At 31.5% G+C, this 72,089-nt stretch overlaps 4 protein-coding genes across 12 annotated transcripts in view; 1 reads left to right on the top strand and 3 right to left on the bottom strand.

The window, feature by feature from the left end:
• Positions 1-4,158, top strand: part of LOC133670052 (protein TOPLESS-like) — a 9,953-nt gene extending 5,795 nt beyond the window's left edge. For 6 of the 7 annotated variants that reach the window (XM_062090494.1, XM_062090473.1, XM_062090502.1 and 3 more), the window contains 8 exons: positions 830-940; positions 1,048-1,227; positions 1,303-1,431; positions 1,517-1,612; positions 2,005-2,193; positions 2,280-2,446; positions 3,257-3,530; positions 3,916-4,158. In XM_062090494.1, the coding sequence (XP_061946478.1) occupies positions 830-940; positions 1,048-1,227; positions 1,303-1,431; positions 1,517-1,612; positions 2,005-2,193; positions 2,280-2,446; positions 3,257-3,467 (1,083 nt within the window). In that variant the 3' untranslated portion in view covers positions 3,468-3,530; positions 3,916-4,158. Of the gene's footprint in view, positions 1-829; positions 941-1,047; positions 1,228-1,302; positions 1,432-1,516; positions 1,613-2,004; positions 2,194-2,279; positions 2,447-3,256; positions 3,531-3,915 lie in introns of those variants that run through there. The other variant, XM_062090519.1, reaches the window with a different exon arrangement.
• A 12,293-nt stretch (positions 4,159-16,451) lies between these two features.
• Positions 16,452-23,684, bottom strand: LOC133670088 (beta-galactosidase 1-like). 2 transcript variants are annotated; one of them, XM_062090532.1, is made up of 19 exons: positions 23,169-23,684; positions 22,929-23,024; positions 22,718-22,830; positions 22,514-22,580; positions 22,328-22,420; positions 22,022-22,165; positions 21,417-21,505; positions 21,188-21,293; positions 21,023-21,110; positions 20,236-20,354; positions 19,985-20,149; positions 19,700-19,878; positions 19,419-19,528; positions 18,878-18,987; positions 18,654-18,764; positions 18,466-18,576; positions 17,877-18,082; positions 17,460-17,796; positions 16,452-17,016 (listed from the first exon to the last, which is right to left on the bottom strand). In XM_062090532.1, exons 1-19 carry the CDS (start codon positions 23,349-23,351, stop codon positions 16,906-16,908), a joined length of 2,538 nt encoding a protein of 845 aa, XP_061946516.1. In that variant the 5' UTR covers positions 23,352-23,684; the 3' UTR covers positions 16,452-16,905. The 2 variants fall into 2 exon arrangements, 1 of the variants encoding a protein (XP_061946516.1); XR_009834009.1 differs by lacking the exons at positions 16,452-17,016; positions 17,460-17,796; positions 17,877-18,082; positions 18,878-18,987.
• A 6,954-nt stretch (positions 23,685-30,638) lies between these two features.
• On the bottom strand, positions 30,639-47,677 carry LOC133681161 (uncharacterized). Its single transcript, XM_062104318.1, has 5 exons — positions 47,603-47,677; positions 47,444-47,528; positions 31,745-31,852; positions 31,440-31,630; positions 30,639-31,157 (listed from the first exon to the last, which is right to left on the bottom strand). Exons 1-5 carry the CDS (start codon positions 47,675-47,677, stop codon positions 30,639-30,641), a joined length of 978 nt encoding a protein of 325 aa, XP_061960302.1.
• A 23,420-nt stretch (positions 47,678-71,097) lies between these two features.
• LOC133690885 (uncharacterized) overlaps positions 71,098-72,089 on the bottom strand; it is a 12,045-nt gene continuing 11,053 nt past the window's right edge. For both annotated transcript variants that reach the window (XM_062111167.1, XM_062111159.1), the window contains one exon: positions 71,098-71,346. In XM_062111167.1, the coding sequence (XP_061967151.1) occupies positions 71,328-71,346 (19 nt within the window). In that variant the 3' untranslated portion in view covers positions 71,098-71,327. The remainder of the gene's footprint in view (positions 71,347-72,089) is intronic.

Here is a 72,089-nt window from a genome sequence, read left to right on the forward strand (position 1 = left end):
TAGATATAGATGAAGTTTGACCACAGCCACATACAGTAAGAGGGCGTAAGAGTTAAAATGTTATGAAATACTACTGGAGGAAAGCAACATATTGGGACTACTTTTGAAGATGCTTGTGCCAACTTTAGTTACCATAACTCTAGAGTGGCAACTACTCTCATCATGCTAACTTCATGCGAGTAATGCATTTTGAATATGCTGAACTACATGTAAATTTTTTCCTGTCCCATAAAATTTTACTATGTTATTAGTGGATAGAAATTCCAGACATGTTCAATATATTGCCAACAGTGATGGGATGTCCAAACATAAGAGTGTAAGTTGGCTGTGGCATACATTAACGAGCATCTGTCAGTATTTCTGTGATTTGAAATGGTCATCTTGATTTAAGTATATTGTCCTTTGGAGGGAATAAAAAAAAAGAAAAAAAGACTGGGGCATTTATAACTTGTTTTGTTAAACAGTTCATGGAAAGAGGGCTATTTTTTTACCCTTCAAATTAGTCATTTTATTAGGGTAAAATGCAAAACAATTACAAATAGCTACCACTGAGCATATGACAAGAAGAATTACTGAATTAAGGAGTTACAGAGTGCTTTATCATTATATTTCTAAATGAATCCTGCTTAATGGCAACGACAGTGTATGATGGCTATCCATACGTGTTCTTGATTGATTTTATTTATTTATTTGTGGACTGGAATATGATGCTTTATCAAGTTACTCATGAACTCCATCATGACTCCAACCTTTCTTTGTTTTATTCTGTTTCCAACAAGGACATGATCATCAGCTTTTATTATTATTATTGTTATTATTATTATTGCAGATATCAAGGTTAATCTATACAAACTCTGGCAATGCCATTTTGGCATTAGCTTCAAATGCAATACACCTATTATGGAAATGGCAACGCAATGATCGGAATGCTAGTGGCAAGGTAAAAGCACTTGCAAAGCGGTTTTAATCAACCATCTGCACTTCTATTTTACTCAAATTTCTAAAATGAGTTCTGTTGTGTATTCAAATTGGTCCTTCATCCTGTAGGCAACTGCAGGTGTGTCACCTCAATTATGGCAACCATCAAGTGGGATTCTGATGACCAATGACAGCACTGACACTAACCCTGAAGAGGCTGTGCCCTGTTTTGCTTTGTCCAAAAATGATTCTTATGTCATGTCAGCATCCGGAGGAAAGATTTCCCTTTTCAATATGATGACATTTAAGGTAATTCAAGGATTGTTGGTTATGATGTGAAGTCATTTTCATTCGACTAATCTCATTTTCTTTTGGTGAGTGCAGACGATGACAACTTTCATGCCACCACCTCCTGCAGCAACCTTTCTTGCTTTTCATCCTCAAGATAACAACATAATTGCTATTGGCATGGATGATTCCACAATTCAAATATATAATGTCCGTGTAGACGAGGTATGATGCTATAGACAGTTATTCATCCTGTTATTGGTTAGAGCAGTATCAATTGTTATTTACTACTGTTCATTTATTGGTGAAGGTCAAGAGCAAGCTCAAAGGCCACTCGAAAAGAATAACTGGCCTTGCCTTTTCCCATGTGTTGAACATGCTAGTCTCATCGGGAGCAGATGCTCAGGTAATAATTTTCCAATTCGATGTCATGTGTGTTGTCACTGTGCTTTCATGTTTTAGTTTTCTCAATGGGATTTCACCTGTTAGATGCTCAGTCCTTGAGAAATATGCATCAATACTTGATTTTTGAAAATTTCAACATGTTTTAGCATAATTCTGCTTTGCTACTGTTGCAAGTGGGCATGCCAAAGAATTCTTGGTTTTTTCTTCTCTTTTTTATGCAAATGGCAGGCGTATTTACTCCCTGCAGCATCTATTACTTTTTTCTACACAAGATTTTGCATTTCTCTGAACTTCTTTGGTTCAAGTCCATAAAGTATTCCCCAATCTCCTTCCCCCCCCCCCCCCCCAAAAAAAATCTTAACTCATTTCCCACGTAACTTGCTCTTTCTTCAGCTTTGTGTATGGAACTCTGATGGATGGGAAAAGCAGAAAGCAAGATTCTTGCAGGTCCCAGCTGGAAGGACACCAACAGCACAATCAGACACTCGTGTACAATTTCATCAGGACCAGATACATTTCCTGGTTGTGCATGAGACTCAGCTTGCCATATATGAAACCACAAAGCTAGAATGTGTAAAGCAGGTACTTTTGTCTCTTAAGTCGACTTTATTGTGGAACTAGCATGTTGTTGTCAGGTACTGAGTTGCTCTTCCTTTTTCCTGATTTAGTGGGTTCTACGTGAATCTTCTGCGCCAATCTCACATGCAGTGTTCTCCTGTGATAGTCATCTGGTATATGCCAGTTTCTTAGATGCAACTGTCTGTGTATTTAGTGCTATGAATCTCAGATTACGTTGTCGTATCAATCCTTGTACGTATCTTTCCCCTAATGTCAGGTAATTATCTTGCAGCATTCATCGGTGCAAGTCTTTTTAGATTTATCTCCAGCATTACTCAGTTGCCATATGGTGCTATTGTGTTTATGTGGAACAATTCCCTATGTGCAGCTTCCAGCAAGCATTCTAATATACTCTTGCAAATATGTGATAACTTAAATGAATGGTGGCTCGCCTGTTACGTGTTTTTTGATTATCACTTTCTAAGGCATCCAATGGTTCATTTTGTGTTAAGCTTTTGGTTAACTTTCTCCTCCACCTATCTCTGAATTCCTTTTCATGGTTCTCCAAGATAATTTATTCCTGCCTTTTTTCGTATGACTTTCTTGGTAGAATGATAGGATCACATTGTTGTATTGTTCTGAGAAGAAGTTAAATGGTCAAAAGAGTCGACCATCTTGGAAAAGTCATGAGCAAATCTTCATATCTGGTGACATCTGCTACTGCACTTTAAAGTGCATTTAAAACTTAAAAAGAAAAACAGATGGTCCTTGAACATAAATTGTGATCTCTTGCTCTAATAATAGTAATACCATATAACCAGGAATGAGTTTCCAAATATGCTTAAATGTTTTCGTTCTTGTTGATCTATAATCATTCACAGGATTCTGCTTTTACAAGTCAATTCCATTTTAGTACTTATTTATGCATCATAAATTCCTAGCCCATAACTTGTCTGCTTTGGACTCTACCTCCTGTTTATGCAATGCACATCCTGATTTTGACAGTTTGCTAGCTGAAGTATAATTCTCTACCTTCTTTATATGTAATAGCCACGTTATTTTGACCCCCATTATTTCATATATGCAGTTCAAATGTCCACCCACTAGTGATCGCTGCACACCCACAAGAACCAAATCAGTTTGCATTGGGACTATCAGATGGTGGGGTTCATGTCTTTGAGCCTCTTGAATCTGAAGGAAAATGGGGTGTGCCTCCACCTGCTGAGAATGGGTCAGCAAGTAGTGTGCCAGCTACTCCTTCAGTTGGACCATCAGGTTCGGATCAAGCTCAGAGATGATCAATGACTGCCAGAGCACAAGTTCTTTTACATGCTTGGCTTGCTGGCCCATTCCTAAATTAGGTTCGTACTCGTTCCGAGTCTTACTTTTATTCCATATCCAACCCAACAACCTGATCCTGCTTCTGGCCATCTGAAAAACATGGCGCATTGAAGCATCTGGGCATGACCACTATTTGATTATATTTCAGCTGATTGGTTGAACTCTAAATACAATCTTGCATAGTGTTAGTCGTGGACTTCTATTGATTGATTTGCATTTTCAGTAGTTTACTTTTTACCCCACACTATTCCTTCCTGGCTATAGTTATCTAACATTCTTCGCATTTAATTTGTTATGTGATTATCCATTGTTATTGACATTAACAACAACAGTGTCTAGATCCGAGGGTTTCTGACTTTGTTCTCCTTCTTCATTCTTATTTTCTTGATTTCTTCCTTTGAGCAGTATGAGGTTCAATGATACGTAACCTACTCAAGGAACGAGTTGCAAAAGATGTAGATATAGCATGTTCTGTCTGATACTTCGTGAGGTAAATGCTGTAGTGGTAGTAGTATTTATAGTGATGCCTTTGGACCTTAAGCTAGAAATTTATTCAAGTTAAGGGTTTTTTTCTTCTTTTCTTGTTATTACTCTTGAATAGTCTCTAATATTTTTATTATTTTTTCTTCAAACATTGAAATTTCTTCATTGTTTTGTTTGTCATGGAGAATCTTTTCCTCAACCCAGTCTTTCGACTGTTGATAAGAATCCATGGAGTGGATTCCCAACCATCACTACGATTCATAATATCAGACCATAAAGCCTCACATTTAAATGAATTATTATCTTCATAAATCATAGAAGTGTTGAAGCAAGTATTGATACCCAACATGATAACACAAACAAGAATACAGCATCCTAATAAATTCAAATTCAACCGTGACACGGGAAATCAAAATTATACAAGAAGTCTAGAAAACACTATTTTATATTTCAACCAAACCATCATTTAAACATCTAACATATGATAAACATAGAAAAATATATAGAGGAAGACAGGCTAATGTGGATCAATCAACTCACGAACACTAGGAACTTAATACATGTTTTAAATGGATCAATTACAAGGTTCAAAGCCTTAAAAAGCATTAAATGAGTTTGTTGTACAAGTTTTGATCAAGGCTGAACTTGGAGATCCATTGAAGCATCAAGAAGAGATTTTAATACCTTTAATACATATATAAGAGGGGCTCACTCTACCTTTATTTTGGTCATGAAGTTTCGACAACAATGCTATTAGTTTTGTATCAGTTTTGATCAGTTTTGTTTTATAATATTTCCATGTGTTTTGTGGATTTCTAATTAGTTTTAGATTTTTTATTATGCGTGGGATCATTAATTATTTCCTTTAAAATATTGCAGTAAAGTTTCCTTGGGATGCAAGGAGAATAATTCAACAACTTAATTGTGTTTTATAGTATTGAAAGGATACCAAGAGGCGACAATGAGAAGCATTAAAGACAACATCATTTTCCGTCTTAATAAAAGATAAATACAAAACTGAGATCAGAATCCTATTCTAACTTGAAAACCAAAGGGCTTCTCTTTTAGTTCCTAAGATTATTGGCCGACATTATTGGCTATAAATAAGTCTTGTATCAGACTTGCAATATTTTCTTTCCTTCTTATCTTCTATGACAAAACAAAACTTAGAATTATAGGCTTTATTTTTATTCTGTTAGCTATAGCCCAAGGTTTGTTTGAGCTTAATTAATACTTTGTTTTCAGCTAGAATCCAAGACTTGTTTGGATTAGGGTTCATGCTCACTAGTAAAGATTTTGAGTTAGTTTTTGTAAGTGGGTCAATTTAGTCCACAAAGGTAGATCCATGAGGGTTAATTTTTCATAACTATTTAAACACATGTAAGCCTAATTTTTGGCACTTTTTGAGCAATAATACTTTTAAATTTTTTAATTTAATGTGCAAGAGAGATTCTTGTATTTTTTGGTCCTTGAACAAACTAAATCTGACTTATCAAAGATTAACTGGCTTCTTAGTGTTGTCGCACCCGACATCACGGCGGCCTTAAAAATAATATTTCATGGAAAGAATGGATTTCTGGCATCCTATTCTTTGATGGTGAATGGTCTTGTTTAAGGAGTCGCCACCTAGTATTATGGTCACTAGGAACCCTAGCTGGTCAACAGAGATTCTATGGTACGAGACTGGTTACGCAAAAGGAAAGATATTATTACCCCTTAAGCGCCCGACCTAAGACAGGCTGCATTGCTGACTTTCTAATAAATTGCTAATGTTTTGTTGGTTTATGTTACGGTGGTTTTGCGTGTAATATTCCTGACTCTGGCGTCAGTGAATATTTAACTACGGATATTTCCAACTCTGGCATTGGTAAATATCACGTAGTTGTAAAAACAAAATAAATTTAAATCAGTTTTTTTTATTCCTGACTCTGGCGTCAGTTAATAAACAAATCAAATAAATTTATTTTTATACATCACACAAAAAACAAAATAAATTTAAATCAGTATTCTTTTTTTATTCTCGACTCTGGGGTCAGTGAATAAACAAATCAAATAAATTTATTTTTACGCATCACACAAAAAACAAAATAAATTTAAATCAGTATTCTTTTTTTATTCCCGACTCTGGCGTCAGTGAATAAACAAATCAAATAAATTTATTTTTTACGCATACACATTTTGTTATGTAACTAAATAAAAGTAAAATACAATAAAATAAAATAAATTTACATCAGTATCTTTATTCCTGACTCTGGCGTCCGTGAATAAACCAATAAATTTACTTTATTTTATTTTATTTTTTTTGCATGCATATTTTTTATTTTTATGTAATTAAATAAAATATAAAAAAATCAATTTTTTATTCTTGACTCTAGCGTTAGTGAATAAACCAATAAATCAATATTTTTTTTATTTATGCATCCATATATTTTTTTATTTTTTATTTTTTATATTTTTATATTTTGGGCTGCCAGACGCTGGTTTACTGTGGATGTCAATTGTTGAGTTTTCTTTTGTTTTTCTTGTTGCAGGGATAAAACAATGGCAGGGACAATCCTTGTTTGTGTGTATGCTGCACTTTTTCTTCCTAGCTCTCTACGTGTTGCTCTGTGTTTTTTTTTTCTTTTCTGGTTTTTTCTTTGGTTTTCTGGGTTGGTTCTTCTTCTCTCCTTTTCTCATTGTGTATTATTTCTTTCTCTGGGTTTTTGCTTTGTTTTTTTTGCTATGGTTCTGCTTTTGTTTTTCCTTTGATTTTTTTTTGTCCTCGTTCTGGGTTTTTCTTCCCCTTTTATAAAGATCCAGCAGCTTGCCTCCAACCAGTCCTGCCTTTACAGGACTGTTATTTTCCACTAACGAGATCGTGGGCAAGAGACGTGGTCTACGATTGGATCGGATTTGTTGCAGATTTTCAGCTCCCCTGTTGAATCGGGATGGAGAAGACGCACGATTGTTCCCCAGCAACGGTGCCGTTTCGGCAGAAACAAGAATTTTCACTTTGATCCCTGCCTCTGGAAATTTAACAATTGGATCCCAAATAATATATAAATCTTTTAATTTTGCCATTGAATTAATTTCACCTAAATCCCTAAAGTATAGCACTGTTTACAAAATAGTCCTTAATTCCTGGATTGTTCAATTTGGTCCTTAATTAACTCTTCAACTTTTAATTCTTCAATTATTGATCAATTGACTCTCAAATTTCATAATTACATCCCCAAACTTTAAATTTTATGTTGTCTTAACCACAATGTCAATTATATTTAATTTTATTATTTGTTCAAAAATTAGGTTATAATAAGTGTCATTCGATTTCATTCCAATAGTGTTGGTTTCTTACAAGTTTTCATTGTGTCACACTCCTATTAGACCTCTTTTGACTTTCCAGGATCAGATCTCAATATCGATTGTGGGTTGCGTGACCACATGATCATGAGGTTCGCATCACAAAAACAACACAAAGATTACCTCGACTTGCCCCCTCACGAGGAGCCTGATTTCATTTTCTTCTTGTAAGAACCTGTTGAATCCTTTTTTTTTCTCAAAAGAGTCTTTAGCCTTACTTGCTAGCTGATTAACATTTTCCTTGCCGATGGATTTCAAAGGAGATTGAGGAGAAGGACTCGTCGAAACCAAAAACATAGACTCTTAATCAATATACTCCTCATCTATATCACCTTTCCTAACATCAATATCAATCTCCTTCTTATGCCCATTGAACTTAGTTATAGCCGAATGAGCCTATATAGATTTTCCATTAATGGTCTCACAAGCAGCTATATTGGAATTGAAAATCCTTTGATCTAAAACAGTACATGCACCCCCTTCTCCTGCACTATATCTCCTTGTAAACTATTCATAACAAAAGTAGAGATTGGATTCTCATCTTCATTACAGTTAGTATTATGCACACCAGATGTATAATGACCATTCTCATCATTCTTAGAACCCTTATTCCTTTAATGAATGTATCCATATTGTTGTGGCATTTCCAAAGACATTGCAATTACTACACTTGGAAGGTATCCATTCATAATCAACTAAAATTTTTATAGATGTCCTATTTGAATGATGTAAGTCATAGTCCTTAACTAGTGTTTTTGAGGTATTTATCTCAACACAAACTCTCACATAGCTCAACCTTTTACGCAATAGTGTATTAAGATCAACATAAAGGGGAACCCTAATAGCTAGTTACACAACTCAATCCCTTAATAGTCCAATACTCAAGAGGAACATTATAAGTCTTAACCTAAACCAGAACTCTAGCCAAATCATTTTTAGAAAATTGCATGTTTGGTTGCCAACATCTAAGCACCAAAGGTCTGTTTGTCATGTGCCACAAAGCTTTATCAAAAACATTAGTATCATGATCCACTTAGTAAAAAATGAAGAGGAAGAAACCATTCTTTGATGATAAAACTTTTGATAGTCTATAGGAGCCCCAAATTTTGTTGATGATAAATTTAACAATTGGATACAATAATTTATGTCCTATAAAATGATCGACTAGAGTGGATTGCCAATGTTTGCAACCTTCTTCAAACACATCGAGTGATGGTGCAACTTTCACACAACCATCATCCATAGAAAGGGGGGAAATGCAAGTTGGGGTTTGTATATATACCAAGAGTCATGATGCACCTTAGGTTCCTAACACGAACAAACTAGCAATCTAATATGAAGATGAAGGAAGGTAAGTTTAGTTAAATGATTTTTCTTATTGTGTTTAGTTGAAAATTACATGATTTATAATAAAAATAAGGGATAAAGTCTAAATGAAACTCTTTGGTAAGTCAGAGACACCACAAAGAAATTCTAATCAGCATAAAAACACCATACTCTTTGTGATTAAGAGTGATAAGTATGATTTGTTCTTCAACTAATTATGGAAATGAAAGAACAAGGAAGAAAGCTATCAAAATGAGAAGTTGAGAAGTTTTATATTATTTCCAAAAGTTTTTAATACTTGGTCTAAAACATCATTATATACTTGGAACAACCCTTCAAGTCTAGGAAACACCAAAATAACATAATTGAGACCTAAATAAATGACTTTGTTTAGAAAACTAGACAAATAATAAATAACACACATTTCTTACTTGTAAAACACACATACAGATACAAAAAAAAAAAACCATAACTCCTAACACAAAACTCCAATACATGCACGAATGACATTATAAATTTGGAAACTATATAGAATATGCTTATTTTTCAATGCAATAAGGTGGTGAAAATTCGAACTCAAATTGCCCATGGGCTGACAACAAACCCAAACTCTCCAAAACTCTCAAATCATGGCCCAGGCCTTATTTGAAAACAAGAAAACATATTTGAACCATTTCTATTCAATTTACAAGCCTTCAAACTCATCAAATCTTTAGTCATGCTAATCTCACTTGTTAAGGCACTTTGTAGTTGTTTTGCTTGAGCTTTCATCATTAGACCATCTGAATGTCCATACACATTAGAATAAGACCCTTTCATGTTAGAATCATGATGTGATATAGACCTTTTGATCACATGGTCAAAAAACCCCCAACAAGAATGATATTTTCCTAAGAAAGCTGAAAATTAGGTTTAAGAACCTTGACCTAAAGTTAACCTGTAACTAAGAATCAGAGGTACTGGAATTCATAAATTGACATCATAAGATCAATTATACCTTGACAAGTCAGGTTTTCTTTTTTGTCACAACAAAAAACACGTTTGCTTTAAGCAAAACACAATAATATTATTAATCTGAAGGCTGTTGAAATTCACAGAAAGGAAAATATTATTTAGTTCTAAGATAATTAACCCTAATGGACTTATATTGGGTTGTAAAACATTGAGCTTTCAGCTAACAAACCCAACTAAACTTAAAAATATAAACTGAAATATTATGGTTCAAATAATACTCAAAACAACATAAAAACTAAGTAAAATATTTAGAAAAATATAGGGAAACAATCATCCCCTAAAACCATCCTTAGTATGCTTAATTTCCTTGTGTAGTCAGGCCTGACTTGCATAGGAATAATATGTGTTTGCCACCCCTTTTATAAAAATAGATAATAAATAAAAATGATTATTGAGAATTAAATTAATAAATAAAATAGGATAATAAAAACAAAGTCTAAATGCCAAAATTCCTCTATGTAGTTCAAATATCTATTTTTTACATATTTTTGGTAGATTTTCAATCTTGACTTCAAACACGTCGTTCTTTCTCGTCTGGATGAATTATTAGGCCTACCATTTATGGTTGGAAATATTGAGATGTCTAGTTTCCAGACCAATGTCAATAAAAGAAAAGGTCTACCTATAGCTCCAAATATATCCCGAACAGTACACAAGAGTCTAATTTAGCAGATTTGACAAAATTTATCTAGTAACTTCGACCATCTGAAATAATATGTTCTAGAACTTCATTTGACCTGAACATTAACAAAAATATATTTCCATGTGTCTAGCATCTCCTTGTAAAATTTTAGCTTGTTCCGATGTACAGTTTGAGAGATATGTCCGATCTTGCAAAATTAGTTAGCAAATATTTGAAGGCTAAATTCAGACTTGACTTGGATCATATCATCCTCCCCTTCTTTAAAAAGATTCGACCTCGACTCTATATCATGGAAAACATATTTTAAGTTAAAAAATTAGTACCCAGTTAAAGAATAGGATCATCATCAAAACCAAGAAGAACCTTATTAGAAAAGAAGGTCCCTCTAATATACAAGCTGTCCTTTTTAATTATTTTCTCCTTCATCAATTTCAGTTGCTCCTCATGGATTTGCTTAGGTGTCAAAGATACAAGAGTTATAGGTTTTTCATTCATCTCAAATGAATACCTATTTGTCACTCCATCATGCATAACTCTTCTATCATACTGTCATGGTCTACCAAGCAACAGGTAACTAGCTTGCATTGACACAATATCACATAACACCTCATCACAATATTTATCAATAGAAAAGGCAACCAAAATCTGCTTATTCACTTCACCACCATCATTTAACCACTATAATTTATAAGGTATGGAATGTTTGGTAGTGTGCAAGTCTAATTTTCTCACCAATTTAATACTCGCTACTTAGTGCAACTAGTACTATCTATAATTAAGCTACATATCTTATTATGAACATGGCATCTTATGTGGAATATGTTATTCCTCTGACCTCCTAAATCATCCATCTTGACATGCATATTCAATACTCTCCTCACCATAAGTGCCTCTCCTACAACCGGATACTCAACACAAATATCATCAACAACTTTCAATGGTGGCGTCTTCTCATCTTCATCCTCCCCATCTACCTTAACCCTATTATTAACTTTCATAACTATGACTCTTTTGTTTGGACACTGTGAAGCAACATGACCAAAACCTAGACAACGAAAGCATTTAATGTCACGATTACAATAAATAAGAGTTTTTCTCTCTAAGGTATTCGGCCTTACCGAATGGTACCCTTTTATTTAAGTTGTTTCTCAACCTTAACGGCCATATGCATCGTCTCCTCCAACTCCACATAATGATGCAACTACATAATTTGAGTTATATCATGATTAAGGTCATTCATGAATCTAGCTATAATAGCCTCCCAATCCTCTTTAACATAAGCTTGAATCATAACAAGTTTTATCTCCTTAAAGTACTTATCAACACTCTTTGTACCTTGACTCAAACTTTGCAACCTTTAATTCAATTCTCTATAACAGTGGCTAGGCACAAATTTTCTCATCATAAAGGATTTCATCTTATCCCAAGGATCAAATTGCCTTTCATAACTCTTTCTGTATTTTTTCACTAACTGATCTTACCACACAATGTCATAGTTAGTAACGATAATCACAGCAAGCTTGACTTTCTTAGGTTCTAGATAATTGTGACACTAAAAAATCCAAGCCACCTTCTTCTCTCATTCTAAATAAACTTCTGGATCATTTTTCTCCTGAAAAGCTAGTATTTTCAGCTTAATTGTACCAAAATCTTCACCTAACTTAGCATTATAGTCCTAGTATCTATAATCACCTCTTTGGCTAAATTATGCATCCTCAAAGGTGGGAAAAACAAACAATATGAACATGAACTTCTCTTCGTACCCGATGTTGTATTTGGATAGGAAAAGGATGACTTCTCATTATGATTCAAACATAAATCAAATATAATAAATATATGTTGTCATAAAGATTATTTTTGTGTTATATTCTTTATGTGATTACTTATGTCTTTCAGTAATTGCATTCAAAACAATAATTCCACAAAGGATTGCCACTGTTGGTTTTTTTTTCTTGGAATGTATTATAACTTGCAACTAGTTTTGTTGCATTGTCATTAACGACGTAGTTCATGCAAGTAGAACGTTTTGTATGAAAAAATGGTTTGCGCTTTTTAAAAGCTACTTCTTTGTTTGTTTCGACTATAATTTGCTCAAAAAAGGCTTTGTTGTTGTTGCTACGTTCTTCATTTGCACTTTTTGTTTTTTTTTTCATATTTAGCTTTTTTCTTTGTTTCCTTGCATTGTTTAATGCTTATCTTTCCCTTTATCTCAACATTCATGTTGTCTGCAACTACATTATCTATGCATTACATGACCTGTCATTTTTAGTAAAAAACAATGGTTTGTTCTGCTAGATTACTTACCATATGAATCTTTCTATTACTATTTATTTTTGGATTAATTTTACAAGATATTAGAAAATAATATAAATCATATCTTGGGACCTCACCTAATAGCTTAAGCTATTGGGTTGAGATGATTCTTTGACATGGTATCAGAGCCTTGATGACTTAGTGATCACGAGTTCGAATCTCACTATCCTCATTTATTTAATAAAAATTAAGCACAAAATAATATGAGCTTGTGTAAATTTCAAACCCAAAGGGCCTTCACTTGAGGGAGGTGTTAGAGAATAATATAAATCATATATCCTAAAACCTCACCTAACAACTTAAACTATTAAATTAAGATGGTTCTTTAACGCAAGCTATCAAAAACAGCAGCCTCAATTGCATTCTAATTTATCCACATCAATGTGTTATGAACGAGATATATTATATTGGGAAGGTGAGTCCATGGATGCTTTGCTTATTGTCTACTTTATGGTATGGTTTTAAGGTAATAACATTCGGATAAAGGGATTATTTCTCAATTGAGATGGATTGCCTTAGGCTGAGGATTGGATTTCGACTTTGAATTTTTTGTAGTTTGTGAAGTCTATGCTTTGTGATTACAGATGCAATGTTTGTGAAAATTCAAAATTTGTTAATTCAATCTAGGTGTCTTCCTTCTTATATATTAGCAAATGTAGTGCATTTTTTTTCTCCTTTATGTTGTTTCTTGGTTATTCTTGACGTCGATTTACATGTTTGTTCTTGTTTCTTTGAAGTATACATCAATCTATATTTTAATTTTCACTATCTTGCTTTCTTATACTTTTGGTTTGTTCGCATCCATTTTTTCTTAGCGTTCCTGTCATTATTTATTAACAACTTTTTCACTGTTACTCGATTTTGCTTTCCTCTGAACCATTCCTTTAATCTACACTTTTAGCCCCATTCAATTCCTTACTTCCCTTCCTGAACTTTGTACTCTGTATCCTGCCTTTTCTCACCTCTCTTTCATTATATTCCTACTTGCAGTGACCTTCCTAGCTGCAACAGCCATCACTTTTCACAGCTAACAAGCTAATAAACCAAGAAGTATTGATAAACCAAGAAGATCAGTCAGAGTTGCAGTGAAGAACCCAAAGTATTTGGACTAAGATGCTGTCACTTAAAAGCCAACTTCATGTGCAGGAGACATGCAGGGAGAAGTTGTCACGTAAACTTTCATGTGCAGGAAACATGCAGGGAGAAGTTATGTTTGCCAAAGACTTTGTCTAAGTTGTTAGTCATGTCCACAAAGCATGCTTGCTTAAGAATAGGTCTAGCAGTTAGTATTTGATTTTTAATAATGTGATCGTGTCCTAATTCTTAGAGATATGATCTCAGAATTAGGAGTGGTTGTTATTTCCTTCATTGTATTTAAACCCTTTCAACAGCAGTAAAGGAAAGCTTAATTTTACAATAAACACTTTTGCGGTTAATTCTCACCCTAAGTAGAATATTATCTGCACTATAATTCATAGCCTGATTGGGACCTATCATTGGTATCAGAGCAAACCAGGTCGTGATAACAATGCAATTGATGCCTTGTCACGGGTACGGGGTAGTCCTAGTTTGGATCCTTTGTTTGTTTCTCACACTTCATTATAGGATACCATCAAGACAGAAGCCCACACCAATCCATATATGATGACAATCAGCTCCAAAGCGACAGCAAATCCTGGTGTTCCTTACAGCTGGCGTAACGGGTTGGTCTGCTACAAAAACCGGGTGGTCGTGCCTCCTCATTCCACCATCATTGCACAACTTCTACATGAATTCCATGATTCTCCCAGTGGTGGACATTCAGGTGTCTTACGTACATACAAAAGACTAACACAACAATTCTACTGGTCATCCATGTTCCACACGGTGAAGACTTATGTGGCCTCATGTGAAGTCTGCCAACGTACTAAAAATGATACTTTGTCGCCAGCAGGACTTTTGCAGCCTCTTCCCATTCCATGTCAAGTTTGGGATGACATCACCATGGATTTCATTGATGGTCTTCCCCCTTCAGCTAGTAAAACTTCAATTCTTGTTGTTGTAGACAAGTTGAGTAAATCGGCACATTTCTTGGCTCTTTCACACCCTTATACGGCCAAATTGGTAGCTGAAACATTCATTGCTAGCATAGTCAAACTTTATGGCATGCCTCAATCTATTGTAAGTGATCGGGTTCCAATATTTATCAGTCATTTTTGGCGAGAATTCTTCAAAATGTCTAGCACACAATTGAAGATGAGCTCCGCTTACCATCCCCAAACCGATGGGCAAACAAAAGTCATCAATCGTTGCATTGAGCAATATCTTCGTTGCTTTGCTTACCAGCAGCCCCGTAAGTGGCATTCCTTTCTTCCATGGGCTGAGTTTTGGTATAATACCACCTATTATGCCTCTACAGGAATGACTCCCTTCCAAGCTCTTTATGGAAGGCCGCCTCCCACAATACCTCAGTACCATGAAGGTCTTTGTCCAGTTCATGAAGTTGACAAAAACTTGGCTTCTAGAGATGCTCTGTTACAATAGCTTAAGAGCAATTTATTTGCAGCCAATAATCGCATGAAGCAACTGGCCGATTCCAAATGCCAAGACATTGAATTCCAGGTTGGTGATTTAGTATTTCTGAAGCTACATCCCTACCGCCAGCAATCTGTATTCAAAAGAGCCTATCGAAAGCTGGCAAATAGATTCTATGAGTCGTATCCTGTTGTAAAGAAAATCGGCAACGTTGCTTACGAACTCGAGCTACCCCACTACTCTCGCATTCATCCAGTCTTCCATGTGTCTCTTTTAAAAAAGAAGATAGGTGAACAAATTCCTGATCATACTGATTTACCTCCAGTGGCCGATGATGGAGAATTGCTTCTGGAGCCAGAGTCTATTTTGGATAACCGTTGGGTAAAACGAGGATCCAAATTTTTTGAGGAAAGCTTAGTTCAATGGAAACGACTTCCATTAGATGATGCCACATGGGAAAACACACAAGATTTACAGGACAGGTTCATCAATTTAAACCTTGCGGACAAGGTTTGTGTCACAAAGGGGAGTATTGATAAACCAAGAAGTATTGATAAACCAAGAAGATCAGTCAGAGTTGCAGTGAAGAACCCAAAGTATTTGGACTAAGATGTTGTCACTTAAAAGCTAACTTCATGTGCAGGAGACATGCAAGGAGAAGTTGTCACGTAAACTTTCATGTGCAGGAAACATGCAGGGAGAAGTTATGTTTGCCAAAGACTTTGTCTAAGTTGTTAGTCATGTCCACAAAGCATGCTTCCTTAAAAATAGGTCTAGTAGTTAGTATTTAATTTTTAATAATGTGATCGTGTCCTAATTCTTAGAGATATGATCTCAGAATTAGGAGTGGTTGTTATTTCCTTTTTTGTATTTAAACTTTTTCAACAGCAGTAAATGAGAGCTTAATTTTACAATAGAGATATGATCTCAAAATTAGAAGTGGTTATTATTTCCTTCTTTGTATTTAAACCCTTTCAATAGCAGTAAAGAAAAGCTTAATTTTACAATAAACACTTTTGCGGTTAATTCTCACCCTAAATAGAATACTATCTACAATATAATTCATATCCTGATTGGGACCTATCACAAGCAGCCCAGCCAGCTCCACCACCCACAAACACACATATTGTCGTCCTATTTTCCATACTTTTCGCTTCCGTTTCTCAAAAACCAAAAGGGGCAGCCGTTGGATTTCTTAAACATGGAAATAAAGTCTACATAATCTCATAATAGGCAACTGATGCATGTAAATTACATGAGACATAAAATGAACTAAGGGCTCACAGTTTACGGCATGGGATGAGAGTAATTTGGAAAGCTTGTTATCATTTCTTCAACCTCAAGAAACTCTTACAAGAACAAACCAATAATGGAATTGCTTCCCAGGAAGTTTACATGAAATAAAAGGTCACGGGAAACCAGAGGCTTTCCATACTCTAAAACTACCAGATTTGCACATGGACACATTTGATTTTTCATCTCAATGTGCTTCTACCGAACCCATTCCTTTGCCAAAATTAAACACTGGCTAGCCCATGTATATAAAGCTTATCTGCAATCATTTCCACAATCTATATGGGCCTTCGACCAGATGGTGTGCTGTATATTTGTACAACTTCACCCTGGAAGCGCCAAAACAAATGGTTGCCGTGCTCATGGTTGTGAGGCTTGATTTGCCAATATAATAGTATACCGAAGATGCTGTACTCGGTGAGAAAATCAAATCCATAATCTTCTTTATTTCCAACTGTAGCAGGTCATCAGCTGCAAATAGCCTCTGCTGCTAGTTTCTTCATGACACTCGGGCAAGGATCTCCCCCAAACATTTCTGGTGCTACGGTCACAGAGCATGAGTTCTGCCCAACACAAAGCTGCAAGAACAAAGTCTTGCATCAGTAATTTGCAAAACAGGAAAAATATGTCATGGGAGAAAAACAAAAGGTAAAGATGGGAATCAAGCATTGGAAAATAAATAATAAGCTTGGGAAGGCACATGAAATGCTGTTAACCAGCAGATGTCTCTTTAAATGTTCTTGAGAAGATGATTAAAGATGCCATTCAACCAAGATAGGAGAATTTCAAATACTGAAAGGGGGCGGTTCGGGTTAATTAATTCTGTATGAGAGATTATCAGTGAATCTAAAAGAGGCTAAACAGCCTTTCCAGAAAAAGTTTCTGGATGGAGCTGAGAATTAGGTCTCTTGAACACAAATTACCACCCTAACGAAAAACATATTTTCATAGCTGTTGCTGGTAGCATGATTATATTTCCTAGAATAGAAAAGGATAGAAGAACAAATGCAAGACCACATACATTGTTAAAAGCATCGTAAGAGTGGAAGGCATGACAGCTTCCTTGGTTGTAGCTTCCACAAACCCCTTCTGGTGTCCCAAAGCTGGCAAACTTGATTGATCTGATTTTCTGTCCAGGGCCACATGACAAATGGGCTTTAGGCCTCAGCGGCTTATTGACTTTACCAGATGCTTGCATCTGATAATTCATCAAAGTTGGCTGCCACTCATAAATATCAGCGCACACACTGTCTACTTCTCTCCTAACCAAAGAAACCCCATTTGGATCTCCACCCCATTCTTCAAACACAACCAACAAGTTCCCTGTTGGTTTTAGCCATGATTGAGGGACGTGATACCTGGAAAATTACAATTGAATTGTCAGTTTCATGAATGCATCCAAGAGTCCAAAAAGAAAAGTGAATTATGCTTTTTTTACCATCTCTGGGAAGCCTCGCCACAATTAGTTGAGCATTTATTTTCATTATAAGTTCCAATGTAAGTACATTCCCCGCATGTTCCAGATGCTTTATATGCAGGCCAGTGACGTCCAACATGCTGTCCATTTATCCATATTTGGCCTTTGCCCATGCTGCCCATATCTAAACCCAAAGGGGAATTCCCAGCAGGAGCATTGAAAGTAGTCTGGAAACATGACAGAAAGAAGTCAATTCTAGACCTAGCAGATCTGGTTGAGTTCTGCTTTGAGCAGCCCTAGGAATAACATTCTGTCAAGTTATAATTACATTGCACAATGTTATAATGTAAGTTGCTGTATAAACATGTCCTACATCACTGAATTTTTTTAGTTCAAGACAGATAAGCATATTCTGGGAGCTACAACTCAGCCCAGGCCTTGGTGGTGGAAGAGACCACATGCTTTTGGGTTACAACTTCCAACAAAAATATACTTTTCTTTTCAAGGACAAGGAACACGATTAATAGTTTACTGCAACACCAGGTGATACATTTCTTTAGAAAATTGAATTCTTCATCAATTTACTTTTGATTAGGGTTTAAATACTCACTTTATACCATGAGAGTGGCTGTTTTTGGGCCACCAGAGACCCCTCTGCCCACTCAACTGAAGAACTCCCACTGATTGAATGGAGACTCAATGCTTCTCCATGAAGACCAATCTGGTAGCAAAATGCAAACAAATGAATCTTTTGCATGCTAGGAAGATGAGCAACAGGAAAAATGTTTGAGGACAAACCTTGTAAGACCACTTCTGCCAGGACAAGTCCCTCCTCCCCTCATTGAGACCATTCAATGTCACAGGTCCAAGAATACCAGCATTCCATGTCTCAAAGTGTGGGCCAACATTCTGTCCCCAAAAGTGACATGATCATGAGTAATGTTAAATGCAAAATACTATGAACACTTTTTATGGAGCATCAAATTTCCATGTGTTCAGCAAGTGTGTGAGTGAGAACGAACCGGGAGACCAACAGCAATGCTCAGAAGAGAAATTTTGTTGACACCAGCTCTCAAACTCACACCTTGACTAAATGTCAACTTTGGGAAGTCTAAACTTCCATAGGCAGTCCCTGCTCAAGATTAAGAACATGCAAGCTAAGAGAGAGGAAGCATGGAGCAATAAGCTATGAATAATCATGATGGACTGAAGTAGTTATTTTAGCTTGTGCTCGAAGCAAGACCAAGATTGACATATCAACTTTAGGTTTGTTATCATTATCATATTGATCATCAAAACAAAAAACTTAAATGATGACCCGTTCTGTGTAAAGTGGAATGGCCAGATATTATAAATCTATCCATTGACCCATTCAATTAAAGTAGCTTGACCAAACAAGATAATCAATTATGCTTTTCATATCTCTATATAATAATATCTTCCAAGAAACAGTATGAAAATCAGTTCCCCGACCATCAGGAGTCTTTTGGGGTTTTTTTTTTTAAAAAAAAAAACAGAGAGATGGTCAAGAAACACCCTAAAATCAACAGAACAGAAACCCACCAGATAGCTGGCCATTGATGAAAACATGCAAAGCATGCCCAGCTGATAGAACAGTAAGAACAGGATATTTGCCACTCTTCAGAAAGCCTTCGCTGGGGTCAATATGAACACTGGCAATATCAAGAGAACATGGAAAGAAGAGTAAGAATCTTCAAGTACTCGAATAAAGACTGCCAGAAAATTATCACAGGAGTAAAATGTGTGTGCGTGTGTGTGTGTGTGTATAAAGCGAATCACAAAGGAAAGATAAAAAAAAAAAGTTGGCAGTTATAAATGCTTACTCTGTCATGTACCACAAATAGTCTGAAACATCTCTAGTTGTATTTATCTGCTCCAGCAACCCAACCATAGTGAATGTGTTATCACCACTTGAGGATGGCTCTTCATTATAAGTTTGCCAAGCCAAGCCTCCATGCATAGGAACAGGAGTCATCTTGATCGTTGCACTTTGAGCACCAACCTGTATGGGAATTTTGTTACAAATGTTGCAATCTTGTCTATGAAATAAACATCCAAATGATGTAAAAGACTGAAAAAAAAATTAATTTTTTTATAGAAATTCTAACCCTTGCAGTGTTGTAAACGGTGTTCTTGCAATCTGGAAGAATGCTGATGGACCATGGTGGTAGGTTATAATGCATATTCCTAAAAGACACCTTTGCAAATGATCTCTGATGGTAATTTGCAAGGAATGCTGCGCAACCTCCAGCCTTATAATTGAACACGTGAGCCTGTATATTAAAGACAAAATTAAAGAAACTCCAATACAACTTTGGAACAAAGCAATGTTTCATAGAAAACAGAAGGCAAATTTGACCTCTTGGTAATTTCCAAGTGGTATAACAGTTGCATCTCCAGATACTAAAGCAGGTTCACACAGCTTAATTGCTCTATGCAAATCTTTCAAATGGCCCCATTTAGGCTGCCGCAACAGTCCTGCATAAGAAAACGAGTGGCAACACTTCAGATTGATGGAAACCATATTAATAATGCATGTTAGATCTTGACCAACAAAACAGTTTTGAGTAATGTTAATGATAAGAGATTGTTGAAATAATTATAATTGTCCTTGAAAGTTTATTTAATAGCAGCATTTTCCTGAGCAAAGAAACAATAATAAAAACAATAATAAAGCATGTCTCCATAATTTTTACGCACCACAAACAATAATATGACATTTACAAATCCAAAACTCTATCCGTTGGGAAGTTGTAACTGTTTTGAGACATTAAGGATAATGACATCTAGGACCATTCTCAGAGAATAACCAAAATAGAACCGATAGAAAATCATTGTCCGGGTGACGTTTTGCATTCAATGTACCAATCATCATGACACCACGTCAAAAGACAGGAATCAGCAGCCAACCACTTGACCAGAAAGAAAAATATGACCTTACTTCATGGTATAGGAGAATATGGTTTTTACTGTTTAGGTTAAATTCATTACTGTAGCGACCTTCTCTCGGTACTTCCATAAGGCATAGAACTCCATAAGGCATAGAACACACGAACAAGTTCATACAAATTTAAACCAGATGATAGGCAAACAATGTCAAGGATAAGGAAACACCACTTTTGAAACAAATAGTGCTTTGTGCACACCATATTCATCAAGAGGAGCATCATAATCATAGCTTGTTGCAATGAAAGGACCACCAGCAGTTCGGCCAAAATTTGTTCCACCATGATACTGAAATCACAAAAGCATATAAAACTCAGTTGAATTCACTTGGGGAGCAGCTCACTTAAGTTCCACAAACAACTCACCATATAATAATTTATGAATGATCCTCCCTTCTGTATGAACCTTGCAACGGAGAAAGCCATGTCTTCAGCTGGTCGGTGAGGAACTGGGCCACCAAATTGGGTAAACCTGTTATGCAAAATAAGAGACAATGGAAAAGGGTGATCAGCAGGCAAACGCCATGTATATTCTTATGAACCTGTAGTTCATGAGGGTGATGAAAATTGATGGTTGAGGCAACAAGTAATTTACCAGCCAGTCCAAGCTTCAGTCCACATCTGTGGCTTGTAAGCTTTGTTTGGAGAAAAGTAGTCGCAGTAGAAACCATTGCAGGTGTTAATCTTTCGAGACAACAGGCAAATAAAAAGCTTTAGAGAAACTCGAACACACAAGTAGAAAAAATAAATTGCCTGGCACGATAATTCAATGGTGAGGCCATACAATTCAGATAGATGAAAGGTTCAATTGAATACATTTCATTCCAAATAACTGGATTAAGAACACATCTTTTATCAATAACCGCTCACTACGGAAGTTATATGGGTGGTGTATATGATTGACAAGAAACATGGTCATCAATATATCATTTCAAATCAACGACCAAGGGAATCCAAAAAAAAAACAAAACAGAAAAAAGGAACAGAAAAACAGATAGGACTGGGAAAGTTCAAAGCTGAGCCATGTGCAATGAGGAATAATCATTCATCTCATTCATGACCACGAAAAAGGGAAAACACAATTAAATGGCAACCCCACTAACGAGGTGAGGAACCATCGAGAATTGGACGAGGAAAATGACAAGAGAGAGGTAAAAAGATGTCGCTAAAAGGTAAAATAAAGATAAGCAGATCACTTACAATAGGATCCGGGGCATCATCTTGCTTGCACATGATCCATGGGACACCAGTACGGAGACCTACAGCCATTTGTGCAGCCCACTTGGTGTAAGCTTGACCAGGTGAACCAAGTTCATATTCCATGGGTCCATATTCATTCTCAATCTGTCACGGAGATTGACAGGGAAAGAAATGAAGATACTAAACTACCGTATTCTATCAAATGAAAGACAAAATCAAGATTTTATATGACGTGTATACTGTGATGAAGATACTCAACAGGATATTGTATGAAGAGAACCGATAAGATTGGAGGGATATGACTACCTGGGATAAAATTATTGGACCGCCTTGAGACTCAAATAACCTTTCTGCTTTCATCATGTTAACAATCTTTGTGGTGAATTTTCGCATTTGAGCCTTCATTGTTGCAGAAATCAAAATCCAAAATTAGTTATATACAGAAAAAAGAATCAAATAGAAAAAACAAAGGGAGCATGAAAACTGCCTCGCCTTGAAAGGGCCATTGTCTGTTCTGAAATTGATGCCTGGAATGTACTTAAGCCAAACTGGGAAACCCCTGGAAATAAAATTAAAAAAAAAAGGAACATTTTGCTCAAATTTGCAAAACTTCAAAACTATCAGGTTTTTTTATTTTGTTTTCCTTCTGTTTATGGAAATTGTTATCCTTTCAACCTTAGATATTGAAGTTATTACCCAAAGTTCCACTCAGCACAGACATAAGGTCCAATCCTGAGATTAACATAAAGGCCTGCTTCCTTCACCAGCTTAACAAACTTGACCAGATCATAGTTCCCCTCAAAATAATACTGAAAAACAGCCAAAAAGTAGATTAGGAAGTAATCACACTTACTTCATTAACTTAAATATAAAGCCAAAAAAAAAAGTTCCCATTTTTTATAATTACTTTTCCAGGTGAAGGCTCATGTCCATTCCAAAAAACATATGTCTGAATAACATCCAGTCCTCCTTCTTTTGCCTTCTGAATAAGATCTGGCCACATCTGCCATAGCCCCCCACACACAAAAAAAAGAGAGTCCAATCAACTAAAACTCAAAAACACAAACTAGGAGCACAGTTTAGCGGTGCCCATTTGAAGAAAAATCCTCAAAAAGAGTAGGAAAATGAAGCACATTAGGGAAAATACCTCAGGGGAACTTCTTGGGTAGTGAATGGATCCGGAAATAAGAATCCTTCTTTGGCCATTAATGGTGATAGCCTTAGAGTCATAAGACACAGAGGCAGTGACAGAACAAACCAATGAAGCCAAAAAAACCAAAAAAACTACCGACGCATTATCATTGGACATTGGTATCTTCTTCAAGGCCATGAGTAATGAGCATATGAATAACAAAAAATGATAACTTTCAAAACAATGAGCTTTTCCTTGGCTCTCTCTCTCTCTCTCTCTGAGCACACTGCACTTTATTGTATGCAGCTTTTATGTATAGAGAGAAAAATGGAAAGGAACAGCTGGGTTGGCCTCTGTGTTGGTTTGGCTTATTATTAGAGGCAATCTTGATAGATATATAGAGAGAGGGAGAGGGAGAGTAGCAGCACCAGTAGTCGTATTCATGTTCACATGCGGGCTGTTTTGTTGTTAGTCAAGAGTAGAAGAATAGTGAGCGAATGAGCGAGTGAGTGAGTGAGTGAGAGAGAGCGAGTAATGAGTGGGAGGTGCTTCGCAGCTGCTTTTAAACACTCTCATAAATTGAGTTGGTTTGAAAGGGATGGTGGGTCCCTTGTTTTTGCCCTCTGTTTTGGACTTACCTTTTTACCCTCTGTTTCTAAGACTGTATTTTTATTTTTTGAGTTCTTTTGGACTCTAAACCCAAAAAATAAAAGAAAAATAACAAATAAAAAAAACATTTAATGTAGTGGATGACATCTATGAATCCCTGGTCACAAATATCTCTAGTGACTCTTTGAAATTATAAAATAGCTAACATAATTTACAACAAAAAAAAATGCGGGAGAAAGAAAAAACAAATAAAAAAATTATAGAAAAATACCAAAAATCCATAATAATATTTTTTGTATCATCAAAAAAATCTTGTCGAGATAAATTTAATAATATTAAATAAGATCACCAATAGTGACCAGAATAAGCTATATAAACCACTTAAAATAAGTAAGTTCAGTTATCTTTGAACAGTTCGTATGATCTATTTATTTTGTCATCAGTAATTTTTTTTAGTGATATTTAATTTGTTTTATTAAAATTTTTCTAACAATAATGATAATGTTATATAATCATACTTTTGATGTGCTTTCATAATTCTTTTTTCTTTCGTTTTTTTTCCTCTTATATCTTCTCTTTTTATTGTAAATTGCAATGAACATTTTACAATTAAAAAAAAGCCAGTAATACTTGGGGCTCGTAAGTCCCAAATGTTATTCGCAATTTTTAAAATTGTGTTACTTTTTTAGATATTTATTTACACTGTGTTATTTCTATGTTAGAGGGAAAAAAAGCCTCTAATTTTTTAGCCTATATTTTCTCTCTATACTTTCCAAACATCAGGCTAGGGAGTAATTTTTATTATTTGCGTCTTATTGAAATTGTTGTCTTAAATGAATTTTGAACTGAAATCTTCCCTTTCTTTTCCTTTCCTTCCTAAAGAGTTCATTTACCACCATGACTAACTGTTGATTTATAGAGAGAATTGAGTTTTATATACAAAAACTAAATTAAGGATATATATATATATATATATATATATATATATAAGTCAGAGATGAATGGTAGGCTCTGTTTGGCTGGGTTCTTTTTTTATTAAAAAAAATGGATTGTTTTTTTTTTATTGGGCTTTAAATAACACAAAGATTCTTAACATGATCCCACACGGTCAGTTCCTACCTTGGTGTCCTTTTATATATGCTTTTATGTTTATTCTCCTGTGTACCATACTCACGCGCCTTTGCAGCACACGTGTCGAGCAAAAGTAATTTGAATTTATTAAAATAGAAGAAGGAAAAACGCCTCGTCTGAAAATAATTCGAATTCACTATCCATCATCTTTTTCATATCAAAACCTTTTTTTATCTCAACTAAAGTATGAGGGATGATTTTATGCTAATATTATTAAAAAATAATATAAATTATATTTTAAATTTTATCTAATAGATTAAATTATTGGGTTAAAATGATTTTTTGATATGGTATCGAAGTTTTAATAATAAAATAATCACGAATTCGAATCTTATCATCCTTATTTATTTGATAAAAATAAAATATATAGACTATACAAGTTTTAAGTTCAAAAAACTTTTACTTAAGGAACGGTTAAATTTAAATTTAAATTTAATTATTGAATTACTCTTTAGTTTTTTTTTTCCATGGACGTATTAAAAGGAATGAAAGAAAACTAAATCTAAAAAAAATTTCTTTTTTTCCTCTACAGTGGATCTAAGTAGTAATGAATTTTCAATTTTAAAAAGATTTACAAATTAGTTAAAAAAAAAAGTAATATGACGTTTACAGTGTGATTTTACTCTTGTTTATGGATTGAAAAAAAAGAGTATCTAGCGGGTGTGGTGGCACCTTTATGGTAAATAAATTAAATTAAGATTTTGAATTTAAATTTTTTATTGTTAAAAGTTTGTTTATTTTTATATTTTTAAAGTATTTTTAAAAAATTAAAATTTTATTATTTTTTGTTTAAAATTATTTTTCATGTTATCAAATTATTTTAATCTATTGATTGATGTTAAAGATAAATTTAAAAAAAATAAGAAAATATATTATTTTAATATATTTTTAAATAAAAAAATCTTAGAAAACACTTTAATTAATATATTAAACTAATATAAAAAATAAAATAATCCAAATTAGCTATAAAAAATGGAATCTTTTCTAGGGCATTAAAATCGAACTGAATGGTAGGTAGCTCATAAATAGAGATAAAAAATAAGATTTCATGTGAAAAATACTGAATCATAACCTTTTTTATGATATATTTCAACCAATAAAATACCTTTTTTTTCTCGCTAGGATTAGTATTACTTTTATTTTTTGTTTATTTCATTTTTAAAAAAAATTATATTTTTCTTTATATTACAGATTTTAACTCCTTTGCTAGATATATATATATATAGTCTGAAGTTCGCTTCTTTTGAAAACGCGGGTTGGCCTGCGTCTCCAAAAACTCTCCGAAAAGATAAATGTTTATCTAATTTCATGTAGAATTTGAGGTTTAGAAAGTTTTATAGTTCTTACTCATGCGTGTAACAAAATTGCAAATTAGTAGTGTATAAACAAAAATAGTATAATATAATTAAATTATAGAAGTTGAATTAGATTGTGGGTACTCAATCAAAGGGTAAAATACAAACACTTACCCCATTTCTTCATTTAATTAGGTAAACACTCAAAGCTCTTATTTTGGGCTTTGGTAATATATTTATTGTGTAAAATTAGATTTTCATTTAATTAGGCAAAAAAGGTTTCTGCATTAAACCCGTGTCCCCGTGTTTTGAATTCAATGTTCTGAGGATTCGTCCTTGTTCACTTGAAAAAACCATGTAATTTATAGAGTGGTACGTAGGAGGTGTTCTTGAAATTATATTTTTTTATGGATTTAATTTCTTTAGATGAGTATTTTCATGTACAAAATCATTATAGCACTTTCAATCGAATCACAAAACGCACAAACTTACGATCGTTTTAAAACCTTTCTATAAAGATTAGTCACCCCACTTATATTATTATTATTATTATTATTAAAAAAAACAAGAAAGAAAAGAAAAGAAATCCCTATTTCTCTCTAAAGTAGCAACATGCATGTACGTTGTTGCCGTCTCCTGAGAAATAAGAGAGAAAGGAAGAAGCTTTCACTTTCAGGAATCACAAGGGAATAGTAGATGAGAAAGGGAAAGGAAAAAAAAAAAGCAAAAGCAAAAGAACTTAAAGAAGTGGACATTCATTCATTATTAGTTAGAATTTGCATAGCTAGGCATCTAAATATTATTTTAATATTAATTTAAAAAAATATATTATGTTTTTAGATATTTTAATATTAAAAATAATTTTTAAAATATAAAAATACTATTTTAATATATATTTAATTTAAAAATACTTAAAAAAAACAAGGGACACGAAATCCAAACAAAGCAAGCAAATTAAGCATGCGCGCGCGCACAGCCACACCCGCTCCAACCTGCATGATTACAGGCCACCAACCTCCTTTAATTTCCGGCAAGATTTCTCACGCCAAATCATAGTCTCGAATTAGAAGGGAACTTGTTTTTAACGAGGTAGATCTACATTTGAGAATTAGGTTCCGCGTAGTGATTTAATTATTGAAGGATCGTACGTATCTTGCTTCTATCAAGTAGTTGGGAGGATCTAGGTGTGTTTGGTATGGAGATATGATTATTTTTTATTAAAAATATAATACTTTTTAAATATAAATTATATCTTTAAAAGGTATAAAAACATATTTTTTTATTTAAAAAACACAAATCACCTCCCATTCAAACACTCTCTTCGCTTCACACAGGAATATTAAGAAAATGGGTGTATGGAGTCCAACACACGGGAACAGCGACATCATGTGCAGTTCTCTGCAAAAGGGAAGCCGTAACAGTAGAATCAAGGATGGAATAAAAAGAGTTGCTTAAGACAAAGACAAATCGGTGGTCTGAGATTAATTCAAAGCAGCATCTAAACTTGCTTGTCATCATTACTGCCTTTTCATGATCCTAACCAACACTTTTTACGCTTTCAATTAACTTCTTTGTCTCCTTTCAAAATTGGGAGCCAAGTTTTATCTAACACAACAAACTTTTTCCTTGAAAAATTTATAATTTATGTAATCGATCTGTTGAAAAATAATTTTTTTATAAAAATAATTTTCTTTAAAGATAAATTATTTTTTTGATGTTTAACAAAATAAGTTGCAAAATAATTTGTAGTGTTTTACCGTGTCATGAAAAATAAGTTGAAAAATAATTTATTAATATTTTAATTTATTTCTCCAAATTTATTAAAAAAATAGAAATCAAATTTGACAAGTGAAAAGGTTGAATAGAAATGAGATTGAAAAAATATTCTAATTTCATAAATTATTTCAATTAAAACAAATAGCAATTAAAGAAATGGAGACCAGATATGCTATATAAAAAAGTTGAAAGAGAATAAAATTAAAAAAAAAATTCAATTTTCATATTCAAATAAAATAAATAGCAATAAAAAACAAGAATCAAATATGATAGATAAAAAAAATTCAATTGAAAAAAATAAAAGAAAAACAAATAACAATTAAAAAAACATGGATTAAAGTTGATATAAAAATCAAATTAAATCAAATTTTAGAGGATAAAATTAAAATAAAATCTATAGCAATTAAAATATTGAAGATTAAATTTGATATTATCAATTAAATTTTTTGAATTTTTTTACTTGATTGAAAAGTATTTTGATTGAATAACTTTTCTAAGAGCATATCCAACCGAGAAGGTAAAAGAAGAGCCAGAAGGAAAACCTTGTACTTTTAGCTTTTTTATTTGTTTATGTCAACTCCAACCAAGTAGCTAAACTCACATCTAAAATAGTTGTTGAGTACGGTAAAAGCTATTTTTATCTTCTTTTGTAGCAAAAGGCAAATGAAGACGTTGGCAACCGTTTTTTTCTATGTTAATTTATATATGTTGGCCAACGTTTTCATTTTGTATCCGTTGGCCAACGTTAATGTTTTTCATTTAAAAGCAGAACCAACCGAAGGAAGAAGACAACATTTAAGCGAAACAGAAGGAAAAAAAAACTTACCTGCAAATTTCACCCTTCTCTCTGATTTAGAAAACAAGAATTAATTGTTCTCCGGTTAATTAATAACATCGTTTATATTAATTAGCTGAAATCAAAAGGTATGTTTGCTTAAAGACTTTTTCTATTTTTATTATTTTTTTGCATCTCTTGATTTTTATTTCCTATTTGTAATGATTTTTATTTCTTTGTTATTCTATGTTTTTTATCTAGGTTAAGGAAAACAATTTTTATTTATATTGTTATCTTTGACAAAATTGAAAGGACGTAATAATGGTAGCTGATATTGATAAAAACATGGAGTGACATATCTTAAATTTATTTTTGATTTTCTATTTTAATTTGAGGTCAATTATATTTTATCTTGTTAAAAATACAACTAAACCAAGTGATTAGATTAATTGTATGATTAGATTAATGTTAGAACAAGTAGAAAGCAATTCTTATTATTAATTCACATGTATGGAAACTACAAAATTGCTAGACATTGAATGCGATCTTCCTTTACACCTTTTTATAAGGTTTTAACTTAAGTTTTTTTTCTTTTAATGTAGATGAATTCAAATTTTCCAAGCTCTTTTACTAATTTTCTTATGAGCGAGTCAGAAGATATTCTCTCTCAACCAAGTGATTCTAATCAATTAAATAATGACTTAATATACTCGAATTTAAATGTCAATATAATAAAAAAATCACAAAGAAGTAAAAACTTCTCACTAGAAGAAGATTGTTTACTTGTCTCTGCATGGTTAAATACAAGCAAGGATCTAATTACAGGAGTTGAACAAAAAACAAAACAATTATGGGCTCGCGTACATCCTTACTTTTTAGAGAACGGATGAAACTTGAATAATCATTCCCAAATAAGCATCTCAAGTAGATGCCAAGAAATAAATAGAGAAGTCGGTAAATTTGTTGAATTTGTCACTCAAATTGAAAATCATCAGCAAAGTGGAATGACCGAAGAATCAAAGGTAATTTTTTTTATTCATTTCCATGTTAAATTATTTACATATTTTAACACTATTTAATTTATTTATTTTTTTACCAGATTAATGATGCTCGGCAAATGTATGTTTCTTGCGTTGACAAACGATTTCAACTAGAAAATTGTTGGGTTATCTTAAAAAAACAACCCAAATAGCAATTTGAGCGTGCAAATCAACATCAAAAGTCAAACAAGAAATAAAAAAGTAATGTCAATGCAAGTCCGGCTTCATCAACTCCATCTACCCCTGATTCTGTTAGTTTATGAGAAGATAGTGAACCATTGATTTATCAAGATAGACCAATCGGTCAAAAGACTGCAAAGGAACGACTTAAACGTAGACAAGGAAAAGATAAAGTTGGGGAGGTAATTGTAACAAATCTCTTACAACAATTCAGGGATACTCTAATTGAAATTGAGGATCAGAAAAAACAAGACATGAAAATTATGTTAGAGCAACAAGCCATGATAATTCAACAAAGTCAAGAGAAATAAGAATTGGACAGTATTGAGAAAGAAGAACAGATTATGAAAATGAATATTTCTAATTTGGATCCAATTTCTGCAACGTATTTTCAAAATAGAAAATTAGAAATTATGCAAAAGAGGGGTTTTAATTTTTAATTAACTTTGATTGATTCATTGTAATGTAATGTATTTTTAATTAAATATGTAGAAAATTCTTGGTTATTTTAAATATATTGTTATGAAATTGATATCAATTCATAATACTTTTTTGAAGTTCCTCTAACACTTAACAATAATAAGTAGGATTAATTAACTTAAAAGATAACAACCATAATGAAAAAAAACATAAAAAACTTGAAAATTATGATAACATAAGAAGTTCAAATCTAAAGATTCTACTCGTTGTCATATTGTTCCCACAAATGTTCGATCAAATCTTCTTGTAGTTGAGAGCTAGTTGCTCTATCCCTAATTCGATTATGAGTTTGAAGAAAATCATGTAGTTCTGGTATTTCACCATGTGACACTGATATAAAGGAATTGACTTCGTGCTCATGGTCAAATCCAAGGTTCATTGCTCCTTCATCCTCAATAATCATATTATGCATTATTATGCAAGCTTTCATAATATATGCAAGCGTTTCTTCATCCCAGTATTGAATAGGTCCACGTACAATTGCAAAACAAGATTGGAGCACCCCAAATGCCCGCTCCACATCCTTTTTTGCAGACTCTTGCTTGCTTGTAAAATATTTTCTCTTTGCTCCTAATGGTCTTGAGATTGTCTTAACAAAGGTTGACCAATTAGGATAAATCTCATCTATTAAATAGTATCTCATTGTATATCCATGCCTATTAATTATATAATTGACATGAGCAGTACGACCTTCAGCAAGTGCAGTGAAGATAGATGACTGATCAAGAACATTAATATCATTTAATGATCCAGGCATTCCAAAAAAGACATGCCATATCCAAAAATCTTGTGAAGCCACCGCCTCTAGAATTATAGTTGGTTCACGACAATGACCAGTATACATCCCATGTCATGCAATTGGGTATTTCTCCCATTTCCAATGCATACAGTCAATGCTCCCTAACATCCCTGGAAATCCACGCTGCTCTCCAATTGATAATAATCGACAAATATCGACCTCGTTTGGTGCCCTTAGATACCAATCACCAAAAACTTATACGATTGCTTTGACGAAAGCTCTAAGACTTTCTATCGCAGTGCTTTCTCCAATTTGAAGATATTCATCAATAAGATCTGCAGGAATACCATATGTAAGTATTCTGTGAGCTGCATTTACCTTTTGAAGGTAAGATAAACCAAGAACACCAAGAGCATCTGTCCTTTGTTTAAAATATGGATTATGAGCTTCCACTGCATTTGCGATCTAAAGAAAAAGACGACGACTCATCCTAAATCTTTTTTGAAATTGAGTTTCAGTGAATTTAGGATTTTCAACAAAATAATCATTATATAATCTTAACTCACCTTCTTTTCTATTACGAGTGACAATATTGTGACCAAGAATAGAGCCACGATACCCAGTTCTTTGCCCTTGATTATTCGATTCTTCTTCAGCAACCACAGCGGTAGCAACTTGAAAAGCGAACACAGGAGTGTCATCATCAAAATCAAAAGCATCATAAAAATTAAAATTAGAATGATTCATGATGAATTTTAATGAAATATATTTTTGATTGGAGAGAAAAAAAATGGAATGATGAGAAAAAATGTTAAGGTATATGAGAATATTTATAGATGGATTATTTTTTAAAATTTTGAAATCTTAGAATGTTGATAGTTATTTTTTTAAAATTTAAAAATTTAAAATTTAAAATGTTGGTGGTCATTTTTTCAAAACATGATTTTTTTAAAAAAAAATTTAAAAATCAAAATTTAAAATATTGGTGGTTTTTTTCAAAGTTTGAATTTGAATTTAATTTTAAAAAATTAAATTTTTAACAGTAACATATAAAACTGAAAATTAAAAATATTCATATAAATAAATTTTAAGTTTAATTTTAAATTATATCTTTTAACTTTCATATCATTTTATTAATTTTATATTACTTTTATAAATTACTCATATTACTCATATAATTAATAACATCATAATTATATTATATATAAAATATCTAAATTAATTATATAATTATATTAAAATTAATTTAACAAGAAATATATTAAAATATAAATGACTTTTCTAAATAGTTTTTTTATCATTAAAATGCATATAATTAAAAAATTATATTATACTATTTAAAAAGCTATTTTATCAATTTAGCTTTTTATATTAGAGATGCTATAATTCCAATAATAAACAAACAATTTTAACAATTTGGTTTTTTCCGTTGGTGGGGGGGGGGGGGGGGGGGGGGGCTGAAAAGGAGTTTTTGGATCTCTTTAGCTTCCCGCCTGTGCATGGGGTTGCGTGAAGTATTAAAAGAAAGCAAAATCAGCAGAGCATAAAACAACAATGGAATCACGAGCGCGTGTAAACTGTAAGAACATGTGGCGGGTGATCTTCAACGGGTCTCAGTTTTCTGTTACGAAAATAACACTGTTAATTTACTCCTGTTATCTTTCTTCTTTGACCAATAACCATTTAATACCAATGTCGGTGCATCCATTACAGATATAGTTTTGTATTATATTGATTTATTTTGCTTATCTACCGATTTTTTGTGCTAGTAGAATTTTTCATTAACTTTGTGTAGCCTATCATGTCCCTACGTGTGTATCTAAAATATATCAGAAAAATGATAGACTTTGACAGGTGTCAATCCTATCAACACGTCATTTTTTGGATTTAAAAAAATTCAAAAATTCAAAATTTGGTAGAAATATATACGAGCACAATGAATAGTACGAATAAAAAAACTAGTGTTCTAAAACTAAGAATAAAACCTAAAAATGCAGAGAAATAAAAAAAATCTAATATTTTATGAAAAAAATTATAATTTAGTAATTTTACAGAAAAATAACACGTTAATTATTTATATTGTTTATACGTAGGTTTAAAACTCACCTAATCAAAAGAATACAAAACTCATCAGAAAAAATAATTAGAATCCGAAACTAACTAGAAAATAATTAAAATAACAAAAGCAATATCTTCTAGGACTAATCTGAGAGCCTTATGAACCTCGAATGGCTGCAACAAGTTAATCATCTGAAAAAACATAAATACAATTCAATAATTAGATCTAAAATTATAATTATTTTTATCAAGTTGCGCATTTGATACATCTGGGCAGAATCACAAGTTTGCTATGGTCTATCTGTTTTATAAATATATTCGTAACATGTCATTCCGTGTTAGTCATCTCTACTTATGAAAGTAGAGAGACTTTACCTCAAGTCAATTTTAAATTCTAAATATAAAGATTTATCATCATAGTAGAGATTAATATTAGAAACATCAAAGATTATAAAGATACCCGTATTATCTTATCTAGCATATTAACATTCTCTATCATGGTGTAATAATCATATTTCTTTTGTCGCAACTTACCACACTATATTACAAGGGATCTTTCTTTATAAAGAAATACTATCACCTATCTTCTTCTTGTTTTTAGAATACTTTAGCATGACACTATCAATAACATTTATTTTTTTTGTACTTGGTGTTAGTTTTCAATAATTTATACCTCGTGTCTTCCAGTGTTGCTTACACATCCATAACTATTTTCTCAGTAGCCACATTATATCTAGTTATTGGATTTTTGAATATCATACACACAACACAAATTATAAAATAAAATTATTTGGGAGTCCTTAAGATCTCGTTAGATAGATCTAGAGTTGTTTAAAAATTTATTATCTGGAGATTTGATCTTAAAGGCTGGGTTGTTGCAAACCACAAGCTGTCTAATTGTTCGGTTTTCAACGGTAATCCATACAAACTATCCATGAGAAATCTTTTAAATCTTTATTTTGGAGAGAGAAATTTATATGCCTATATTGTTAGTTCTAATATTGTGTTTACATGGTTTTTCTGTCCAACATACAACCACTCTTCACTTTTAAAATAAAAAGCGTTACTTATTATTTATAGATAAATTTTTAAAAAATTCTATAAATTACTAAAATATCAATTTATACCTTAATAATATCCATATTTTAAAAATCAATAAAAATCTCACAATCACAAAAATATGAAACGGATATTAATTGGATATTTTATTTTACATAAAATACAAACAGAAATAGAATTGTATGACATGCATGCTTAATTATTAACTTCAATCCTGCTATAGAATGAGGGGAAAGGAGGAGAGAGTAAAGGGGACTGGTGGTGTCTTCGATCGAGAGTTCCGAGCCCAATATGTTGTTTCAAAGTACAGCCAGCAGGTGGAGGCGGGGGAGCACAACTGCCCCCCCGAAATTATTACGTTGTATATCTCAAAAAAAAAAAAAAAAACCTCTTGGTGGATTATTAAAGTCTTTATTTTGATATGGAAATTAGCATTTCCCCCCATCCGAGCCATCAAGGACATTTTACTCAAATACATATAGAAATTTATGTATTATCATTCAGAAAAATACATAAATTTCTTTAATTATACAGTAAATCGATGTTAAATGTATATTTTTAAGATTGTTAATAAAAAAATACTTAATTTCGATTAAGATGTAAACAATTTATGGAATACAAAGAAAATTAGCTAGGTAAACTTTATTTTCAAGAACTGATCCAATAAAAAATCACAATTAATTATCAGAAAATGTATGGAATCCATTAAAAAAATAAGAAGGCTCAACATTTCAGCATGCATATATTCACATTTCTATGTGAATTCGTGTAATAAAATCACTATTTTATCTTGAAAAATAAATTTATTTAGTTTAGTTTTAGGGATATGAAAGTATTTTTCATTTGACTTATTAGTCATTTACATTTTCATTACATAATATAATTATTAAATTACGCTCTAAAGAAAATATTTTTTTTGGTTAAAAAGTATTTTTGGTTTTTAATTTTTTATACAGTTCCATGATTTAAATACCCTTAAAATTATTATTTTTTTGTGCACTTTCAACATTTTATTTATTTATTTAATTTTGACGTGAGGTAGGGGGTAATTGGGTTTTTAATATATATATATATATATATATATGCAAGTGGGTGTTCATGTACCCTTCAAGTGATGCCTGTGTAATGTGGAGCCCATTGTTGGTTGGACTCCCACTCAATCATCAATTTCTTGGACACATGAACAAAGCCAGCTCATAATTTTCACAACAACTATAATGACCTCTTGATTATGAAAAAAACCCATTTTCATATTCAAACATCCCACCGCTCTTGCTTTGTCTTAATTATTGCAGACCACGTGTCACGGATTGATTACCAGGATGTGGGAAGTTGTGGATAACACAATGGAGGAATTCAAAGAACATAAAAAATGAAAATATTATCTTCCAAGAACTGTAATTCCTGCAAATAGACTGGACATGCATTTTCAATTATAGTATTTGATTAATTGTTCTTCCAGGAACTATTTGATTAATTGTAAGAAGAAGAAGAAGAGAAGAAGAAACAAGACATTTTAAAGAATTAGGCTATGTTTCCAAAGTTATAAATACTTGTATTTTGGAAATGTGATTGTGGTTTTTTTTTAAATTGTTTTTTATTTTGAAATGTATTAAAATAATATTTTTTTATTTTTTAAAAATTATTTTTGATATCAGTACATCAAAAAGATCCAAAACATAAAAAAATTAATTTTTAATAAAAAAAATTTATTAACTTTTTCTAAAAACATGGGGTTAACCCACTTTCCAAACGTCTCTTCTAAAAACACTAAACTACATTCGATATCAGTCAAAGGCTCAAAAGCTTCTAAACATTTTATATATTTTTTTATTTTTAATTTTAAAATAAGCGGTATTTTTTAATTCATTCTAACGTGAAAATAAAATCCAATTTCTCTGACTTGATAATATTAATAAAAAAACAATTCAAGACAGAAATCTATGCATATCGTAGTTCTCAGGAAATTATGTCTTCCCAGAACAGGGCACAAGTGGTGCTGACGTAAGAGGCCACTTGTCCTGAATGGATCGATGCCAGACTAGTTTCTTTCTCTTACAAAAACAAAAACAAAAACAAAAACAAAATGAAGGTACGCCCCTTCTCGTTTCTAATGAATTCACTGTCTTGCTAAGCTGTCAGCTGAGAAATCTCAGCACTATAAACTTTTCATGTCCATTGAACATGTAGCATGTGGACGGACATTTATGTCAAACGGTCTATTTTCAACGACATAAAACTAGTACGTGTTAATTTTTATTTTTTTAATGACACAGATACCATGATCTCGGATACTGTATGCTTTTCATGTCAATTGAACATTTAACATGTGAACACTTACGTCACCCGGTCTATTTTCGGCCACATCAAACTAGTATGTGTCAATTTTTTTAATGAAAGGTACTATGATCACACGGATAACAACTTATTATGATACTCATAATTTTGACCCAACACCATCGTCATCTACTGAGAATATACACTTTCCTGGTAAAAAAAGAAAGAATATATCGATGTTTGGTAGTGTAATAAAAAATAAATTAGAAAATATTTTTCAGTATTTGGTTATATCATAGAAAATAAGCTGAAAAATAACTTATTAATATTTTATTTTCTCAAGTTTATTAAAATAATGAGGAACAAATATTACAAATTAAAAAGTTGAATGAGGATGAAATTGAAAAAAAATATAATTTCATAAATTATCTCAAATAAAATAAATAATAATCAAAATAATAGAAATCAAATCTAAAAAATAAAATAAAAATGAAAGATAAAGAAATTAAAATAATAATAAATAACATTTCATAAATTATTTCAAATAAAATAAGTAATAATCAAAACAATGAGGACCAAATTTGATAGATAAAAAATTTCAATAAGAAAATGATAAGGGAAAAGCAAATAACAATTATAAAAATGAGGACCAAATTTGATAGATAAAAAATTTCAGTAAGAAAATGATAAGGGAAAAGCAAATAACAATTATAAAAATGAGGACCAAAATTAATATAAAAATTAAATTTTAAAAGATGAAATTGAAAAATAAATATTCAAAACAAAATATATATAACAATCAAAACTTTGAAGACCAAATTTGATATAATCAACAAATAATATGATATTTCTAAATTTTTCACAGCTTTCAGAAAGTGTTTTCCGCCCAAATTTTCCAGGAAAACACTTTCCTGGAAATCAAGCCAAATTTTCCTTTGACTGGAAAATGTTTTCTGCTGACCAACTTTCCTAATGACAAACAAACACAGAAAAATTTGAAAAGTGGTTTCCCGGAAATCACTTTCCAGGAAACAAACATAGCCTAATTAAAATTTGATTTTTGAACTTGTGAAATCAATAAGGGCAAGATTTCTAATATTTGCATTGCATAATTCTATGGAAAAAAAAACTAAAGGGCAACTGGGAAGGGGGATTATACGGGATAAAATACAAATAAAGTATAAAGAATAGATCACAGATAAAATACATAAGCTTTATTTAAATAACCCTAAAATTTAAAGATGAAACTATATCATATCAAATTTTCAGTCCCATAACCTCCTCTAAGAATGAGTTTGAGAATGTAGTAGAGGTTAAGGTTTATACATGGACAAAAAAAAAAAAAACCATGAAAAAAATAAGAAAAACTAGCTTTAATGGATGAAGTTTGTGCATAGTTGGGTAACCTCGATCGCAACTTCAACTATATTTCCAAACACATCCTAAGAAAACTATAACGAGCCCATGAATATATTGAAATTTTGAAGAAAAACATAATTTTACTCTTAATCATATTCCCAAACACATTTGGTAATTATTTAAGGTTTAATTTAAATGATGAAATACAATGACAACTACCTATAAACATAATCGAAAACATGTTCTATGATATTTGTTTCTCTTTGGTAAGCCTAAACCAATTATACATGTAAAAGTAAAATAGAATACAAATTCATCATCGAAAAAAAATGAAATTGGATAGATTCATTAATAATATATTATTATCTAATAACATCAAACCATATCTAATTATATCTAATTACATCTAATAACATCTAATAACTTAACTACATTTAATTAGTTATTGTCGGCAGTTTGCTTCCAACTACTTGTTGACGGACATGTATTGTGAGAATCATGTATTGGGATTCATGTTTATCCTTATCCTTGTACGAGTACCCCTCATTCTTGGCTAAGTTGTTAGCATCATCAACTATGTACGACATCATTAGATGTGTCACAAACTGCAGTGATGACTCATTGACCCTTCTATATAAACAAAACCACCTTATACATAAAATAATATAACAAAATATATAATATGATGGGTGGAGCTACAACATACCAATTTATTATATATATATAAAAGCTATATTGATAAAAAAAAGAACCAGCATATACCAATTTATTATATATTTGTGCATGATTGTATGTGTGGACATCTTAAAATACAGTCCCAACATTGGTGTGATAAAGTAACATATTATATACACATACCAGCCCATATAGACTTCAATATGAATGGTAGGATGTTGCTCTTTAAAGATGCACACTCACCCTCCATGCTGCTGGTTGATATAATCCACATGTATTGTTGATAAATTATTATAATTTCCACCTTGATGATTGATTACATGCAACATCAATCATATCAATATTATTCAGGATGTGTTAATGCAAGAGGTTATCACGTCACATGACAAGGATAATCAAATTCAATGATGTCAAAATAGTGTATTACGACCACTAATCTCCATATATTATTACCTTAGATGCAAATTAGGGAAAGTTGTTTGTATTGCCTCCTTCGTGCATGATGTCTATATAAAATTTATATAGTATAAAATAATTTTATGTGAACAAATAAAATACAAATAGTAATAAAATCCATGTCATAACTCACACATGATGAAGTTGTTATGCATATAACTTATCACACTAGAATGACTACACGTAGATTGGATTTTCATGAGATATCTTACCTGCATCACCTGACATGACAATCAATAAATTTATCACAATACTTCAAGTAATATATTTTATATGTTGATGAACATTTTATTAAGAATTTGTATTACTGAGCTCCAACTAGGAGTGTGTCTTTAGATACTCGTTCAACATCTAGTTGCACCAAACCTCTAAATAATCGACGTGCAAATGCTCTCACAACTATAACTATATATTTTTATATGCAAAATATTAGTAAACAAAAAAAAAAGTATTATTATTGACTAAATTAAATTATATAAATAAAAAAATTTAAAACAATTATACCTGACAATAAACAACTCCTAACTTATTTCATGCCAGCCATGCATCCATGACATAACAAATGGTACAGATAGGCAAGCACTATTAACTCCTAGCTACATCTTGGAATTCACTGAAAATCTTTTAAGAGTGATAAAAAAATGATTGCCATTACATTGCCAGTCATACCTGTGAATAACACAATATTAAAAATGTTTATGAGGTGTGCTTTAGCATACCTACACAACATCTCACTTGTGGTATCATCTGGAGATGGGCTTATAGAATTCTTTTCTAGATATTTAAGCTTGACGTAATCTTTCTTAAAAGTGATGGTGTTAGGTATGCTTTCTAATAGCACCAAACATACCTCGCCTTTCTTAGACACTTTTTCACTGATCATAAAAGCATAATTTATGAGCAAACCAGGTAATAAGGAAACATAGATTGTGGGCACCATCTTCACAACATGTATATGAAACTCACAAGTCTCATGCCATATATTTTGACCAATACACCAAGTAATTCATGATTGAGCTTTATTTGCTGAAGGTAAATAATCTTATATAAATCTACAGGCACAATGAAAAAAAGAATATGTGGATTTAGATGAATCAATCTATAATGACAACAAATTTTCTTTTGATACCTCTAAAGTTAATCAAATTACTTAAGTAATGGTATGATTGTGATGTTGAATGTGAATATAGTTGAAGCTTTTGTGATTTTAAAAAGTGTATGTGGAGTTCACAATACCATAGGATATGAAATCTTGTGCCTCAAATCTTCAATAAACAAAATATTTATTTGATTTATAAAAGGTCAACTAGACTAAAGCAGTAACGGGAAATGCAAGAGAACCATTCAAAATATCATTAAATGTTTTTGATAAATTTGTTGTCATATTGCTATAATAGTGCCTACTATTATATAAAAGTGTTTATCTTTCTTTCAATTCAATCTATAGATATTCTTTTATTCTTCTATCTTTCTAAATTATAATGACATATTAGGTATTAGAATTCTGCTTTAATGGTTTAGGACACATTAGATTTAAGTTTTTATTTTAACTCGAATATTTGAACATCAAATTGAAATTACTTACAAAGTGGTGTGAATAATAACAATGAAGTCCAACCAACTCAGGACTTATCTCTTTGATAAAATTATTAATTGTAATATTTCTATATGATAATATACATAGTCCAGTATGACCAATCACAACATATCAATGAATATAATCTAAGACCCATGTATAATTGTAATTCTTTTTTTCCTTTACCATAGCATAACACAAAGAAAATATCTTATTGTTCACATCAAAACCAACTCCAACCAACAACTTCTTATTATAATTCATATATAGGTGAGTGCCACAACTCTTGTAAATAAAAGACAAGACCTCAACCCTTTAATTGCAACTCTAAATAACTAGAAAACTCTCTAAAATATTGTCGTGTCATCATCCACCTTCTTGTGATCACACTAGATAATTGTACTAAGATTTGATTTTTAGTGTGCTGATAAAATTTAAAAAATATTTGAAAGGAATCCTTATGCGAACCACATAATCGCACATTAGAAAAATAAGCTCAATCCATGTGTAAGTAGAAAAACAAGTTGAATTCATAAGTCTTGCATGAAATAAAACCTAAATATCTTGAATTATCCTATTGAATGACTCTTTAATCTTCTTATCACTTGATCTTGTAATAGGACCAATTGACACATGTAATGGATTATGTGATATTGCTTGATGATTCTCATCATTCCCCCTCTCCTAAAAAGAATTCGATCTCGAATTATCATCTCGCTTGGATGTTGACTTGCTTTTGAAAGACATTCAAAATTTGTAAATTATATTAGTAATAGACCTCACAAACTCCCTCATGTGTTTTCTCTAAAAAATATGCCACTCAGCTCGTGTTTCACTCTTAACATGGATTTTCTCGATGTTATTCTCACACCCTCGTTTCTTTCACCACTCTTAACTCCCTTCTTTGGTTCTTTATTGAACTAAACAAAAATCTATAAATTAACTTTCAACTTATAAAGTTGAACCAACAAATGCAAAAGACAAGAAAATAAATAAATAAAATTCTAGAATAACTTAACAAAACTCGAAACCAATGCTGAAATAAACCTGAATTCAGTTATATCAACACTTATAATTAGATAAATCATATTAGCAATAAAACTTGAATAAAGCAAACAATGATCTTCCATAATCGATGAATTAATACACATGTTTGGACCTTTTAATTTTAAAATCTCAACTAAATCATAATTCTTATGAGACCCTCACGTAAGTACCATTGACATTATGTTGTATACATATATTGTTGTTGAATGTGATATTTTGTATTATAATAGGTGTGCTATATGCCACTATTTCACTGTGTTAATTAATTCATACTTGTGTTAGAAGGTTTGTCCAACCTCTAAATCAGAATATATGCCTGAATTCCTACTACTCAAAGTCTAACCATTACATACAATTTCATCAGCCCTATTAGCGTCCCAAATTTAAGAATAAGAGGTCCCATGAATTGACTTATCGGCTCACCAGGCGCATCTTCTTCAAATAGGTCAACTAAACCCAAATTACCATTACCTTCATCTTTCTTATCACTTGGTTCAAAGTTATTATTAATATATACACAACAATATATAATAGGATCTTTCCTTTACCTAATCTTAGGAATTGATATTAGGTTCATTACACCACTAACTATCCTAGATGGATCAATAGATTGTGATGCTTGTGTAAGTATTTGAGTATAACTCGAGACCTTAATATACTCAATACTAAAGAAGGAGTACACTCATTTAGGTATACTATTTAAGTAGAGCTTTACATATCTTAATCCATATTTAGTGGCTAACCCAATCATAGACTTCAAATTGATGTTGCAAGAAATGGGCATAGTAATATAAAAAATTAAATGTTCCCTAGTTTGTGTCCTCCAAGTAATGTCAATTTCATTATAATTCCATTCAATCCTTCCATACATGACTTCTTTTAGTTCGGGTTGTGAAATGTCTAATTTAACATTAGAAATAACATTACTTCCTTCAATATTAGTGCTATTATTATCATTATCAATAATAGTACTATTATAATGACATAACAATGCCATATTAGAAGATATATTCTATAAAACAACAATATTCATCAATTCTAACAAATATCAACCAATTCTCTCAAAAGTTATCAATTCTCACAAATTCTCAATAAAATTTATCAACTGCAAATAAATTATATAATTTGACACCATTCATCAATTAGCACAAATTCTCATAAATTTTTCCTTAAAATTATAAATCCTAACCAATTCTCACCAAAATATATCAATTTGATATAATTTATCAATCACCCCCAATTCCCCCAAAATTCAACATTTCTCAAATATCACATAAGCCTTAATTCATCTAATTTATACTTAATTGATGTAATTTGTACCTAGTAAACATAATTTATACATGTTGATCTCAATCCAACTAAACCTTAACAAAATAAAATAAACCCTAACATAATCACCAAAATCATAATTCATATAATTTATACTTAATTGATGTAATCTATCCTAACTAATCTAAACTAGTTAAATCCTAACATAACAAAATAAACCCTAACCCTAACATAATCACCAAAATCATAACAAAGTCCATAAAATTAAGAATGGAAGTTAGACTACTAACTTGAAATTGTTGAAGGGAAGGTGGTGGAAGTGGTGATAGTGGAAGTGTCAGAGAAGTTGATGGAAGAAGGCAAGGATGCAAAGAAAATTAATGAGAGAAAGAGAGAGAAGAGAAAGGGTTGTTTTGGTAAAGGAGAATAAGAAAGAGAGAAATGACAGAAAAAAAGAGTATGGAACTTAGATTGAATGATTGTGTTATTAGGAATAAAGTAACATTTGAAAATTTTAAAATTTCAAAGGTTGCGTTACTTTTAATAACATAACCAATTAATTTTTATTAATTGCACTAGTATGAGTAATGCAACCTGTTAAATTGCACTGTTTTACAACGTAACTTAGTTGTGACAATTAGAGTAGCACAACTAATAAAATTTTGGCTTGTTTGGCACTTCTAGTAGTACAATAAACAAAACTATGCTATATCTCAAAACTTTTTCCTAGTTAGTAATTTTTTTATTATGCTATTTGTTTTTTTTTTTTAAAAAACGATACTCATAGTCCTGCTCTCTTTGCTCATACTTTCTTCCTAATCATCATCCAAATATGGACGCTCAACATAAGTAGATGATCTGCCCCCTCGAGTGCACGATATTCTATATAATAGTACCTATGATTGATGTGACATTAAAGAAGTTTAATATGTATAGAAAAATATAATAATATATCATAACATGATAAATAAATAATATATATTTTGCATACAATTGTATTGTCATAAACACTTTGTCGATTAAGACATGTTTTCCTTTTATGACATATATCATTGCATATGCCACACCTATAATATGCATGACCTTTGCTAGCATCCATCTCGTTGTGTAAATGAGTTGACATTCATCAACCACACCTGAATTTTTATTTGGATGAGTTTGCTTTAACTCGAGGTCTAGTATAATTACTCCATTTTAACCCGTCTAGTAATGGAAAAAATGACATGCCATATGTTGATCTACAGTTTTGAATCGTGTTATGATCATTAACAAACTATGTAAAGTTTATGTGATTCTCGGCACAACATGTAAGAATATGTGAATATGACCATTGAAATATGTATCATTTATCACATATGCATGTTCTATCTTTCAAACTGACTTATTTAACAACACCTAGTTTAATAGGGGGTGTTAACCTAGAACACCCCCTTGCTCGGAGTCAAACAAAATTACAGTATAATCTGCTGATCTATCTTTGCTCAATGTCATTTCAATCTCAATTGCTAGGGGCAAATCTTACCATGTTCAATAATAGCATTAGCTTTATGTCTCCGCTTAACCTAATAACTATTACACCTGTAAAATGTTAATTACACCAGAGCTGAAATAGGCATTGCACAAGCACCTTTCAAAACATGGTTAAATAATTCTGAAAGATTAGCTGTCATATTACCATACCGGTGATCACCATCATAACATAAAGCCCCCTTTTTTATTTGGTTCCCATTCAAGCCATTCTTTATATGCCGAGTCCATCTTACACATTATTTCATACTATAAATCAAATTTGCATCAAGCTGATGATGATCTTTTTTGACAAACACCGAAACACGTTTGTGGTCATTTTAAATTTGCTATCTCAAATAAATTTGACCTTTTATGATATTCCCTACACAAATAATATTTATATTTAGGTGTTTACACAAATTGTAATTGAACAATTATAAAGTTCGACCATTGGATTTCATACTTAATCGAATGTGCAATATGTTATCGTTTAACTATATTAACCAATTCATTTTTACTATCGAATATTTGTCCCACCTCTAATTCAGACCTTTATGGTATACGTCTATAACTAAGTGCTCAATCATTAGAAACAATAAAATTAGACTTAAAAGCATCTCCAAATTCAAGAATAAGAGGTATGATATCTTTATCAACATCATTGTCATCATTCACCATCATATTCGGGTATAACGTATCATCATCCTTATTGTGACTAGGCTTAAAATAGTTAAATATATCACTAGCAAATGAATTGTCAAATATAGTATCATCTATCATTTATTGTAAATCATTCGACAATAAACTATTTTTACCTCTACTAACTGAATTTAAAGTACCAACAGAAATTGGGACACCAACAAATTTTGATCAACTACTCACATACAATATCATCATGTTCAAACTATTTTGGGTAAAAGAATCAATCATTGTCTTAAAACTGCCATCACACATAATCGGTACAAGATAATACTTATGTTCACCAATATGACTTCTCTAAGTTATTTCAATATCAATATCATTATAATTTTACTCAAGTCCATGATAAATGGTTTCTTTCATTTCTATACATGACTTGCCTAAATTACCATTTAACAAGAAAATGCTCCCACCATTGTATGTTATACTGTTGTTCACATCATGAACAATAGTGCCACCATAATGACATAACATAAATATGTTATACGATATTTTTTTTTTAAATATTGAATCCGGTCAATTGGACGTAATTGTAACTAAATTGCATTATCCTAACACTAATTGACAAAATTCATATAAAATAAAATCAAATTCCTAAAATTTAACGTTAAAGCAAATTCACCATAAATTAAACATAATTCATGATACAATATCTAATTGATATTTTCATGCTCAATTGCATTCAATCAAACCCAAGTTAATAGCAAATTAATATAATTCAAAGACAATACCAAATTCATCAACTTATCAATAACTCAATGAAACACTTAATTTGTCATAATTTTACCTCATTCATGCTCTCGTCCATAAAACCATCAAGCGTGGTTAATTATATTATTATTTGATTCCAACAATACACATAAAATTCCTAATTCGACAACTGAACATCAATTAAATGCAACACATAATTAATTAAAATTATTATTAATTTAATTTAATTTCATGTTCAAGTATATCAAATCAACCCTAATTGATGATACTTTTAATTAATTTCACATTAATTCAACAAACTCTAAATTTACCATAAACCCTAAATCCAACCTAAACAGTTATTGCATTTCAACAAAAAAAAATAAAAACACAAATTTAAAGCAATGTAGTATGTTTACCTAGTTTGTAAGACTAGAAACGAGGCTGAGGTGACGGTAGCGGCAACACTGGTTTTGACCCCTTCTTTTCTTATTTTTTTTTGAAAAATCATAAAATAACAAAAAACAACAAAAAATCCAATATATATATATATTGACATATTTGCGTTATTTTTGGCATTTTCAGTGTCTTTTCAAAATAATTAAAAATTCAAAAAATTACTTTTGACGTGTTTAGTTTTTACGCTCTCATTTCAAAATTATTAATTTATTTTTCTCATTGAGTCGACTTTGATGTTTTCTGTTTTAAAAAAAAATCAACAATAAAATATTTTGACAAGGGGACCAAAAGTGCAAAAAAGATAAAGAAAATGAGGAACCAAAGTGATTATTAGGTTGTTTGATCATCAAGTTTGCTTAGGAAGCAAGTATGTGGGAGGAAGAAGACATTATTTTGCTTATAAATAGTGAGGGAATCTCACACAAAAAAAAGAGGGGCTTTTAGGGGAGCATTAGCAAAAAAAGAAAGAAAGAATTTTTTAGAGGTTCCCTTAACAACCGAAAGGGCCATTCACAATTACCACTCTCTTTCATAAATCACCCAGCACAAAAACATGAATCCCTTCCATTCTCTCTCCCATTCACTAGCTCACATACCACACAAAAACAAAAACCATAAAGAGAAAACAACCAATATTAACTACCCATTCTAAAAAACCACTAATGTACTTTCTTATTTGGTAGACTAACATTGAATAAAAAATGTAGCTATTTTTATTTTTATTTGGGAGAGACTAGTTTCCCATCATTCACCTGAAGCTAAAGTCATATTTTCCAATTTGGTTTCTTCTTCATTATCAACACTAAGTTTTTTTCCCCAATACCAACAGCCATTATACATACACAACCATTTTTCCACCATAAAAAAAAGAACATGCTCAACACAACCTTCTCATCTCCATAAACCCATAATAATTCCTTCTTTTCTTTATTTCAAGCCTCAAAACAAACCCATTGTGTCCTTTGCATCTTTTTCCTTTGTGTGCACCATTGTTAGCTATCAAGAACTCTTTTAATGAGCTTCTTAACCAACACTAGTAACAAGCCTACCTCTATAGCATCAACCTCTCCTCTCCACTCGAGAACAACCTTACTCACTCTTCTCCCTTTTTCCCCCCCTCTCTAAGACTAACCTGAACCACCGTGAGCAGTGTCCTCTCTCAAACTCTCAACACTAGTAGCATTAACAGATTCTACCTCATTGAAATGACTCTCCCTCTATTCCTCTCATCCAAAACAACCCCCATTAGCTTCTCAACATCACAACAACCCCTGCTAGCGATAGATCTAACAACGCTAGCTCTAGCAGCATCGCCATTATGAGCACCACTACCAATAACTTCTTTTCTCTTATCCAGGCCACCCATAGCTTTATCTTTCCAGTAACCAACAACTCCCTCTCTTCTCCATGCTAGCCACAATAACAATCAAAACATTGATGGCAGCTCTCTTTGACCTCCTCCTATGATGACATACACTCTAATTACATCAAAGTCTTGGTCTCAGCAGATTTGAGAAAGAAAAGAAAAAGAAACAAAACTTGTTGTGCTTTGTTTCTTTGGTGTTTTTTTTTGTTATATAGTCAATGTAGATAGAAGGAGAAAGGAGAGGTGCTTCAAATCCAATGGGTGGTGTTCTTCTAGTGGCAGGGCATGTGGATACACATGCCATCACTGTTCTAGCGATCCTCTAACCTTGATTCCAGTAGTTCTTGGACACTCTAAACACCTCAAAAGGTCGATTCATAACCTCAAATTATGCTTTTGATAAATTGATAAAATGTTGTGAATTTTAGACAAAATTCTTATTAATGTGTATAATTTTTGGATTATTTGGACACTATTAATTTTGTTTAATGTGTGTTTTGATTTTGAAATGACTTGATTATTCTTATTTTTAGGTTGTGATTGCGTTTTGAATATTATATTTTGGTGAATAAGTTATGTTTGAGTTTGTGTTGATTTATTAGAATTAACATGAAATTGAATAAAGTTTATGAAATAAATAAATTCATGTGGATTTTTGGTTTTGCTTAGTTTTGATTTAATGAACGATAATTCATCTTGAATTGATATCATGTTTAAAATAGCTACATAAAAATATTTTATTGGCATTTTGAAAAACACAACCTTAATCTAGTTTCCATAAATTTTCAAATTTTTTGGAAGATCATTTTACAATTAATTTTAAGTTCCCCACATTCCCTCCTTATATTTAATATTTGAAATTATGACCTACACGCGAGATGCGTTTTTGTTATTAAATAAATAAGTTTCTTTCCACAAAATGAAAAAAATCTTTCTTTTAAAAAATTTAAATTTATTTCAAATTGAATATGGCCAAGTTTCTCAAAAATAAAAAAAATATTTGCATAATATAAAGAAAAAAAATACATGGCATGATTTATCTTTTTTTTTAATACCAAAATTCAAGGAAAATAGTTTTGTTTATATTTTTGCATGTATTTTTGGATTTAATAACCAGTTTATGAAATCCATGAGAACTTAACCTACATTTAAAAAACACAAATATATTTTATTTGTTTGTTCTAATATGAAGGACTATAAACTTATATGTAAGATGTATTCTTGATATTAAAAAAATTTATAAAATATATGTTTTGACTCTAAAATGGTTAGGCTTGACCTTAAAGTTATGGTCCATTTTACTAAGGTGGATCGACTTTAATCATTAGATAGACCAACGACTAAAAATCACAACCTTACCTTAGTTTATATATGACAAATAAACAATGCCATTTACCTTAGGTAAGGTGTACTAGGGGTGATACGTCTTTTCTATACACAACCATTCCTCTTATCTAGATTCTAAGACCAGTTAGGATTCCTAATAACTAAAATATTAGGCGGAGACTTTAACCTTTTTTATTGATGAAGATCAAGAATTCCTTATTCCTTCCACCCAGATGCCGGTGGTCCTGGTAGAGGAGGATGTTCATCACGATGCCACACACGTGTGACATAACAGTGACTTTATTGAGGACATCTCGTAAACTAAGCTTTGTTTATTTGATTATTGTGTTTTACTTTTTGTTAGTCGATGACTATTGGTTAGGGTTCAGATGCATGAAACACCTATCTTATATTCGAGTGATTGCTTGATAATGGTGGGTATACTTGCCTTAATCATTCCTCTTAGCGCCCCCATACTTTCTTTACAAATACCGTTACTAGGCAGATCCGAGACTTTTTTTAAATCAGGTAGAAAACCTATCCATGTTCACTTACAGATTAAAACCTATTCTTAGGCTGTATGTGTCATCTTTAAATTGCGTCAAGGAAAGCTTAACATGTAGTGTTGCATGTGTGCGACATTGCAATGAACATCCTTCCAGGCCGGGATCTTTATGGTGATGGGTGGAAAGAACAAGGAATTATTGTTTCCTATCAATAAAAAAAGGATGAAATTGCCATTTAATATTTTGTTTACTAAGAACTCTAACTGGTGTTAGAGTCTGGATAAAGGGACTGGTTGTGTATAGAGAGGATGTATCACCCCTAGTACATCTTACCTAAGATAAGCTGCATTGTTTATCTATATGATATAAACTAAGATGCTGTTGTGTTTTCTAACTGTTGGTATGTCTAATGTTTAAAGCAGGTCCATACTACTAGAGTAGACTATAACAATAGGGTTAAGCCTAGCCATTCTAGAGTTAAAACATATTTGTTTTATATTTTCTTTTAATATTGAGAATATGTATTAGTTAAAAGTTTGTAATTCTTGATAATGGATCAAACAAAATAATTTTTTTTTGTATTTTTGAAATATAGGCTAAGTTCTTATGGATTTCATAAACTGATTATTAAATCCAAAAATACATGCAAAAATATCAACAAAACTATTTTCTTGAATTTTGGTATTTTAAAAAAGTGATAAATTATGCCATGCTTTTTTTTTTTTAATGTAAATATGATTTTATCATTTTTGAGAGACTTGCCCATAAGCAATCTAAAATAAAGTTGTATTTTTGAAAGAAAGATTTTTGATATTTTTTATGGAAGAAAATTGATTTATTTAATACTAAAAAAACACCTTGCGTGTAGGTCACATTTTCAAATATTAAATATAGAAAGGTAAAGAATGTGAGGGGCTCAAAATCATTTGCAAAATGATCTTCTAAAAAATTTAAAATTAGACTAAGACCATGTTTGGCAAAACACAACATGCGTTTGAATCAAGTTATTTTAATCACGATATTAATTCAAAACCAATTATCATTCATCAACTCAAAACCAAATAACTTTAAAAATCCACATGAATTTTATTGATTCATGAATTTCATTTAAATTACATACTAATTCAAATAAATCAACACCAACCTAAAAATAATTCATGAATCATTATTTAATGTTCAAATCAACATAAACTCAACCATAAATCATGAACCAACATTTAACGTTCATTTAGCAATTACAACTCTAAGAAAATAAACTCAAAATCGACTATAAAATTATCAAATTAAAAACACACATCAATTCAAAACAAATAATATCCTAACAATCCAAACTTATACACAATAATAAACATTTTGTCCAAAAACTATTCTGAGTTTATGAATTGATCTTCAGAGATGTTTAGCATGTATTCATATGTCGCCACTGTTGAATGAAGGCATCCTAGTGGTACGGGTGAGTAAAAAAACTAAAAAACCGATTAAACCTAAAAAACCAAACCGTGAAAAAAAACTTATTATACCGATTAAAATTTTGAAAAAACCGACTGGTTTGATTCGGTTTTATAAGCTTAAAACCAAAAAAACCAAACCGAACCCAAACCAAGCCAAACCAGAAAAAAATTGATCCAAACTGAAAAAACCGACTAAACCGAACCGAACCGAAATCGATCGGTTTGAATTGGTTTTAGTTTTTTTTAAATTCGATTTGGTAAATTTTTTTGATAAAAACCGAATCGAACCGAAAATGATCACCCCTAGCTGGTGGATCTGAAGCTCCTTTGTTTCCTTTTCACCTCTGGATCAACGGTAAGACAAAAGAACATATGAGGGAGGAGATATGTTTGATTGGAAGTTCAGTCTTCCCCTCTCTTTTTCTTCATGAGCTGCCACTCCTACTACGCCACCGAAGGATGGTGGAAAAGATAATGAAAAAGGGTTATTTGGAAATAGAGTTGGTTGTTTTTATTTTATGGAAGAGCTGAGGGGTCTGTTATGGAAGAGTGTGGTGGATGTTATGCAATCACTAGTGTTGACTATGGAAGGGATTTCTAGTAGTATTGAACATCGATTGGTGTTGATAGCAGCGTCAATGAAGATTTTGGTTGGAAGGCTAGCTGTAGGTGGTTATGCTGGGTTGCTTAGAGTGAAGAAAAAAATTGAGATTGTTGGTGGTAGAAGAAAGATTTGTATGTGTGATGGAAAAATAGCAGTGGGTATGAAGGAAAGCATGTGTTTCCAATTGAGTCTGTTGGTTAGGAGATGTGTGTGCGGGTTCAAGAAAAAAAAGGTTGACAATCACTGCTCGTGCATGTTTTTAGCTATATTGGTGGAGGTGCTGACAACTTCTATGATGGATTTTGGTGGATAAATAGGAGGTTACTAGGTTGGCTATGCTGGTTTTAGTTCTAGTTGTGAAGACAGGAGATGGAACCGTTGCAGTTGGTGCTGGTTTTTATTTTGAAGGAGGCAATAGTATTTATGACAGTTGCACCATAAGGGCTTTTTTTTTGACTGAAAATGGAGTTGGGTTTTAAATGGTTTGAGGCTTTAAGTTGTTAATGGGGCTGAAAAATAGAAATGGTTGTGGGTCTTTCTCCAAGAGGGGTACTATTATGTAGGTTATTTTTAATTGAGCTGTGATTATTTCAAGTGAAAAAGAAAGGCTTTTTGATTTTTTTTTTTTGCTTTTGAAATGGTGGGATGTGTTCTGGAATGTGAGTGAGACAAACTTTTCATTTATTCTTTTTTCAACATATGCGTGCAGGTAAGTGGAGAAATGTGTGGGAGAGAGGGATTTGTTAGGTTTTGGGTGGTTGTTGTTTAGGTCCCTCTCTTTTTTCTTTTATGGTTGATGGCTGATTATTATAGAGATGGGTTTAGGGTTTGCCAGTGTATGGAAGAGAATGTGAGGTATAATAGTTTTTGGGCTAATGCTTTTCTACTCCTTTTATGTGTGGGATTCCTTTACTATTTATAGGCAAAATAACTTGTCTTTTTCCTTCCCAATTGCTTGTTCCCTAAGTAAACTTGGTGACCAAGAGACCCAAAATCACTTTGGTCTCTCATTTTCTTTTTTTACACTTTTGGTCCCCTTGTTGATTTTTTTTTTGAAAAAAACAATGTCAACATTGATTCGATAAGAAAAATAATTAATGATCTTGAAATGAGTGTGTTAAAAACTGAACGTGTCAAAAGTAGTAAATTTTTCAATTTTTAATTCTTTTGAAAAGACATTGAAAATTTCAAAAACGATGTGAACGTCAAAATTATATTTTTTAGATTTGATTTTTTGCTATTTTTTTGATGAAAAAAAAAACATAAGAAAAAAGGGTTATGACATGTGGCATCCTGAATTCCATAACTTTTAGGTGGTAAATAGTTGTCATATAGATTCTACAAGAGTTTAGATAACAAATTGACTGAGACAAATATGAATTCCTCATTAGTGTAATAAGACACTAAGTGACGACCATTTCCACCCCTTGAAGGGTGAACCGTATTCAATTTACCTTTTGTCTTTTCGCATGCATATCATATTTATTAGCTTTGCAACATTGCATGTCTTTCATTTGTAGAAGAAATATAGGACCACCTCTAAATGCCAACCCCTACCAAGATATGCAAGAAGCAAATATGAGAGTTCGACATGGACAAAAGCAAAATAAATTTCTGAGAAAAAAGATGGCTCAGTTAACCAATCTGATAATACATATCATTCGCTTCGAAAGGAAGCCCTTACATATGAAAGCCATTATTGAAAAGTTCATTATGAATATGCCCCCTTTCCCCTCTTCACACCTTTATCAAAAGATTGTTTTTTATACTTATTTGGTTAATTAAAGTTTGCAAATTATTGCTTTCAACACCTCGAGTTCTTCAAAGATTCATGTTGTCTTGCCTTAGAATTCACTGTGATTTGCTACAAACCAAATACATTAAACATCTTCACCCTTGTCCAAAGCTACTTAACTAAAAATCGCAAGAATTTCAGAATATAAAGTTTGTAAGCAGATGAGCTAGGGACAAGTTGATTACCTTAGTTTATATCAGACAAATAAATAATGCAACTTACCTTAGGTACGGTGTACTAAGGGTGATACGTCCTCCCTATACACAACCAATCTCCTTATCTAGACTCTGAGACTAATTAGAGCTCCTAGTGACCAAAATACTAAGTGGAGATTACATCCCTTTTTTACTGATAAAGATAAAAAAAAAATTCTTTGTTCTTTTCACCCACATCATGATGATCTTGGTCTGGGAGGATGTTCATCGCGACGTCGCACAAGTACAACAACAACAAAGAGAACGATCGATTTTAATGCTTACAGACCTGTAGATGGTTTGCTTTTTGGTTGTTTTGAGGGTAAAATAAAGGTGTTTGGTGGGTTTTTAGAGAGATAATGTGGGTATCGTCGGTTTGGGGGAGAGAGGCTGCGTTTTGTCTGTATCTGTTCTGTGATCTTCAATCTGAATTTAAATTTTAATTGATATTGCGTTTCAGAAGAGCAACATCTTAAGTTTTTGTGTTTTTAAAGCGTAAAAATATTAAAATGTGTTATTTTCCTAAATGTTTTTTCAAATAATATTTTTGTGCCAATTTTTGATGTTTATTGTGCTAAATTGTTTTTTTTTTAAAACCAAAATTTTTGTTGCTCTGCCTCTCTCGTCTTTCGAGGCTGTTACATTCCCTGCATGTAATGGGTCCCTGAATGATTATTTATTTTAGGGGGTCCTCATAAGACTCCAATCCATTGGCTTGTGATTTTGTTGTATCAATTGCATTCATAGCTGTATCATCTTTCGGGGTCAGTACTCGGTCCTTTTCCATTCCAGCTGGTTACACTTTTTCTTGTTTTTCCTGGAGCCCCTCTCCTTTCTTTTTCTGACCAGAACGTGGACCAATTGTCATCGATTGGTATGAATTGAGGTTAAATCCTAGAGCCCAAAAACCAAACCCAAACGTATATGCATTTCTTACTTGTTCGTCCTTCACTAAACTATTAAAGACAAGGGTTCTCTCATGCTCGCAAGATGATGACGATGATGCCAATAATATTTGAAATGCAACATATTTATTGAAGATGTTGCACACTAATACATCTTATTTCTTAAAAAATTGAGATATGAACAGAATTGAAAAGGGAATCTAAACGTAATGAATTGAATTGAAAGCTCCTTTTAATCGATCCTAAAATAACTTTGGACATTTTGGCTACGCAAGATGACGATTACACTTCAGCAAGAGAAGTGAGACCATCGTCTCTTTTGGCAACAAGATGAGGGAACACATCAGAAAAAGGAAGGAAATGAAGACCATGCAAAACATAGGCATGAATATCCTATCCGTTGGGACAGTTTGATGTTATAAGAAATTTAGAGTTTGGATAGCCCAGGAGCCAAAACACACAAGAATGAACCTAGCCATCGTAGTTGTGGATGAGCTTGCCACATACACAATTTGGCTAGCCATGGATGTCAACATCTTTTCTCTTTGGAGTGCATGGATTCAGTGGGCCTTCATCTTCCTAATCAATTACAGCAGTAAATTAATTACTGATCTTTGATGGGGAGGGGGGAATGTGGGTCCATAATGGGAAGAATGTCAGGTCGGTGAGCAAGCTGGGTATAACTGACCACATTATAGACATTTTTAGTAGCAGTAGGCCCATTTGGTTGTTTTTAGGGTTAACCATGTAGTCCCCAGTTGGAGATATTCTCCTAGCAAGAAAGTGCTTCGCTCCTTTATATATTTTTGCACTTTTTGGCCACCACTCCTCAGAAATACCAAAACTTAAAAGATATAGCCATACAGGACTTAACCTTGGCTCAATTTTATTAGGTAGCAGTGTAAATTTAAAGTGAAAATGGAAGTACATGGCCTTTAGACGTCCCTCAAGTATATTCAACATTCAAAGCATTTTTTTTTATTAACATGGATGTCTGGACTAATTTATGCGCACCTTGACTAATCTTACGAGCCCTGGAATTAACAACCATATAAATCTCTAGTAGCCCTGAGATTTGTGGGACTCGAATTGGTAATCTCTAAGAAACAAACCTAAAATTTGATCAGTTAAGTTACACCCCTCAAAGGTACATTCAAAGTATTTTTTTTTTTTAGTTTCAAAGCATTTCTTGATTTCTCATGTGAGAGTACTATTTTTTAATAAGGTTTTTACTATTTTGCTTATTATAGATAGATTATAACACTACTTAATTTGGATAGTTCCAATGTCTTATTCCTTGAAGACCCACGAAGTCATTATCTCAATAAGTTCAACAAATTAATGTTGATTAGTGATTTACTTGAAGACTAGCTAAAACAAGGACTCATGGTGTTTTTTATTTGTCATTCTATAATCAAGTTCTAATCGCTGTTGGATGAATGGTCACAAGTTAGAGAACATGATGATGTTTCCCACTTTATTTTATAATTCATTTTCATGAATTCATACTCTCACACCAAACAACATAAAGTAAGAGGAAAATGATTGATAATTTTTTTTTACATATTAAATAAAATCAGAAGATTTCTAGATTCTTAGCTCACATTACGTAGCATGTTAGATCATTTTTTTTTTCTAATCTTAAGAAATTATAAAGATATTAGGAGGTAAAAAAATTGATTCATATTATACAAAACACTTTAAAAACAATGAGATGGTAACATATTGAATGATATTATTATTTTTTTTTTAAAAATTAAGACAACAATACATTGACTTGATTTGAGCTTGCTATGGTTAACATGCAAAACCCGCTATCTAGGACATGAGACCAAGAAACCCCACATAACCCAAATCAAAACACAATAGGGAGCCAAATTCCAATCAACCAAATATTGAAGACTAAAAATAAAAAAAAAAACATTCAAATTAAAAAAAAAGGACAAAAAAAGCTATAAGAAAAAAAAATTATCATGAAGTGAGCATATTATGTTTATATTTAAGCAATTGATTTAATTTATTTTTTTTTAAATTATTTTTTAAAAAATCTAAATTTAACAAAGAATGACAAATAAAAAGATCTGAAATAGACTGAGTTATTTTTAAAATTAGTGAAAACTCCTATAAAAAAACAAGTAAAAAATAATGAAACCCAATCTCCAATTAAATCAAATGCAAAAGGATGAAATTGAAAAAATATGAGCTTAAACCAAGAAAAAAAAACAAATGAACTTGGACAAATTTTCTAAACCCAGATTAATCTTTTAAATTTAAAATCTGTTAAACCCTAGACTTGAACTCAATTAAAAAGCTTAATTTAATGATGAAGGATGAAATCAGAAAAAAATATCAATTTAAAAATTAATAAAGTAAAAAAATAGCAATAAAAAATAAAGGAGGATGAAATCATAAAAATAATTAAAAATGATCTCAAATAAAATAAATAACATTTAAAAGAATGGAGACCAAAATCTGACACATAAAAAAAAATCAAAAGAGGATATAATAAAAAATAAAGTTCAATTCTATAAACTAATTCAAATAAAAAAAATATGAATTGAAAGAACATGGATTAAATTTGAAGGAAAAATAAATTGAAGGGCTGCTGGAGGTTAGGCGTGAAAATTAAAGAGAGAGAAAAGAAGAAAAAAAAGAAAAGCCAATTAGCACCTAACTAGATGGAAATACATCATAAATTCTGTCTTGGGAGGTAGGCCCTGTTATGATGAATTTTTTTTTTATAAAAAAGAAGGTTGTTTTTGGCTTACCGTAAGTTGTCGCACCCTTTGTTTGAACACTGTGGGTCAACTTACTTACTAGCATGTTCAACGTACGTGCCAATCATTTATCTTTTTATTTTTTTAATATTTATTAAAATACCAAATTTCTCATCAGACCATATGATTATCACCAAAAAACCAAGATGAAAGCTCAAATAAATTCATATAAACAAATAAAAAGTATCTAGTGAATTATAATTTCAATACACCTTGTTTAGCAGAAAGACGAATATTCCTTTCTCATTATCAGACAATCACTTATTCACAAACCTCATGTGTGACAAATAGTTCTCATTTCCTATCTAATGGAAAAACACAGTCCACTTAGCCTTATACTCTTTGAGGGATATTTTAGTGACACGTTCTATAGGAATTTGATGGTCCTATTTGGTCAAATACCTAGCGACAAACTCCCATGTTTCTTTCATTACAATACTTCTGAACAAGTTCTTGGATGACAAACCTAAAGGTCTTCTTATTGATGATATTAATGATAGTGATTGATACAAATCTCATGGGTATAAAGATCTTGTAACCCACAGTTAAAATTGACACAATCCTGAAAAGCAAAAACAAATTAAGTATGATGGAAGCGTGACACAAAGATTACATGAACTAAAGCACCAATACTATTGGAATAAGCCCCCACTTAATGATTAAAAAAATTATGAATGAGAAGTATAAAAAAGATGTTACAAAGATAGTTGTTCTTTAATAAGTCAAGTTCAACTCTTTAGAGTACTAAAGAATGCGAGAATACCTTACACATAAGCAATATTATTATGAAATCAAAGTCTGTAAAAAAAAAAACCTATTTATAATAGATTAAAAAATCTTAAATAATTCTGGATAAATAATAAAAGATTTTTTTAAAAAATAAAAAAATAATCCTAAATCAATTAGGAAACTAATACAAATTCCATATAGTAGCTTTTGGGCCTTATTTCAAGATCTTTTTGATATCTGATTAACCTGAATTTTTTTCCATGTATTAAAAATTGTGTTGATGAAAACTAATACGATATGAATTATTTTGTAATTTTAGAATTACTCAAACCTAAATATGTTCAAATAACCTAAAATCAATATTTGACACTAAGAAACCAAAAACCAAAGAGTATCATATCGTAGGTGTATATCTTATAGTTTTCGAATTCAATATTTAATGATTTTAATTTGCAGTAGAATTTATAACACTTGTGATTTGATCTCCTTCTTTTTGTACTTCTGATCTTGACAATAATGAAATCAAAGATATATTTTTTTGAATATAACTTGTTGTAGATTATATTTAAAAAGAAGACTAAATCAAATGTAAAAACTCAAAGAAAAAGGATATAACTTAATTTTATAGCTTAACTCTGATGTCAACTCGAAAAGTAAGAACCCTAAGACCCACACGCGAGAAAGAACAACCTAAGAAAGCTAAAAATGTATTTGGTTGATAAAAGCTCGACACAACAATTACCTAAATTGATGCACCAAAACTATTGAAATGAAACCCCTATCTAATGATTGTAAAGAATCACAAACGTGAAGTATAATAAAGATTTCATGAAGACAATTATTGTTTGATAAGTCGACTCAATTCAATGAAGAAGTAAAAGTACGAGAATCCATACATAAGCACACAATATACAACAATAATAATAATAACTAATTTGTCACCAACCTATAAGCCAAAACCTAATTACAAGCTAAATTACCCTATTTATATTAGGTAAAAAAATTCTAAATAAGGTTGGAAAAATGTTAAAAGAGTATTAATCCAATTAGAAAAAAAAATCATAAATCAACTAGAAAAATAATACAATTCTCGTATAATAGCTTCTACACCTTATCACCAGGCCTTTCTAAAGTCTGATTGTTAGGAAAGTTTAATCCTATATAAAACAAAGCCTTAAGAATCTTATGGAAAAATCTTAGCCTGATACAACAGTCGAATTGAGAGTTATACTTGTTATACTAAAACTGCATATTAAGAAATATTAAGCTAAAAACCGAGTATGATTGTCCAACCCTTGCATGTATTGTATCATCATGTGATGCAACCATATTATTCGATAGTTTTATCCACATTTACCTAGTAATACACACACACACACACACACACACACATACACACACACCTTGATAATCTTTATTTTATGTTTTGAATACACTTTTGAATATAAGATTTGAAAAGGAGCATTGGAGATAAAATTCAGATCATGTTCCAACTCGTGTCAAATATTGGTAGATTTGACCTTTGATCGATGTTTTACGCAGAACTTGAGCTGTAGAGGTCGAAATAAAGTGATTCCCATGGCATTAAAAATATAACATCCACACCTTTCTATAATATATGGAAAGAAAAATAAAAAATAACAGGGATGGAAATCACAGTCTTCAAAGACAAGTCTTGTATTCTGCTAGTTTTGACTTTCGGTCATTCCGACTTCAATATCTTGAGTTAAAGAAGTCCATTCAATACAAACTCATTTTTTTTGCTTTCCAACTCAAAGACCTATGCACCTACCAAATTTCAGCAGAAAAAAAGCTCATATGAGAGAGATATGATTTTTCTAAGACAACTTATAAATTCTGTCAATAGACAGATTTTGTAAAGAAACAAGTTCAACTTACTTCAAAAGCATCCAAACCGACATGGAAATTGTTTCTTCGTATGACAAATGTCTTTATTTGGGTAAGTTAACTTCTCTAAGTCCAAAGTCAAAGCTTGAAGATTTTATGCAAGACTATTTTTTCTTTTATTTAGGAAAATAGTTATTTTCTACTTAAATGTAAATTGTCTACTTTGAAAATGACTATTTTTATTTTTTGATGGAAACAAACGGATTGGAAGGATTAGGGTTTCTAATCAAATAAAAAGCAAGAGAGAAAGAAAGAGAGGGGGCGGTTAGAAAGAAGAAAAAAACTCTCACCCTTTTCTTGTATTCTCGAGATTATATTTTCATCTTTTCTCTTTCTTAGTTTTTCGATAGACATGCAAAACTAAATTATTTTTCTTGGTTGAAAGGATACTAAAACCTTCAGATTTCAAAACTAAATTATTTTTCTTGGTTGAAAGGATTGAAAGGATACTAAAACCTTCAGATTTTAAAAATAATTATTTTACTTAGTTGAAAGGATACAAAAACCTTCAGATTTCAAGAATTGTAAGATCTATTCTATCTTTTCTTTTTAATTTATATAACGAGTATGAATGTTTTCCTTTGCTTATTTCCTATTATTATTAGAGCGGACTCTAAGTTATTATTCTTAATCAATCTACTGCTAAGTTTGCTATCAAAACCAGAGTTTTGATATTTAAACTTGTGAAGCGACTAAGTTTAATAATTATGGTGGATCTATATTGTTAATCTTAGGGAAAACTTTCAATTAAATTGAACATAGACTGCAGACAATTATGTTGTCCAGATTTATCAACCTATAACCTATCTAGTGCTTAAGGTTGTCATTGAAATAAATTACTAGTATGGACACTGTGATTGTTTAATGGTTAGGGTTGGTTACTCTACGAATCGGTTAACTAACCATTATTAAGGAAAAATAGATATTCAGAATATAAATTGATGTATCATTTTAATGATCAATTTTGATTTTTGTAGATGGACGTTTACTTGAGACCAATGTTTTTCTCTTAATAAGTTTTAGATTTATTTAATTTAGCTGGATTATTTTATGTTGTTTACCATAGCATAGCCTAGATAACCTCAAACCCTCATCAACTTTGAATCATTTAGCATAAAGACCTAAACTAGATTTTCCTCGTGGGATCAACCCCTTATTAATTTGTATGATCGTGACATTGCAACACCAGGTCAATCAAATATGTCGTCATTTCAATATTAAAAAAGGTCATCTTGAATTATTTCTTAAAGTCAAACCATAATTTTTATCGGTCATTAGGTTGTCTTTAGACCCCTAAAGTCAACTGAGTTATGTGGGGGTAACTCCTATAAAATTTTATTTTAAACTTGGACTAAGCAAAAAGTCGAGTTAGGAGGTTTCAAGATTCACTCATTAAACAAAATTTAATAACAATATCAAATAGTTTGATGTGACATGAATACTTTTTTTACATTTATTTTTTTGAACAAAAAAAAGAACCAAACCAAACAAGACCTAACTTCATTTATGAGGGAGTATAAGTAGTTGGGAGAAAAGAGGGTGTCTTTAGCTCTCCCATTACTGCTGGCCAAGACAATCCCCTCTCTTACAAAATTTCCAACAAAGTGCTCTCTTGCATTTCATCCATACGATGCTAAAGTGAATGAAGAATGAAAGTGAGGAGAAAGGCCACAAAATAAAGATGTAGGGAGAGGGGGGGCGAGATAGAGAGAGAGAGAAATTCACGGCTAAAGGCAGAAATAGGAGGAGAAGAATCAACCAAGGAAGAGAATAAGAAGAACACATATGGAGTTGTCAAAAATCATCCTTAATCCTTGCTTAATTCATATGGTAAGAACAACCCTTTAATCTCCATTGTTGTCTTGAGTGAGCTTTGTTGTAAAGGTTGAACAACCCAAATGAAAACTTAGGATTTTTATGCATATTAATGTTTTGAAAACTAATATTGTGAACAATAATTTTTATAAAGGAAAGAGCAAATTTCAAAGAATGTACAGTAAGAAAAACTTGATGTAAACTAAGGAGAAAACCCTAGATTAGGGCCGACCATAAAGGGACTTGAAGGGGGGAGTAGAAAATTAAAGATATATTTCAATGATTCATGATCTTGAACAAATATTTAAGGACAACATGGGCTGGAAAAGAAGTTAAAAGTGTTGATGTTCTTAGAAATTGTATGAACAAATGTTGAATCCCTTATAATTTCTTATTTGAGAGATTGATATATGTTTTATGTATGATAGCATATATTGTAAATGAAGAAAATGATGTGATTTAAATGAATGAACTAATGAGGACTTGGAGCACAAGTTTCGACTAAGAGAAGAAATTCAAGGGATAAATTCTGGTTTGGTGAATGTTGCTTAAAAAATAGAAATGATTGCTTGAAATAACTTTGTATGAAGAATAGAAATAAACATTTAGTGACAATATTTTAAATGAAGTATTGATATTATATTAATGTACATTGTTCAATGAAAGGATTAAGAAACCATAAGAATATACTTGTGAGTATATGTATTAGTTTGAAAGAAGAAAATGTGCAAGAGGCACAAATAAAATTATATGCGTAATGTGAACATCTCTAGATAGACAATTATTAATGATTATATACATATGAAAATGTTTAGGTGAGGTAATGCTGCTTAGAGTGGATAATGAAAGGAATTGAAGAAAATTCATTATAATTCACTTAAGCTTCGGCAAAAAGAAAACAACATGGGAAGGGTTATGGTTTAAGGCATTTGACATGCTCAACAATGTTTGGTATTGAATAAAAAAAAGTTTAACATGAGTGTTTAGGAAGTTTTGACCAAGAATTGTTAGTAAGTAGCCATATCAAGGAAGAAAGTCCTTTCATGTGGTTGTTGTTCTGAATGAATAGTTTCTAGCAAAAAAAACTTTTTGATCAATTTGATGAACATGTAATATATTTGGTAATACTATTTGACTTGAAATATATGGAATATATTATATCATGCCAATATAGATGAGAATTGATCATGTTATCTTGAATATAAACACAAAAGGATTTATTGTAGAAATAAAGCCTATATTCGGCCAAGGTAGAAGAAAGAGTTGGTTGGACATTTAATATTAGTGAGAATGGATGCTAATTTAATGAATTAAAGTGATGACTAAAAATAGCTTATTCATGAACTTGTTTTCGAAACTAATTGGGCATGTGAAATAAATAGATATGATGAATGAATCAGAAAGGGGTTTAAGTACTGATTCAGGTGTTCTACTGGAATGTAAGAAAAGCATACAGAGTGAGACTCGATTTCTCACGTGCAAGTACAACAGGAGTTCAAGGTAAGGGTTGCCTCCTTGCTTCTTTAAATTGTTTAAATTCTTATAATGCTAATTATATGATAGAAATTATGCGTATTTTGTACTACTGTGTATCATAAGAAATATTGTTATATGAATATTGCCTACGGGGAATACAAATATTGTTGCGTGAAAGTTACCAACAAGTAGGAGAAATATTATTATTGTGTGAACATTGCCAATGAGCAAGAAATGTTATTACAATGTGAATGTTGCCTACGGGCAGGAAAACAAATACTAATTCTATATGAATGTTGCCTATAAGCAGGAAAAATAATATTATTATATGAATATGTCTACCCGATGAATATGACTAAAGAAAGGAAAGATATGGTGAAACGGACATGGATTTGAAATATGAATTTTGGTTGTAGACATATTCATATAATGAATTTTGGTCGAAGTTCGGATATTTGTTAACATCGGCATGACCTTGATGGAAATATAATGAATATTGAACTTGATTAACTATTTGTATCACAAATAATTAATGATACTAATAAATAATATTTGTATCGGCAAACTCATAATAACTTGATTAACTTCATAGAGGAAGTTAATGGTGTCAAGAGAACTTGACATTGGCATTTCCAAAAACATCTCCAAGTGATGGAGAGCAATTGATTGACTATTTCGGGTTGGAAATAGCTCAATGGCATCGATTGATTAAGTTTGTGTTGGCATTGCTAAGGAATTGATTAGTCTATCTGGGTAAGGGTGACTAATTACACTAATAAGAGTTATTAATGTCGGTATCGACTGCCTCAGAATTTGGGGTGGATAAGAAAAAGAGTAAATCAGACAAAATTAATGTGTGATAATCGAAAAGAAAACCATAAGTAAGTTGTGGAAGGATAGGCTTTAGATGTAGTAAAGGATCTTCTTTTGCGGATCAACTATGATTATGCCCTATCGAGTGAGTACACATATGCATAGTTACACGTAATGGTGACCCTCCATTATCTGGTTGTATTTTATTTATTTAATATAATTATTCTCTTATTTTGATGTTGCATGTCTTTCTCATTCTTATCAGGAGTAGTGTCCTAGGTGTCTAGTTCTTTTGTATGAATTAGGGAATTAGTATTTCCAATCCTTTTGTATGACTTAGGGTTAGCATCCTTATTTCTTCTGTGTGAACCTGAGATGAAATGGATGTTGTTGTATTTTCTTTAGATAATTATATGACAAGATCGATGTTAGTGTTCCTTTATCTTAATCATAGAGACCTTCAAAATTTATGCTTGTAATATTAATGTTATTAATCAAGTTTATTACTATTAGTTTGTGTTGTAAATTATATGTTCGAAATGAATCCTTGGATTTGCAAAATATTATGATTAATAATAATTGTAGTCGCAATGTGATATGTATATGCGTTAATGATGGAATGAACATAAGATATGTACAAGATGAGTTGTTGATAACTTGGGACCTCCCAATATAGAGGAGACTCTGCCGAAATTTCAATAGAAATTTCATTACAGTGTAAAATAAATCAAGTATTTTTATGTACCAAATTGTAGGAAATTAAATTTAAATGCTTACAAAATCGTCGGGTGTTACAAAGAGCCATGTCCAAAACTCTTGATTTGGGTGGATCCACGTGATCCTATAGAACAACCCTTTCGCCTATAACTTTTGTCGATTCCTTGATGGTGTATGTGATTTAGGATTTGACTAGATGGCATGCTCGCACACTGCAGCGGGCTTATGAAGCAAATACGCTTGATGATGTTAAAATTGCGAACTAGTGCTAAATAAGTAATAAAAATTAAAGGTTTGATGGAGCCAATATTCCATGAGGGAAAAAGACTGTGTTGGTGATCAAAAATTTAGAGACTGAATAGAATGAGTTGTAGCAATCCACAATGTTTTGTGAGGAAAGCTACAGTGCTTTCCCTATATGATTTAGCTTTTTGCTACATGATTTAGCGTTTCTGTTAATAAAAAGAAAAATAAAATTATAAAGCTAAATTCTCAGCCAGCTCAATATTAAAAAAAAAATTGACAAAGATAATTTTGGATAAAATCATAACAAAAAAGAAATAAAAGAAAAAAAACCATGTAGGGAAACACTATAGCAATCCATGGTGTTTTAAAGAAAAAAACTATAAAATTAAATTTTCAACCAGCTCATTATTCAAAAAATATAATCAACAGATAATTTTAAAAAAAATCATTAAAAAAAACAGGAAAATAAACTATGTGGGGAAACACTATAGCAATCCATAGTGTTTTAAAGAAAAAAAAATTGCAAAGCTAAATTCTCAACTAGCTTAATATTAAAAAAAATAAAATCGATAAAGATAGTTTTGAAAAAAATAAAAAAAAAGAAAAAAAGAAAAAAAATAAACCATATAGGGGAATACTGTAGCAATCCACAATGTTTTGTGAAGAAAGTTACAGTTGTAATTCTCAACTAGCTCAATATCAAAAAAATAAAATCAACAAAGATAATTTTGGAAGAAATCATTAAAAAAAAAATCATGTGGAGAAACACTGTAGCAATTCACAGTGTTTTTAAAAAAAACTACAAAGCTAAATTCTCAATGAGGTGAATATTAAAAAAAATAAAATCAACAAACATAATTTCAGAAAAAATCATTGAAAAACAAATTAAAAAAATATAATAAAAAAACCACGTGCGGAAACACTGTAGCAATCCAGGGTGTTTTCAAGAAAAAAAACTATCAAGCTAAATTCTCAACTAACTCAATATTAAAAAAAAAATCGACAAAGATAATTTTGAAAAAAAAAAAGAAAAAAAATAAACCGTGTAGGGGAACACTGTAACAATCCATAATGTTTTGTGATGAAAGCAATAGTTGTAATTCTCATTCAACTCAATATCAAAAAAATAAAATTGACAAAGATAATTTTGGAAAAAATCATTAAAAAAAATCATGTGGGGAAACACTGTAACAATCCATAGTGTTTTTTTAAAAAACTTTAAAGCTAAAATCTCAACTAGCTTAATATTAAAAAAATAAAATCAACAATGATAATTTTGAAAAAAATCATTGAAAAAACAAAAAAAATCATAAAAAAAACAAATTAAAAAAAATATAATAAAAAATCACTTGGGGAAACACTGTAGCAATGCAAAGTGTTTTAAAGAAAAAAAACTACAAAGCTAAATTCTCAACCAATTCAATATTAAAAAAAAAAATCGATAAAGATAATTTTGAAAAAAATTATATAAAAAAAAAACCTTGTAGGGGAACACTGTAGCAATACATAGTGTTTTGTGAGGAAAGCTACAGTTGTAATTCTCAACTAGCTCAATATCAAAAAATAAAATCGACAAAGATAATTTTGAAAAAAATTATTCAAAAAACAAAAAAAAATCATAAAAAACTATGTGGAAAAACACTGTAGGAATCCACAGTGTTTTAAAGATAAAAAATTACAAAGCTAAATTTTCAACTAACTCAATATTAAAAAAATAAAATCGATAAAGATAATTTAAAAAAAACAAAAAAAAAAAAAACAAAAAAAAAGGAAAAAAAAACCTTTTAGGGGAACATTATAGCAATCCACAATGTTTTATTAGGAAAGTTATAGTTGTAATTCTCAACTAACTCAATATCAAAAAGATAAAATCGACAAAGATAATTTTAGAAAAAATCATTATAAAAATCATATGGGGAAACACTGTAGCAATCCACAGTATTTTAAAGAAAAAACTACAAAACTAAATTCTCAATCAGTTTAATATTAAAAAAATAAAATCGACAATGATAATTTTAGAAAAAATCATTGAAAGAACAAAAAAAATCATAAAAAAAAATAAATATAATAAAAAACCACGTGGGGAAACACTGTAGCAATCCACAGTGTTTTGAAGAAAAAAATTACAAAGCTAAATTCTCAACCAACTTAATATTAAAATAATAATCAATAAAATTTTTTTTTGGAGAAAATAAAAAAAACAAAAAAAAAATAAACCGTGTAGGGGAACACTATAGCAATCCACAGTTATTTGTGAGGAAAGTTACAATTGTAATTCTCAACCAACTCAATATCAAAAAAATAAAATCGACAAAGATAATTTTGGAAAAAATCATATGGGAAAACATTGTAGCAACACACGGTGTTTTAAAGAAAAAATACTACTAAGCTACATTCTCAACTAGCTTAATATTAAAAAAATAAAATAGACAAAGATAATTTTGGAAAAACTCATAAAAAAAGAGATAAAAATGAGATTAAAAAAATATAATAAAAAAACCTTGTGGGGAAACACTATAGCAATCCACAATGTTTTTTTTTTAAAATTACAAAGTTAAATTTTCAACCAAATCAATATTAAAAAAATAAATCGATAAAGATAATTTAAAAAAAAATCATTAAAAAAACAAAAAAATTATAAAACAAAAAAAAAACAAAAAAAACAAAAAAAAATTCATAAAAAATATAAAAATATTATAGCAATCTACCTTGTTTTGCACTTGTTTTAGAATTTTGTTAATTCGGCTTTCTATATGGCATTTGTTGCCTTATCTGCCGGATTTTCATGAATCATTTATATTTGTTTGTCGTTGTCTGCTATAAATATTTTGATCCAATACGAACCAGAAATATTTTGAATATTAAACCTTTTATTTCTATGTTTGTTTTTGTTTTTTATTTATTTAATATGTTTTTCAAATTATTTTTTTAAAAAAATTAAATTAATATTTTTTTAATTGTTTTGATGTATTTTTAATGAAAATATACTTTTATAATAACACATTATTAAATTTGCAGGTAGTTGGGAAGACCATTCCATCCCTCTCAGTGTGGCACCACCTCATTGGATTGGACTTTTAATCGGATGAACTGATCTACTAAAAGCTTGATATTGTTTTATTAGGTTCAATTATGACGTCTTTACAAATTATAAAGGCTTCCTAAATCTTTACGAGCAATAATAACTGGTTCCTCATTCTATAAATGATTTACTTGTATCTTTAACGCAAATAAAACTTTTATTAATAACTAGAACACTATAATCTAAAAAAAATTAATCTTTTATTAGTAATTATAACGCTATAACCTAAAAAATACTAAATATGCTAATATTTGGGATTAAAGCACATGATGGAAGGAGAGAGGATACCTTTTCTTTTTTACCTCTCTCCAAAATGAAATAAAAAATATAATAACAACAATAACAAATAAATCATCTAGTAGATGGTCCAGTGATAATAGCTTGGGACTAAAAGAGTTGCTCCCCCTATAGTTTTAAGTTCGAGCCATGTGATTACCAATATAATGACCACTGGAGGTTTATATAATAACAACAACAACAAATGAATCATTTAGTAGGTGGTCTAGTGCTAAGAGCTTGAGACTAAAAGAGTTGCTCCCCTTATAGTTTTAAGTTCGAGCCATGTGATTACCAATATAATGACCACTGGAGGTTTATATAATCGTTAATTTCAGGGCCCATAAAATTAGTCGAGGTATGTGTAAACTGACCCGGACACCCACATCAATTAAAAAAAATAACAGTGACAGGCACATGCTATCTTATTTAAGTGCCTACAAATTAATAAAAAGTGATTAGTTCGGGGAAAAAACTCTTAACTAACTTTCATTGTTATTGTGTGTATAGTTTTGTCTGATTTTACATAATAAATGGTTTTGAGTTTAATTTTATTTATTTATATATTTTATAATTAGTTCATTTAAACATTTTAACACGAAGAAAATAAAGATGTTTGAGATCTCACAGTCACATGAAGTCTTTTGCTCCTTTTATGTTTCATGTCCTTAATAATGATCAATTTCCAGCTATAAGAGTTCTTTTTAATTTGAGTACGAGGATGACAGTTCATCTATACGAATTCCCTTCTCCCATCTCCATTTCTAAAGGGAACAACTCTTTAACACCATAGATTTCTGGTCTGTATTTGCCCAAATGATAGAAAAAAACTCCAGGACCTCATCGTCGTCGGAGTCGTACAAAAAAAAAAGAAGAAAAATGTTTGGTTCTTTAATATTCAGAAAAATCTCAACATCTATATATATATATATATATATATATATATATATATATATATATATATATATATATATGCAAATAAACACAACCACATTGTTATATCGGTCATTTTGATGATTTCATCATTTATAGTTCCTCTTGGATAAATTGGTTCCACCGCAATTTCAACAGCCTGAGTAGTAAGTTAGTAACATAAAAATAATGGAGCTTTCATTCACAACACCAAAAACCACATTCCAGTGCTTAAGTTTCAATAATTCAAGGCATCCATCAAGTCATCAGCTAACATTATTCCTTTAGGTGCTTAAGTTTCACCTCAGACTACTTCTCAAAATGATACAACATAAGACACCACCAAATGACTAGTTTCACATCTTACACATGCAGTGCATAGGGCAAACAATTAAATCTATTTTTGAGTACCTTGCTACAAGTTACGCACATACAAGAAGGAAGGATCACCATAAACTTTCTAAATGTTGTTTCATTGACTACCCTACTTGCCAACCTTTTGTTGTTTTCCAAACGATCCAAACTACTGTAATTCACACTGAAGAGTCTCATTCCTTCCTTGGACCAACAACCGCTACATGGGGTAAACATCTAAACAACGTCTAGAGTGAGAAAATCAGTTGATAATCAGGAAAGGATATCAAACCATAAGGCAGTTCTATGAGCGAAAGATAGAAGGTTCATAGTTTGGAGCTAAAGGTGCATGTGATCAGAGAATGTTGATTTTCATTATGCAGAACCAGTTTACAAGCCCAGAGGCTGGAGACAAATCTAAAATGCTTGGTGCGGCAAGTGAACAAGTTCTCAGATGATAATAAATAGGGCTTGGAAGGGAAGCTAATTAGAGCAGGACCAAGCTATCATTAAATAAAATCGGGGTAATGAAGCAGATCCCCTAGAAATGCTTGAGCTTCGAAGAAAGGAAATATATGGTCGTTGAATGATCGGAGTAGTCATTGAGGTTGAGTAGAAAGAAAACTAAAAAGTACCATTCAGAGCTTCAGATGCAATACTGCATTGCTGAGATTAAGAGTTGAATATCAGCTCCAGAGCATAATACACAATGTGGAAACATTGATTACACCAGAAGGTATGCAGTTCCAATCAGTTTGACAACGTCAGTCAAAGGTAAAAATTCTCAATTTTTTTCTCCAGGCTTGACTTTATAAGCTCCTTCAGTAGGAGAGGAATTAAGCATTAAAAGAGGAAGGCAAGCTGAAAAATATTATCTTCGGGAGCTGGAATATTTCTTGGAAAATCAGTACTCTTTATTCTGGATTATGCATACTTCAAGGCTGTGCTAGAAATGGAAAAAAATGCCTCCTGGTCCTTAAGCAATTACTTGGAAATGCATTTTACGTTAGCTCACCTAGTACTCAGCCCCCGTTACATAATATAAAGGCCTAAAATTCTTAGAAAGATGGGAAAGACCGCGTGAGAGAAACAGAAGAGAGTAATTATTAGGAAGATTAAGTCTACAAACTCACTAATAGACTAGGCCAATAGTTAAATAACACATGGATGGATTCATACAATGATCACGAATAGTTCATTCATTTTTTATACACGTGTCATGTCATTATTGGCTTAGCCTATCAGTAGCGAGTTGGATGGCCAAGTCTACTACCAAACAATGTCTCAATAAGAGGAGGATGCCGGGCAATGATAGAAGCCCCAGTTGATGGAGACGCTACCAATGGTTAGATGATCATGCCAACACAAGCATGATAAAAAGGAGACTTGCCAGTGAGTATGTAGAACAAGGAATATGCAGATAGATGGTGCAATATTTGCATGGCATGTTAGGAGGAATAGAAGATGCTACACAGTATGGAAGGCGGGTGAGGATAAGAGAAACAAAGGTGTACACCTAGAGAGATAAGGCGAGTGCAAAGAAGAGCCAAAAGATCCCCATTTCATGTTTATCATGCCATCATGGCACAAGTTTTAATACAAATGTATAGAGGCAAGGTGCTCGATATAAATTCAATTTTACAAACAAGAAAGGTGCACTCTAGATAGTTGACTTACTATTTTCTTCCTCCGGAATCATTTGTGTAGAAGAATCAGTTGAGAATCCCAACTTCAGCATGACTTCTTCCAAACGACTTACATTTGTCAGGTAGAGAAAACCGACCTATAACATGCAAAGTTTAAATTAAAGCATGCCAAGAACAGATTTCTCAAGTATAAATTAAAACAAGCCAAGAACATATTTCTCAATCATGAATAATAACTACAGGACATGGCAAGAAAATTGGATAAGAAATCAATCAGACAAGTAGGTAATAGGTAATCATCACATATGACTATACCAAATGGCTAAATAAAATATAAGCCAACTCCGCACCAACTTATAACAGTTTCTACATCAAGCATTTGGATGCCAAAATAGTCGGATATTTTCCTGCCAACATTATTATATAGATCTCCTTTCCATAACAAAATTATGAATTTGACGCAGCGTATTGCAGAAGGATAGAATTAAGGGTTTTCAAGTCTCAAAGTTTTGTCCCAAACGTAGAGAAAATTCTGAACTTTAAGTTCTAAAGAGATTTCTGAATTCAATAGTATTAATCTTAATCTCTCCTATGAAAATAATACATGAAGTTGTTTATATAAGAACTTAAACCTGCCTAAGACCTATTTAGGAAAAAACAAAACCAAACAAAACTCTACCTCTAGCTCCTTAACTAGGAAAATGAAATTAAAACTTAACCTAACCAGGAAATAAATTCCAACATAACTAGGAAAAATAAATATAATTCACAAGTGGATCACAATCAATCAATCATGGTCAATTATAGTTGATAATCAATCATGGTCAATTGATCTTGGGCGATTATGATTGATTTTCAATCATGATCGATTATAGAGAGA

The sequence above is a fragment of the Populus nigra genome, chromosome 1 (assembly GCF_951802175.1).
Source record: "Populus nigra chromosome 1, ddPopNigr1.1, whole genome shotgun sequence".
Classification (NCBI taxonomy): domain Eukaryota; kingdom Viridiplantae; phylum Streptophyta; class Magnoliopsida; order Malpighiales; family Salicaceae; genus Populus; species Populus nigra.

Excerpts from the sequence above, each read along its gene's own strand:
- LOC133681161 (XM_062104318.1), bottom strand. The coding sequence starts at position 47,677 with ATGGGTGGCCTGGATAAGAGAAAAGAAGTTATTGGTAGTGGTGCTCAT. Across the intron at positions 47,529-47,602 it reads ATGCTGCTAGAGCTAGCGTT|AGGGAGAGTCATTTCAATGA; the intron begins GTTAGATCTATC and ends TGAGAGGAATAG. Across the intron at positions 31,853-47,443 it reads CACTGCTCACGGTGGTTCAG|TTGCTACCGCTGTGGTTGCT; the intron begins GTTAGTCTTAGA and ends TCGCTTTTCAAG.
- LOC133670088 (XM_062090532.1), bottom strand. The coding sequence starts at position 23,351 with ATGGCCTTGAAGAAGATACCAATGTCCAATGATAATGCGTCGGTAGTT. Across the intron at positions 22,421-22,513 it reads CAGACAATGGCCCTTTCAAG|GCTCAAATGCGAAAATTCAC; the intron begins GCGAGGCAGTTT and ends GCAACAATGAAG. Across the intron at positions 19,529-19,699 it reads TATTTGTGGTACATGACAGA|TGTTCATATTGACCCCAGCG; the intron begins GTAAGCATTTAT and ends TGATATTGCCAG.